This window comes from Lutjanus erythropterus, chromosome 5, assembly GCF_056507025.1.
Source record: "Lutjanus erythropterus isolate fLutEry1 chromosome 5, fLutEry1.hap2, whole genome shotgun sequence".
NCBI lineage: Eukaryota > Metazoa > Chordata > Actinopteri > Lutjaniformes > Lutjanidae > Lutjanus > Lutjanus erythropterus.
In genome coordinates this window covers 27,842,488-27,914,576 of record NC_139321.1, presented here as the reverse complement: position 1 = coordinate 27,914,576, position 72,089 = coordinate 27,842,488, and the positions used below count along the sequence as shown (strand labels likewise).

At 38.1% G+C, this 72,089-nt stretch overlaps 2 protein-coding genes across 2 annotated transcripts in view; both read right to left on the bottom strand.

The window, feature by feature from the left end:
• The window catches only part of sash3 (SAM and SH3 domain containing 3), a 14,916-nt gene extending 8,146 nt beyond the window's left edge, over positions 1–6,770 (bottom strand). Inside the window, exons 1-2 of the mRNA XM_084719511.1 lie at positions 6,519–6,770; positions 2,273–2,368 (exon numbers count right to left, since the gene is read on the bottom strand). Coding sequence (XP_084575637.1) covers positions 2,273–2,368; positions 6,519–6,575 — 153 coding nt within the window. The 5' untranslated portion in view covers positions 6,576–6,770. The remainder of the gene's footprint in view (positions 1–2,272; positions 2,369–6,518) is intronic.
• A 7,051-nt stretch (positions 6,771–13,821) lies between these two features.
• xpnpep2 (X-prolyl aminopeptidase (aminopeptidase P) 2, membrane-bound) lies at positions 13,822–34,728 on the bottom strand. Its single transcript, XM_084719510.1, has 21 exons — positions 34,499–34,728; positions 33,130–33,191; positions 32,698–32,808; positions 31,432–31,495; positions 29,895–29,999; positions 27,863–27,949; positions 27,552–27,695; positions 25,492–25,593; positions 24,296–24,377; positions 23,931–24,132; positions 21,695–21,784; positions 21,219–21,328; positions 20,455–20,532; positions 19,329–19,400; positions 19,172–19,232; positions 18,825–18,894; positions 18,515–18,619; positions 16,979–17,038; positions 16,779–16,855; positions 16,592–16,681; positions 13,822–14,316 (listed from the first exon to the last, which is right to left on the bottom strand). The coding sequence occupies exons 1-21, from the start codon at positions 34,545–34,547 to the stop codon at positions 14,116–14,118; spliced, it is 2,022 nt and encodes a 673-aa protein (XP_084575636.1). The 5' UTR covers positions 34,548–34,728; the 3' UTR covers positions 13,822–14,115.
• Positions 34,729–72,089: the final 37,361 nt, after the last annotated feature.

The following is a 72,089-nucleotide window of genomic DNA, read 5'->3' as shown; positions in this document are numbered from 1 at the left end:
TGATAGGGTTTGCATACACTCATACTGCTGATACCACAAAGTTTCTCTCTCTCACACACACACACACACAGACACACACAGACACACACGGACACCTGCACTCTATTGTGGCCAGGTGTTGAACAGTTTCTGAGCGTGTTACCAAACATAACTCGGCCTGCAGCCAAACGCCGTGGAGCTGTGGGCTCAGTGATGAAAGCTAATGATGTTTTCAGTATTTTTATGAGGCACTTCATTATTACAAATGTTCTGTGAGACACTTTGTGTTGGTTGAGGACACAGAGGTCACGTCCTCTGCAATTTAAAAAGGAAAATGAAGCAGAAATGCGGTAAAGAGCCATTGGATTTAGAGAAAATGAAGTTTTCTATGCAGATATAGATTGTGATCCCAACATCTCTCTGAAAACTTAAAGACATTCTCGATGAAGGACTGTGGTGATGAGAGATAACTGTTGGGGTGCACTGAATAGTTTTGCATGCCTATTCAGTCTGTTTAAAACCAGGAATTCTGTTCAGTTGCAAATAAAGACCAGACTCCACCAATATTATTAGTATAATACCATTTGTAGAATTGGATTCCAGTGGTGGCTGTGTTGCATTGTGTCCAACTCGAGTGATCCAAATATTTACAATAACTCCAGAGTGTTGTAAAGTCTAAAAGGCTAAATTCATTTTAAAAAGACAGATGTAATAATTTCCACATGTTCTATCTAATGAAATAATGTGTTTCAATCTGTATTTGCTGGTGTTTATCTTGTCAAAGACATTTCCACTGCAGTGAAAAAGGCAGTCGACACAATTCCAGTTTGGAGAACCAGAGTGGAATTCAAGCATGAAAACTAAACAATGAAATGCTGTGGATAGAGCCAGCAACAAAATACATTTTTAAAAAGTCATATCAATTTAAGAATTAATATATATATTAATATTTTAACAGCTGTACTTTGCTGTCAGATAGCTTTTCCGACAGAAAACTGCTTTTACACAAGCCAAATATTGCTCTCTCCAAACTAATCAAACTCAAAATCAGTAATTTTACCTCACAGAATATGGTAGTTGCTGGTCCACCACTGTCTCAATCTGTTAGTTTGCTTGTGCTATTGTGTGACTCTGTGTTTTAAAATTGTAGTTTGGATTCACCCAAGTCACACAATAACACAAACATACTAACAGACTGATGCAGCAGCTCTCAAGTTCAGCAAGTTGAAATGATTGATTTCAACTATGAAGTTTGGTTGGTTTGGAGAGAGTGATAATATTTGCCTTATATAACCACAGTTTCTCACAGCAAAGTAAAGTGTACACTTAAACTGATATTGACTTTTTTTGGTGGACTTTTTTTAAGTGACTAAAATACCTTTTGCTGCTGACACTAACCACAGCAGTTAAATGTTTAGCACCAGCTCTAGTCCTCCTCTCTGCTTCTCCAAGCTGGGGGCGTGCTGACCAGCCTCTACTGTAGGTAAACCACTGACTATGGATAAGTACCTCATACAACCACATCTCAAACAGGTGGTATAATTTACATTTAAGCTGATGAAACTGATGACTTAACTGATTTCATAAAAAAAAAGATCAGTTTAATCTGATGAATCACTTTATTCAAACTGAGAAACCTTAATAGCTTCAAATGTGGAAAAAAAAAGTAGCAGCCTGAGAAGTAACAAATGAATAAATAAATAAAAATGCATAACATTGTGTAAATAATAACAGCGTAAACTCTCTGGGGGAGGCCTGTCAGACTCCTGGTTAAATGCTTGCTGCTTCTGCAACTGTGTGTCTGACACAGAGGCTCTCTGCTTGACTGGCTCACACTGGAGGACATCCTGTCTGCACGTTGCTGTCATCTGAGCGCTGTGCAACGCTTCTCATTCTTACTTCCTCTCTTCTTCTACACTTCTATCCTCCAACTTCCACTCACAGAATGAAGACTCTTACCGGGAAGTTATGAAAGTTCTGTGAATTTTAACGGGTTCTCATCAACCCACACGTGCAGCAGTAAGCTAAATCAGGAAGCACAAACTGTACGCTTCTTCAACAGCCGTAACAATTTCTGTTCGGCCTTTTTCCTCTCTAGTCTCTTGTGGACGCAGTGTAATTGAGGGGCCTGATGAAATGTTACAGCATAATGAATGAGGAACCATGTGATAAAATAGCTGTAGGAAGGGACATTTCGGAACTTAAAACACAAAGAGTTTATAAAATATCTACTTCTACTTTTTAAAATAGTGACGTGTCATATGATGTGTTTGAGAGGAACAATCCAACTTACATTCTCGTCCAGGGTAAACTCCTTTTCTGACACCACAGGAGAGGTGGGTTTGTGCTTCATGAAGTCCTTGAAGCTGCTGGACCGCTGCAGAGTGAGCTGTAAACACACAGACAGTTCTGTTTATTTCAATTTACAATGAAGAAAAAAAGACCAGAGCAGAGAAACCAATCTGTAACAGCGAAGGTCTGGTAATCACTCCTTCATCACAAAGCAAACAGTGTAAACATGTCCGTCTGTTGTTTGTGTCTGTGCTAACACTGACAACACACAGCATGTTTTTATCTCCTCACAGACGTGAACAGAAGGAATAACCGCTCGTCTCTCCTCAGTCATCAAAGATAAGGTCATGAATCTGGGTCATCAAATGTCTGCATGTTGCAGACGGAGCTGTAGCGGCTTCGTAAACATTTTATAAATGTAGTTTAGCAGGAAACCCAGAGGAAATGATGTGTGGTGAATCGTAACCATCCCTGTAATAAATAATTTGTATTCAGAAGATTTTTAAACTTACCAAAAACGTATTGGAACAGGAAAATCAAAGAGTTATTGTGTAAAAAAAAAAAAAAAAAACAAATTCATCATTTAACGATCCCCACTAGACACCAGGCATATATAAATAGTATGCTTGGAACAAAGATGTGTTTCTAATGTTTTTTTTCCACATAAAAGTACAATATTTACATTATAATCCTTAAAATGGCATCTAGGGCTGGGAGGAAACATTTATCTCCTGGTGAAAAGTTGAATCTAACACCTGTAGATACTGTATATCAGGAGTCATATTTCTGAAAAGAATATACATCACACGCATGTCAGTCAGTCAGTCTGCAGTAGCTGCATTGCTATACTGCACATTAAAGTAGTAAATACCTTTTCAAAGTAAAGTGCTACATTTAGCTCTTTCTGCTCAGCAAGTTAGTGCCATGAGAAAATAAAAAAATATGTTATTTATGAACAAAGTCCCTGAACACTGCAGACAGCACAGACATTTTAAAGTGATATTGAACTTTGAAACGGCGACTTTTGAGTTAAAGTTTTGACCCTTTGAGGTTGCTGTACTCAGTGTTGAAGCTACAGAGTGACAGATTGCATTGGCAATGTGGCAAAGTCAGCACCTCTTAGTTTGTTTCCACAGAGCAGGGAAAACATGCCTTTAAGTATAATCATGCGTGCTTATGTCGAGCATGTTAAGTAAAAGTGGTCAGTTTGTTTCTACATCACAATTGTATAAGTTGCAAATTGGACCAAGACTTCCAACCTAAGTGTGATGTCACAAATCATCCTCTTAGGCCCACCCCTAAAAATCTGATTTTTCATGAGTACAGTGAATCTTTCCAGTTTTAGCAGATGAATGTGAAAACAGTCTCCAACTGTCAAACTCTGCACATATATCATTCTGCACAGAGAAACTCAAGTGTTCAACTGTAGGAACAATAAAGTGAACATATTTTTGAATAGAGGAGGACTTTAAGTTTAACTCAAAGCCTCAACTTTTCTTGGTCTGACTTTATAAAAAAGATAGATGAGAATGAAGTTACTCCAGGGTTTAAAAATTTAAGACTTTTTAAGACCATTAACAATGCAATACTGGACCTATTTCATGTCCATACTGGCAAAAATGTAAATGCACAGTTTGTATTAGTGGTTATTTGTTAAATGTTGGTTTTATTTTGTAGTTGTTACAGTGGGATCAATAGCCTACAATTTATTCCTTCCAATGACAGTAATATGACAGTAACATTAACACCATGAATAAATTTTTACGACTTGTAAAAATAGTATTAAAGATATTTCAAGGCCTAGTATTCTGATTATTGGACTTTTTAAGGTCCTGCACTCTGTACTGTAAAATTCTCTCTGCTGGATTCAAAACTGGTACAGTACTGCAACTTATAATTGATTAATCTACTGCTCATTTTCTTGATTAATCTAGTAAGTGTTTGATCAATAAAATGTCATAAAATAGTGTATACTGCCTGAATTGAAAAGATGATGTTTTTAAATAACTTATGTCCAAAACCTGAAGATATAAAATTTACAAAACCTCGTAAGTGAGGAGGTGGAAGTGGGGGAAAAATTACTTAAAGTGCAATAAGATTCTGAAGACAGATAGCTGACTGTTGAATCTCATCCCCAGATCATCAAATAATGATGTTACAACTATCTTACAAATATCTGATTGGTCAAAGTCTCCCGTCACAGGCTAGATTTTCTAAAGCTAAAACAGAGTCAAGTGGAGAAGCAGACGTCTTTTCTCTCAACCCACCTGAATTACATTATGCTTACCGGTTCATTATGGAACTTTTGCCCAGTGATGGCAAAGACAGACTGTCTACGGCAGCTTTAATTGACTAATTTGTCAATAAAATGTCAGAAAATAGTGAATACTGCCTGAATTTCCTGAAAATGATGAAGATGATATCTTAAAATCTCTCATTATGTCCAACCAACACTTGAAAACATGAAGACTTTTGCTTGAAACATGATTTTCACTATTAATCAATTCTGAAATGTATTTTTTTTTGTCAATCAACTTATCAATTATTGGACTAATTCTAATTCTTTCACCTGAAGTCTGGTATTTGTACATCGTTTTCATCGGTTTGCCAGTTTTCACTCTTTTGCATAATCTTTCAAGGCTTCATTTTTTTTTCTTGCTCCGGTGGAAATTATTTGTCTAATTTTCCATGTAACCACATGTCACTATGCAGAGTCTTATCGCAGCACATCCTTTGAGTCTTTTTGAAACCACAGGAAACAGGCAAAACTTGAGCAACAGCCAATCATTGCAGACATCCAGTCAGTGCTGGTGGCTGATGTCTTCTGTCTGCATCTAACCTGAAGAATTAAACCACCAGTGCAGTCAAGGGAACGAATGACCTTTATTATGGGGCTATTATGAGTTTTATGGGTAAATGTCTTGTTTTTCCTGCTGCAAAAAGCCTCTAAGCTCTCAGATAAATCAATCTTCTATTACTGCTGATAATCGCAGAGCACTGACTCGTGCCGTGGATGATGCTCTCCGGTCTCGATTATCGCGGGTGACAATTATGTGTTAGGAGAAGATGATTGCCGAGAACAGGGACAATGAGATGTGCAATGACGAGGTGTGAATTGGACCACAGATGAGGAGCTGTGGATGGAAAATAAGGGCACTGGTGTCAAGCGTAGGAGGCTCACTCTCATGGTGGCAGCTGGAGACGAAAGCACTAGAAGCCACAGAGCCTGCTGTGACTCAAAATACATCTGCAGCAATGATTCACCCCGCCAGAATAGAGGAACTTATCTCGTCTAAAAAAGTGCAAAAGAACATGTTGAGGCCAGACAGAAGTTAGAAAAGACACTTAAAAATGTTCTGTGTTACACATAAAGACCTGACTGAGCTTTAAAGGCGTACTATCAAGGTTTTCCTATAAACAGCAACATATAGACTAAAAATAACACCATCTTATCTTATCATCACTTTCAGCAATAATTTATTGATTAATCTTTTAGTTGTAAACTATTTAATCACCAACTATTATTCTGAAGGACTAATCATTTTGAATAATTTTTAAATACAAATGTCCCAATTCTTTAATTTCAGCTTCTTAAATGTGCATATTTTTGGTGGTTTCTTTGGTCCTCTACGACAGTAAACTGATATCTTTTGGTTATGGACAAAACAAGACATTTGAGGCCGTAATTACAATTTCCTAACATTTTATGCACCAAAGCATCAATCGATCTATCGAGAAAATGGTCCACAAATTAATCGACAATACAATATTTGTTAGTTGCAGCTCTACACTTCTGACCCACTAGTCTGTGGTGGTACATGTATCTACACAGAGCCTGCCCTCTGCCTGTATTGTCTTATTTTCTCATTATTTCGCTGTGTTCAGGATGATTTACCAGCCCAAAGCGTAGGTACTTGATGACCTGAGAATGAAACTCAATCTTTCTGGCGCTTTTACAAACTGGCAAATCCTGCATATTCTGCCTTTAAGTTTTGTGTGTTTGTGTATGTGGGTTTGAACAGCTTCACCACAAAAGTTTGCACTAACTTGAGCAGACATCCTGTGTTGAAAAGATGTGCACACAAAAACAGCTGTATAAAAAGTTACGACACAATTGTTCAGAGTTTCAAGCGTGAGACAAAGACCTCTTCACAATCACAGTCTATAATATTTAACATTTATAAGCACTTAAACTGAGCACATTAACTTTAAATCTTCCTCAACTTCCAAACAAAACCTCAGCTCACCTTCTTCTTCTGCACCTGCTCCTTCTCCGAGGCATTGGAAGGCCGTCGCCTCAACATCTTCCTCTTCAGTGGTCCTAATATCTCTGGACAAAGAGCCGTGTAAGCACTACACCGGTTTCTATCACTGTGCTGTCACTGCCAAAGTTGTCAGATTAAAAAAAACACATAGGGGAAGGCAGAGCTGCACTCCGCTGCAGCCGAACAGTGCAGAGGCTGAGAGGAAGTCACATGGTCACACAGAAACCGAAGAGGCAAACCCTGTTTTTGGTGCGCAGGTTTACACACAGGCTACTGAGTTTGTTGCATGTATTTCTCAACCTTGCGTGACAAAAGTCCTCTGAGGCTCGAAGCTGAACTGACACACACAAAGCAGTTCAGGAAAATGTCATCACAACTTTTGTTTTGACTCCGATGGATCTGTTAATCTTGATTAATAATTGTATTTTTTATGTTATGATCAAATAATCAACCTCTGCTTACTAATATTTAACACGTTCAGTCAGATAAAGGCTTTATAAAGGATCGTTAATGAGGAGCAGTTGTATTAAAGGAATAGTTCAGATTATTTGGTGTGGGGTTCAATGAGGTGCTTATTGAAAGTCAGTGTATTACATACAGTAGATGATGGTTGGCACGCCCCCAGTCGTGCAGGGAGTACCAGCATGCACTGCTGTGGACAGGGTCAAAAAATATTTTAACCACCTACCAAAAACAAAATCATTATCAGTTTAAAATAACTATATTTATAATATTTTTACTGCTTTCCTTTGCCACCAGACAGCCTTTTCTGATGAGAAACTGCTGTTATATAAATATAACATAGTCCAAACTAACCAGACTTTATAGGTAAAATCAGTAATTTTATACACAGACTTCTTGGCCTACTGCTGCCTGAATCTGTTAGTTAGATTATGTTATTGTATGACTTCAGTGTTTTAAAAGGTTAGTTTGAATTCACATAAGTTACACAAAAACAAATAAACTAAAAACTGAGGCAGTGGTAGACCAGCAACCTCACTGCCCTGTGAGTTAACATTACTGAGTTTGGTTTGTTGGGATAGAGCAAAATGAAACGGTAAAAATATTTACACTGATATTGATTTTTTTAGGTGGACCTTTTTTTAAATGGCCAAGACACTTCACAAACTATCCCTTTAAAAGCAGGTCATCTGTTCTTGCAGTGCCCCCGCTGAAGTGAAGAGCAAGAACACATCCTGCAGCTGCTGTATTACAACATTTCTACTCCTACAGACGTCAGTGTTTTAACCTCAGCAGAATGTTGAAATAATGATTTTGCAGCCAGGAATGATCTTTACCATGAAACACAGCAGTTCTCAACTTCAAACATCATTTTTTTGATTTTTGTCAGCTTGTTGTTTAGCTACCGTTCTCAAACAAACACAGAGTGTCATCGCACCCAAGTGTGGAAGTGAAAGAAAATCTAAAGATGACATATTTAGAAACTCAGTTATGGTTTTGCAGCTGCAGCAGAGGCTTGTTGCAGCTACAGGAGTCAATCCAGTTCATCAGGAAAGGATATTTAAACAAAAAGTGGTTTACAAGACAAATGAGTTACAGGGCCAGACACATCCTGGCAAAAACATAAAAAAACATGTAACATCTAAAACATTCAAAACAAACAATCAAGACAAAAACAACAGGGGTGAGTCACAGAAATGTGCGTGCTTTTAAATGTACACTCAGCATGCAGGACAAGGCAAACATTTGTAGTAAGGGAAGTAAAGAAGTAAAATATAAGTCAAGTTTAGCTTGTTATTTTGGTGGTGTAGAGAACCACATGATATGATGAGGATGCCCTATTTTAGTTTCCTGTCACTCGACTTAAGGTTGGCAACAAACTCATCTGTCTGCAGACCTTAAAGGGACAAAAACAATAAGCAACAGCTGAGAGAGATGACCTGAAAGCAAAGTATTCAGATCCTTTACTTGAGTAAAGGCACCAACAATACACTGTAAAATCATTCTATTACAAGTAGAAGAAATACATTAAAATTGTTATATAAGTAAATATGCGCAAGTATTATCAGATATCAAGTATCAAAGGCAAAAGTACTCATCATGCAGAATGATCCATTTCAGAATATTCAATTATTACTATAATGTTAGGTAATACATTACTATTACAGATGCTTTGTAAGCAGGATTTGTTGTAGAAGTTTATTAATGTGGACATAATTTATACTACTTTATATATGTTTTAGCAATTCAATCTGTAACAATTCATCTATGTATTGCATATTAAGGTATTTCAAAAACTTTTTTAAATTTTATCTTCAAAGTAACAAGTAATTATAGCTTCTGAGTACATGTAATCCATTCAAGAGCAAAATATTTTCTTCTAAAATGTACTGGATTAGAAGTATCCAGGACAGTGACAGTTCACAGGTTCTCTGTAGAGTTTTTGATCATTATGGACAGTGCTGAGCAAGTTACTCAGGAAGTGTCATAAGTTACTTTTTAATTAATATCCCTTTAAAATAATAATATTACTTTACTTATTACTTGGTATAAAAACTACTCAGTTACTCTACTTGTTATATTACTATGTTACTTTTGTACGTTGTTGGGAGCCGTGTTTCAGTTGAAAATTGAACTGCTGATCCAGTGAACTGTTAGCACCCAGAAGGCTTTAGTTGTTATCTGTCCAGATGTTGACTGTGGTTGAGTGTGGCTTTCAAATTAGTTTTCATCACATACACATATTCTGTCATGAGGAGCCAAACAAACTCAGAATAATGACAATACTTCCACCCGTGGAAAGTCTGCCTCTCTCCCTCTTCCTCTTCCTCATCCTCCATCCTTCGTTTAGCTTTTTGGCTAGCAGCTCATATGACCCTGACCCGCTGTATGCTCATGTTATAAGATAGCCTGCCCTGGTCACATGGTTTCTCAGTAACTTGAGCTACTATGAGTTACACTGATTATGGAGCAGTGCTTTGATGAGTGGGTTGGGATGGGAATTGACAAATGGTTCCACATTGTCCGATCTGTCAGAATCTTATGTCTCCCAAGATTATCAGTTCCTTTTATTGATGCCAGAACATTTTTCTGACAGTTGTGGATTGCAAAACAATATCATCAAACTCTTGAATCTATGCTGCTGGAAACTTGCAACAAGGCGGAGTCATGGAGAAGAGCCTTTTTTCTACTTTGTCTCTACACTGTTTTCAGACTCAGAGACAGCAACCAGTTGTATTAAAGCTTAAAACCTGTGTAGACCCACTTATTTTCCCACAGAAAAAAATGATCAGGAATTGACAAAGAATTGGACTGATAAGTTGACTTGATAATGGCACTGATATCAATAAAATTTTATCAATTTCCATCCAGTGGGCAGGCACACAGGTGGCCTAGTTCACATAATGACAACTGTTTCATTGATTAGGGAAGCTGACAAAGTGCAGCAAGGTGCCAACAGAGGCAGTGAAGAAGAAGACTGCTAGCTTAAATGTTTAATGAGGAAAGCAATGCATTCATTGTTTTTTTTAAATGCACAATGCATTTTGGAGAGTAACACTGATTGTAAACACAACTTGTTTGTTTACGAGAAAACTCCACAGAGCACCTTTAAGGAAATGTATTTAGTTACCTTCCACCAGCGCAAGGAAAACACTTAAGATAACATGTAAATATTAGGGATGTATTCATGGATATATTGATTCAATGTTCAATGATCCATTATGATCAATGCAAAGTGAAAATACTGATCTGTATTGTCATCTTTGAGTCACGCCTTTATATGGAAATTCCCAAGGCACGTCTGTGTCACAGACGTCTAGAAGAGTCCAGTCATACACCTGCTGAATCATAATTTAGTTGCTTTTTGTAAGATGACATAAATGTAACTGAATGTGTTAAACAGACATATATGATATCGATTGAGGTCCCTGAATTGAATCGAAATTGTAGCATGTTAGACATTGTGTTATCAACAGGTACAGTATTGTGGTCAAAAGAATCAATATAATAATGTATCATGATGAAACTTGTGATTTACACCCCTATTAAATATGTTATCATTTAACAGTAACTACAGAACAAAAGGCACAGCAGAAGAGACTTTTGTCCACAGAGAACAATGATCTCATCCTTGTTGTTCCTCTTTTTAAGGGCCTCTTTACCACAAGCGAAGAACAGATATGGATGAATAAGCCTTACTGAGAACTGACAACTTTCTGTCTCTCTATTTCTTTCTTCATGTGCTTTTAGTGATGCACACGTTTGACTGGAGACTGCATGCAGATGCAGGGTGCGGTGTGATGGCAGCACATTCACACTTTCAAGACGCGCTGACAAGATTGTTGCCAGGCAACCAGCTGTCTTTGAGCATGAGCACTTCACATGTGGAAGAAGTAAATTGAAAGATATGATATGATAATCTCATCTTTGTAGAAAAATATAATTTTAAGAATTTTTAAACAATGTCCTCAAATAAATTAAGCCATTACCTCTTGAGCATTAGACCAGCATTACATTAACTTAATTGATACTTGACTTAATTAATTTATTATTTCTATAATTATTTATTTACAGGCATGGTGAAAACAGAAGCCTACATGTTTTTAATATACTTTGTGTATTTTTTTTAAATCATGCAAGAGATCGCATGTATGAGGGCAGATGTCATAATTCCCATTACTAACTGAAAGCTAGCAAAGTCACATCAGCCTATGTGAATCTGAGTTGACAAAAATGGTTTGTAAACACAAACATGTATTGTACTAGGAAACTACCCATATGATTGATAAGTAATCAACACATAGACAGTAGGCTGCCTCATTTATGGTTTAATAAAAGTACTTCAACTCCAAACTGTTATTGTCTAATGGATCAAATTACATTATTTGCTCCTGTTAATTTTCTCATATGTTTATTAGACTACACTTCTGCATTATGTAGGCCTCACCAATAAGGCTTGTCCGCTGTCCACAGGACATGGCAAGCATAATACCATGTCCTGCAAGTTAATGTGGCAAGTCAGTTGCCTGACTGGGCATGTGGTTTGAAAAAAATAAAATAAAGTAATTAACTGATCATTTGTTCATTCATAAAGAAATGACAAAATGTTTGCAGCCTCTCAAATATGGAGATTTCCCAAATTTTTGTATTATTTTCATTCATGATTATCATTATTATTATTATTATTATTATTATTATTATTATTATCTTTGGATTTTAGATTTTGCGAAAACAAGACATCAGCTTGGGCTTGGGATGGACATTTTTCTGACATTTTGTAGACATTGCACATCTGGATTAACCATAACAATTAACTTTAATCTTTGTTGTTATTTGATAACTGCTAAGAAATAAAACAATTTGAACAAGAACAAGCAAAAACTGACTTGACAAAGTCGGTCAAGTGAGAAAAAAAGACTGTCATGCTTTTCAAGTAGCTTCACTGTCTCCTTGTCATTGGCAAGGTTATTTTTTTGTTATTTTTTTTCTTTCCCCACAATGAGACTCGTATTTACATTGTAGATTGACAGGTAAGATTTCACCTCTCCTGCTGTTATTTGTCTAATGTTAGTGCTGCTCTACACCAACAACTAACTACTACTAACTATATGAAGAAGACCAAAATGTTGACCAGTTATATAATCAGATGAGATCTTAGTACTCCACAGACAGACCTATCAGATAAAGTCTGTGCTATCACAGCTATCAACCCTTTCCTGTAAGGTTATGATTTTTATCTCAATTTTTCGTTTATACTTCATGGAATGTCCAGCGGTTCCCTAGCAACCAGAGCATGTCCCTGCTAACCGCTAGTGCTAGCTTTTAGCTAGCGTACTAACTACAACGTTAGCTAACTGGTCAAAGAGTATTAACGTAACTAGCCTCAACTTACCGCTCTTTGTGCAGCTCCAAGTGTTGAACTGAGTTGGAAGTAGTTGAGTCTCAGTGTGGGATCTCTGAGCCACGTGTTGCCGTCCTGAAAGTGAAGCCAAACGAGGTAAAGCGGAATACTATTTTGAGTTAGTTTGCTGGTGAGTATGACCAAACGCGACTTTCCCTCCTGCTCACATGATTGGCTGCTAATCACAGTCTGCCTTGTCAGGAAATTAAAGAGCTGATTCGCTGCACACGTTTTATTAGATCATTTTTAATCTTTGGATATTTTGGTGTTATAGTTTGTCGATGTGGAAGTTAGTAAACACTTAGACACTTAATTTACATTTATGTGAATTAAAAGTTCACCTCTTTTTCAAAAATACATATTTTATCTCTGGTCTGTTGTGCTATTTATCCAGCTATACTCCTTTGGTGTGGGTTGAAGAAAGTGAAAAAAAACAGAACCACACAAAACTAAAAACAAAAACATTAAAAAAAAACAAAAAAAAAACAAACAAACAAACAAACAAAAAAAAACAGCAATGTCTCTTTGCAGAAATCATGATTACTCCAGATAATCCACAGACCTTGTGAGCAGTTTCGTGGAGGAACTACTGTGTTTTCTTTCTGTAGTAGAATCTACCAGAATGAAAGTAGTTTCAAAATGAAAGTGCTCACAACTGCTCTGTGGATTATCTTGAGTAACCAGATCATGTTTTGGGGAAAATAGCACTACAGTACAGTACACTACACTACTTCACTTTTGGGGTAAAATGTCCCACAGTACCCATTATTTACTTTTTGGAAATATTTATGAGTTTGCTATTTTTTTTTAATGAAAGAAAACATTTCAAGTTCAGATAGTACAAATCCATAAATAAAGAAAATGCCATGAAAAGGTCTGGATTCTTGTAGTTAATTAGTGTAATATTGATACACTATATCAAAATCAACCAAACCCAATTGAACCCCTCATGTTTTGCTATCTGATTTGTATTCAAGTGGAGTACATAAAGGCACCATTTAGAGTTTTCCAGCACTAGTGATGCTGTGATGCAATGTTTTTAGGGTGGATCCCTGTTTATATCATGCATGTGAATAAGGGTGTAGTGGGGAGGAAACCCAAGTAAACCCAAGTTTACTCATACAGTACATTTTCAGATCAACTGTATTATTCAGCAAGGGAAAACAAAGTAAACTGCAGCTTACCCATCTCTGTATTTGCCACTACACTCCTGTGCACAAAAGCCAATACATAGTGGCACTAACGAGCAAAGAAGTGTAGAAGTGTGCTAACAAAAGCAGCAAAGAAGAGACAAGGATTTAAAATATTAAAGAATACAGCTTTGCAAATGTTTTGTAAGGAAATACATTCAACAAGTTTGTGAGGCCTAATGGATACACACAATGTGTTTTGGTGAGAAACACTGAAGGTGAACACCAAACCTTTGTTTTAAAGAGAGTTACTTTAATAAAATAGAAATTATATCAGCTGGTCATACAAATGTCCAGGTTATAAACCAAAAAGCTAAAACATCAAAAATCACACAAGATCATTTTCAAACATTGAACACCACAATATCAGCCATTAAATCATTAAACAAATATATCCTTCAATTAAAAATGCTAAATTGCAGTGCATCCCTCAAAGTGGTATAGCTGCTCAGTAGAGACTGCATAGGGGTAACATCAGTGTGCAAGTCTGCTGTGAATGCAGTGAGTGCGAGAGAGATCAAGGTGCTCAGATGATGTTGTGGAGGAGGGCGACGGCCAGAGTGATGAGGGTCAGCGAGGAGGAGCAGACGGACGCAGAAGATTCAGCCTTCGTGAAGGGCTCTGTGTTTTTAAGCATCCAGTCCTTCTCCTCATGTAGTCCCTGTCTGTCAAGCTCAGGACCCATCAGCCTCCGGATGGTCTCGTAGTATTTATTCAGCCACTGAAGCTGGAGAGACAAAATACCACTCTCAGTGAAGTCAAAAACAAGCCTACAGATGCATAGTACAGGCATGTAAAACAACAAGTGTATGTGTTTAATATTCTGGACAAATATGGTGTTCCACAGGGTTCAATTATTGGACCTATTGAACGCTTGGCCGCCACAAGCCAGTTATCCCTGTGGTAACTTTTCTGACACCTCCTGCTTAAAACTCAAAAAGTCAGTTTGTTCAGTGTTTACATTCTGCCACTGGTCACATCTTCAAAAAATATGAAATAAGTGATCATGCTTACAGTGGTAGAAGACGAACTCATGTTGTTTATTAAAGTACAAGTACCAGTACAAAACTTTGAAAAAATACTCAATATAAGTAAAAGTCATTAACCCAAACTCATATTCAATAATACAAAACTGCAGAAGTATTTTCAGCTAAATGTATTTAATCTATCAAAAGTACAAGTACTTGTTCTGCAAAAAAAAGGCTTCTGTGACAGAATTAAATCATTAATACTGTTGCATCAAAGTGAGATAAACACTGTTTTCTGTTGCAGCTAATTGAGATAAAGCTTATTTAACAACTTTATATAGTTAAATATGAGGGGTCATGAGGTGATTAATGGTGTAGGGAAAAAGACAAAACAAAGTCATGTATATTTTTGGACTTTTTCTCTTATCTTTACTTATTTGCAAAACCTCCTTGAGCGTCAGACAATTATTTGAATGAAACCACCATGAAGTTGAGGGGGTGTATGTCTCTTTAGTAGAACTGTTGGTGATTCAAATACATCTGAAATGTGACAACATTTGTGCTATAAATAACTAAAATTATGTTTTGTGATTGCATTCTACAGAAGGGTCACAAATGAAAGGAAAACACAACAAATTTTTATGTTTCAAAATGGGTCACCTGTTTATAAATGGACTTGGCATCCTATATAACCTGGCTGAGCCAATATAAAACAAACATTTAAACAATTATAAGACATAAATTTTAATAAAATCCTTAAAAATTTTAATTTTTTCATTTTCAAGCTAATGCTCATTGAAACAGCAGCCTCCTGTCATATTGTTCGTTATCCTTCTATTCACTGTTCCATTAAAGGCCACACATCAAAAAAGGCACGAGCAATTTGGCTCTCTGACTTATTTTATTTCTTTATCTGAAAAGCAAACTATTCAGTCAGAGAGCGATTTGTTATGAAAGTACTGCAATAACATTTTTCAAGGATTTTCCAGCACTTCATCCTCCAAAGTCGTAGCATTTTTCAAATATTCATAACACTACATTAAAATATAATTGTTTTCAAGGATTTTCAGTACCCGTTAAGAACCCTGTAATGGTTCACAGGCCAAAAAGTTTATTCTTTAACAATGCGGTGGAGTATGAAGTGCAATATTTCCCTCTAAAATGAAGTGGAGTTGGAATTGGACAAGTATTGAGCAACAGCATTACAGCTGGCAGATGTGGAATTGAGCTGCAGGTGTGCACCATCAAAGTATGTCCACTAAAGAACTTGTTTTTGCTGCTGACAGGCTCATATTGTCATTGTAAGTGTGTGAAGCATTATGGATCACTACAGAGAGAGAGAGAGAGAGAGAGAGAGAGAGAGAGAGAGAGACCTTTTTTTTGAAGACTAAGATCCTGTTTGTTCAACCAGAAACAGCTGCAACTGTATATTGCTCTTTTCAAACCGACCAGACTCCACTGACAAAGACAGTTATTTTCTTCAAGGCAGCACTAGACCAGAGAGCTGCAACACTGCATTTTCCTGTTGTGGGACTGAATCTTATGTTATGTCATGTTATGTTATGTTATTTCATTTTATCTTATCATACACATAAGGTAGATTTTGTACATTGATGGTACAATAATATCAACCCTTATGCTTTCCCTTTAAATAAAAGTAAACATAACAGAGAAGTTGATTTCACACGTGGTTTTGTTTTTCTCTCAGGGTGTGTTTTGATGTCTGAGCTGCAGAGAAGCCTCAACCTGAAATGCTGAGGGGGATTTTAAGAGGAAACCAGCACTCTTTAAGCAGGAAAACGAGCGACTCGCTTGATGTCACACTCTCTTCGCCGGAAAGGTATTTACAAATTAAAGCAGGAAACTAGTCATATCTTTGGGGAAGTGAAGTTTCTTTATAGCTTGTTACCGGGTGGGTAAGCACTTTGTAGTACCTCCCCTTCTAAAGAAAAATGATGATGAATTCCTAGTGATTCCTAAATATAAAATATTATCAACAAGAACATGATTCAGCAGTCAAACACTATTCGTTACCTGTTCTGAGCTGAGGAGAGAGGTGTCGATCAGCTTTCTGTCATATGGAACCAGCGACACAGTGTCAAAGGTCAGGTAGGTATTACCATACTGAGGGAAAGAGAAGCACATTCACATTCAGGGAATCATTGACAAGACTGTAGATGATCAATAAATCTCTGTTTTTGGTTAACCGCTCTGTGTCTACCTTGGTTTGTACGGGTACAATCACAGCTACATCTTCAATCCGGATCCCAAAGTCATTATCCTTGTAATATCCAGGTTCTTAGAGAAAATCATTATCAGTTTAGGATTTTATGTAGTCTAACATTTGAGCCATGAAATACAAAGTTCAATTTCTTTAATTTCCTTTAAATGATCATGATATTGTGTGTAAAAAAGACTTACCTATAGATGTGAACATGCCTGATCTGAAGGGAATGTTGTTGGTCTGAAAGCCAACAGGCCCTGAAAAAAATCACAAAATTATCTAATTAAAATAAAGATGACAAACATGTCATATGAGTACATAATTTTTTACACTTCCATTGTTAGTTGTTTAATTAGAATTACAAACTGAAGTACTTTGCCTTGTACCCTGATATTAATTCAAATTTTACTGCAACTTAACATAACATGAATTAATAAATTAAAACAGAGACGTAGTTATGTTTCCTTCTTCAAAGCACTGGGGTTTATTTTGTCCATACAAATTGTTGATAGTGTCTCGTTGTGTTGCACCTCTCTTCTATGTTAAAATTATGAACATAGTTTTGGGATATATTTTGTGTGATTATCATGACATGGATTGTGTTTTATCTGGATTATTTACCAAGTCGTTGACTTTGTCAGTCAAACAAAGTTTTTGGGAGCTAAAATCCAGTGTGTCATCTACTTCTTTCACGAATTAACAATTTAAAAAGTTTCGAAAAGCAGACAAAATCCAAATGTGTTAAATACTAGACGCTAGACAGAAGTATATGTCAAGAAAGCCAATTATAACATTACAAATCATATGACATGTCAGGTGACCCCTTGAATAGGTGTGCCTGTAAATTTGTTTTGTGTCTGAAGAATGGCTTGCACCAGAAATGTCACACTATAATAATAAATGTTCATGGGAGCATTATCTAGTGTTTGGCTCTATTTTTCCTTTGACAGTATGAATTGACAGTACCTCAGAGAATGTTCACACATACAGGGTGAGGTGCAACAATTACTTGATTAAATAATCAGTGGATTAATCAGAAACTGAGGTATTTTTTAAATGGAAAACTAGAAATGTGTGAGTATTTGCAGATTATTTTTGTTTTCTATCATTTAGACCAATAACCTGGACTGCTGATCAGATAAATGAAGACATTTACAGATGTCTGTCTGTTTCCTGACTTTTTTTTAGGCTAAATACTTAATTGAGAAATTCATCTGCAGATTAATCTGGACTCTAAATAATCATTAGTTGCAGCTCTACATACAGGTTTAATCGGAGTGTAACTAACTAATATTGTTTGTTGTTGTTGTTTGTAACTTCACCAATCCCAGCCATCTCAATGTGGATCGTTCTCCTAAACTGAGTTTTCAGCTCCTTTTGTTCAAGAAGTGGCCACATTGCAAAATGAAATATGTGTTCAAACATGCAAGTTGCTTTGGCAGATTATTAATTTTTTTTTCTTACTGTATTAGCATCACAGTTTAATGAAGTTCAGTTTCATGTAAAACACCCTCTCATGCATCATGATCATGATGCCATGATGATGACATCACAGATCGGTGAAATCTGCCTTTGAATTATGTTTTAGTAAATGGATTTATGCTTCAAGAGCATGAATCTATATTGTGCTTTTGGTGGCAGATGAAGATGTCACTATACTGAATACACTGATTAATTTTATACTGATGTTGTAAACTTTGAAAAAAGGTATGGAAAATTAAGAGAGAACGTACACTCATGAACTCCAAAGTAGTTTCCAACACCGTGACCGGTGCCATGGCCATAGTTCAGGCCCACCTCCCACAATGCCCGGCGACCTAGCATCTCCATGTTTGCACCTGTTGATTAAAAAAAAGCCACACAGAGAGCTTGAATCAAACATCCTTTCTGCACATTTCTGTAATTCACCCTCTCAAAATGCTCACAAATTGTTAGCATGTGGAGAAACAGGGGACTCTAGTGGTGAAACAGAGAAATGTTTCAGGGTGGAGTCGAATTAATTCTCTTTTTAAACAGGCCTGAATGTTTTTTTTTTATTCTAACCTCTTGTCCCTGAGGGAAAGATGGTTCGAGATATCTCAATGTTTCCCATGAGCACTCGAGTGAAGGCTTCCTGTGAAGTGAGACATGTGATTAGTGATTATTCCGTGTATTTTCAAGGCATATTTTAGATTATGTGGAATTAAATGTTTTGTGAAAGAACACTACTTCAAAGGCTTTTACACAAAACCATTTCTGGCTGAAATATTAATATCAATTAAAAAAACTGCAATGGAGCAAAGTTTCTAATGCAGAGGAGAGATAAAGAAAACCTAGATGATTAGCCATCTCTTGTGTTTTGACAGAAAAAATGTAAATATCCCTTCTCAGTATAATATCAGATATGTTACCCTTTGCATTGCTGTCGGGGTTCCCCAGTGAACAGTCCGAGTGATGTCAGTGGTCCCGTCTCTGAGAGTAGTGAGAGACACGATGACTCATTTCAAATGCGTGTTACGTGAGGTGAAAACAGCAGAGTCGCTCTGAGCAGAGTGCGATTTTACTCACAGATACTGGCCACCAGAGTCCACCAGGTACATCTCATCAACTGTCAACCTCCGGTTCGTTTCTTTTGTTGGGCTGAAACACACAAACACAGGACATATTACCAACACTGTAGCAGCCCTTTGATGGCAGCTGTAGTTCACTTAAAGGTCCATAACCAAATCTTTTAAAAGCTGCCTATTAGCTAAAACTAATTTCCATTATTGTTGGCCATTTTCCATTTATTCAAACAATTTTTTCCCCTGTTATCAGACAGCATTCAAAGGAGAGTTCACAAGAAAGGGGTAGTGAGAGAGAGCAGGGGATGACAAGCAACAAAGGCCCCCAGCCAGATTCAGATGAGCAACATTTATGTTATATTGTCACCAGAATGCCCCCCTCAATGTTTTTGGTTTCTCTTGTCTGTGTGACTCAGCACCTAAACTATTCATCCTTATTGAAAATGTAAATCTTGTAGAACTGCTCACAAATACTAAGTTGAATTAAAAAAGGCTCTGCAGTTTTCAAGAACAGCTCTGTACTGCAGTATTTATCAAAAATCACACCAACAGGATTAAATAGTGTATTTGTTAGGGACTATTTTCAGCAGTAGATTAGAACACATTTGGTATACTGGAGAGTATTTATACAGCAGGATGATGTACATTGGATAGACTTAAAATAAACTACATCCAAAAAACAAATTGTTTGGTGTTAGTATTTTCATAAAACAAATTTAGAAATGGATTTTATTGTCAACCTAACATGGTAACACTGGAGAAAAGCAGCGAGAGTATCCTCAACCGAAAAATCCCAATGCCTCCGTTCAGGCCTCCCTCCAAAGCCACTCCTCCGAGACACATGAAAGCCTTTTGGTCAAAGCATTTGATTTATTGATTGCAGTCAGGTTGTAAAGAAAATAACAAAAATGATTCTGGAATAAAGTATGTCAGCTTTAATTTTTTGTTTGTTTGTTTGTTTTAGTTTTTTTTTTCAATGTCCATATTTTACTTATTGTGGACTCTCAAATCTCACATGTTAAAAAACACAGCTACAGTCCTCCTGGTGGTTACATGTATAATATAAATGAAAAAGAAAAAGTTAGTAAGGGGAGAATATGGGAGAATATGGGAGAATATGTAAGTCTCACCTGTAATGGGCAAGTGCAGCATTGGGTCCACTTGCAGAGATTGTCTCAAAGCTTAGTCCTCTGCTGTCTTTCTGTTTGCTGTAATGATATTCATATTATATATAAATATCCTGGCATCTGACTTGATAAGAAATTTACATTTAAATACCACTTAGACAATCCTGTTGGCAAACTGCATCAAAAAATTACAGAAACAGATCCAGCTTCCCTATGATGAGTAGAAAGAGGATTGTGGAGGCAGTTTTCCTGTCAGTTATGGATTACGGGGATGTAATTTATAGAAACACTGCTCCTTCCACTCTTAAACCCCTAGACTATGTCTATCATTCTGCCCACTGATGTATTACTGGTGATAGCTACATTATTCATGATTGTATCCTGTATGATGAGGTGGTTCAGTCTCCTCTGGCAGAGAGGCAAAGTGAGGATTGGTATTTGTTTATCTATAAAGTCCTTGTTGCAAAGCTACCACCTTTACCTAAAGTTAATCTCTTCTTTGAGTGCCTCAAGTTTTTTGGAATGATCTTTGACATACACTAAAAATCAATACACTACTAACCTGTGGACAATTTAAAACCATGATCACAAACTTTTTAACTTCTGGTGTAATATCTGGTGTCTTTTCAAATTAAAGAACACTCCTGAGTCTGAACTTCACTGTGCTTTTTGTTACATTATGATATATTTCCTAGCCTGTTGAGCATTTATATTCTGACTTCATGTATCTCAGTTCTACATCTCGTGTATTTTTCGTGTGCACTCACCTGCGACACTTTTTGACATACTCTGCAGCCGTCAGCTCCGTCTCCTTCCCCTGTGGCACTGCCTTCTCCAGCCACATCAGCAGCTGCATGACCGCGACCGCATCCCTCACCTACACAGAGCCACCACGACACACTGAGTCTCAGCATCAATCACAACAACACAAAAAAACATACAGGCCAACAGTTTACATGACATGTTGCAGCACTGTTCAGACATCTTTGGACAGGATAATAAATGTATCAGGGTGTGTGTTTACTGAAGTGTTCAAACTCTCAATGAAGACAATTCATAAATGTCCTGCTAGTCAGTCAGTCAGACAGTGAAGAGCGATTGATTAATGAACTCATCAGGTAAATGTATTAGAATTCAGTTTCATAAATAACAACAAGTGTTTTTCTAGTTTGCGCTCATGTGTGCACGTACACACTGGTGTGCTTGAGTAAAACCTGAGAGTGTCTGTGTGCAGATGACATACGTGAGCATCTCTCAAGATCCGCTGCTCAGTATCGTCTTTCACTGCTTTAGTCGTCAACACGGGAGAGTAGGAGCTTGTCATTAGTTTTTCCTGCATGATGCAAAAAAACAACAACAATTAATACAAAAAAAATCTCCCACAATAACTGTTATTTCTTTGTGTGCATTTACTTCCAAACACAGCATGGATTGTTTCTGTAAGGGAATAATTATTTCTTTAATGTTCTGTTCTTTAATTCTGTTAACTGCAAATTTACTGTGTAGCTTGGTGAATTGCAAATAAATGGCTTTGTCCTAGTTAAATCAACTTAAACTTGCATTACTTAACTTCCTGGCCACAAAACAAGCTCTAAACACAACATTGACATATTATAATCTTAGAAAGTTGTTACAGCAAACATGATATCAAACAATTTACACATACAGTAGACAAAGAGCAACATTAGCATTCATTTGGAGTGGCACTGTGTCCAATATTCACTCCCTGAAGGAAATAACTTTGCTATGTTCACCTGCTAGTTGCTAACTTTGTCTCTGAGATGTTTATTGCTGAACAGTCATAGCTTAAAATCAAGTGTAGTTAGGATTTAGTTTGGGATATAAAGTTCAGATGAAACAGCATTTCAAGAGTATCTAGCTCCCATATTGTTCCAAGTGAAACAGGATAAGCAAGCAGGACATAATGCTGGGAAGAATTTGATTTTAACATTGAAAAGTGGGCGTGTCTGTGTCTTGAATCTCAGCTCTGTTCTGGTAAAAGTTGAATACTGATTGATGCTTGGATGTCATGATATTATTAATTAAAATTTGTTGGTTCAAGCCTACATAAGCACAAGTCATGTTTTGTTTTACAGGAGGAAAACATGAGTGGACTTTGAAATAGAAATACAAAGACGTTTTTGGCATATGTTGTTAAATATGCACACAATATGATGGGGATGTGATTAAAATGGTTGAAAAGGCATTCATTCATTTCATCTCAACTTTAAATCAAACCCTTTACACATGACTAGATTGCTAATACATGGGCATGGCTCTAGTGAAAACTGTTGTTTTTTGTTGTTTTTTCTGTTGGCCTCCACACACACACACACACACACACACACACACACAGCTCCCTTCACCTGTGTGGTCAGATGCAGAGAAAGAGGATACAGTGAAGGTTAAATGAACAAATCAGACTTCAACGACCTTCAAATGTGACTAGATAAATCCATGTGCCTGCCCCCATGTTCAAGATGACTACCGAGAAAATACAGGGATTTTGATACAAATTATTATTTTTTACACATATTTGGCATTTAGCAAGAGAAACAAATTATTAACACAGGAACACAATATTATACATAGATGCTGAAATGCTCTGTCGAGTTGAGAGGAACTGCTGATGACTCTGTGGGATCTTCACCGCAAGTGACCCTTTTCACATTACACGTGGTCATCTGATCCTTCGTTTATATAAAAATATTGATGAGTTCTTCTTTAAAAACTTCGATTTTGTCCACATCACGCATCAAACATATTCATCCCAGAAGCAGCCAACAAGTGGTGACTCACTACAGCCGCCTTCATGATGAAATACTGTACAGCAAAACTACAGCAATAAAAGCAGGTTATTATACTGTAAAAACACAACAGAGTTTTTATAGTTTAGCATTTTTCATTTGTTTTTATTTTGTTTAATTTATTTATTTTTTCATTTCAGTTTTGGTTCAGTTAAATTCCAGAGTAGGTGGACTAGTTTCACTTAGTTCTTCTTCTTCATTTTTAATTGTTTAGCTTTAGTTAAGTTTTTATTAGTTTCAATATTGGTTTTAGTTTTTTCTATTTCAATGTAGGGGCCTTTGTCAGCGGCAAGATTTAAGAAATACAGAACATGTATTACAGTACAAACACAACACTTTGTGAAGGGTACTGACTCACAGACATGTAGACCCCCCACATGCACCAGTGCCCTCTCATGCTTGTTGCGGTGATAGATTTGACCAAACTGACAAAGACTAAAAATAAAGACGTTTCCTGAATGGTTTTTTTATTTTTATCTTAGCTACTTTTATCAGTACACAAAACTTGTTTTTGTTTCAGTAGACTAAAATGTTTTCACACCCAGTTTTAGTTTTTACTTTAGTTTTAGTTCACTATTATAAACTTTCATTCAAGATAAGAAAGACTCATAACACTAACAAAGAAAATTATGCAGTTCAATGTAAATATAATGAAATAAAATATGTGTATACCTCTGGTGTAATGAGCTCATAAAGTGCGTAGTTTGTGTACTCTGTGCCGATCCACACTTTCACTCCAGGCTTGGCCACGTACATCTTCAGATGATCTCGGACGGTGTCGTAGTCTTTTAGCTGCACACAGAGCGACCCGACACAGGAGGAGTTCAGGTACAACTTCAATTCATCTGTCACTCGGTCCTTGTGGAGAAACAGCCTGGTAGATGTTGAGATGTGGTTCAAGGGAAAGTGGTTGTTCATAAAAGAAGAGATATATATGAGAATAATGCAATATGTCCTCGTGTCCTATAGTATATGTGATGGGAATTGAATAAAGAGGGACATAAGAAAAAAATGGACAATGGACCTGATGGACATACCAGATCTCGTCCATTGTGAGCAGTGTGTAGGAGTAGAAGAAGGGATTGTAAGGGATGTCGTTGCCACGCATATTGAACAGCCCTAGAAATAAAACATACAAACAAACATGCCTGACCGTCAGCAGCAGCTTGCACATTAATTTATGTCATCTGCTAGAGCCACCTGAGCCGAGACACGCTGTTTACATCGAATGTTTGTATCAGGCAAACGTGACTTCTTCTGTGTCCCTGTCATTGAAAACAGACTTGCTAATTCTCAAATCAGAAGTCAGGAAAAGGTCTGAAGCTCAGCAGTCTTATTGTGTGGATTATAGGAAAGCTTTTGAATAATTCAGTGTTCATTCGCAAAGTGCTGAACTGAACGTCCAGGGAACATACAGGTAATCAAATCAGATTACTGCCGATAATAAAGGACCACAAATGGGAAGATAATTCCTAGTAACAATCAACCCTTATTCAAAAATGTGATGTTTATATGTGTCTCTTTGGCTTTTTGAGCATCTTTTTATATCATCAAAGTTTTGCCTACATTTTTGTTATGCAAAGATCAGATCACTGTATTCTTGTCATAATCCTGTCATAATCCTTCACATCAGACTCAAACTCCTCAGGCTGCAACTTTACATCCTAAAAGCCTCGGCTTTATTTTGTGCTTTATTTATCGTTGTTATTTTGCTTTCCAGATGAGAATGCATGCAAACTAAGCCTCCTCTATTTAGGGCCCTGCAGCCACTAGGTGGCCTAAAAATGAAAATTAAAAAAAGAAAATAAACCATTTGTGATTACTTTTCATTTTGAACATTTCATGCATTGCTCTTCTTATTTTTGAAAACTACATCCTATAATACTCATCCATCTTCTTATTTTTATACAAAAGCATTATTAGTCTGGTTATTTTGGTGGCACATAGTAAAGATTCTTCTTTAAGCAGTTTATGGGTAATATTACAATTTTTGTAGTTGCACCTTCTCAAAAGGCAGTAGTGTATGTTTTGTTTAAAATCAATTGATATGTTCTTTTTGCAGAGACTTCAATGCAATAAAATGTAGTTTTGCACATTCACGTTGTGTTACAATATATTTTTTTTAACTGTCTTGAAGGGAAAACTCAAGATCTCTTTCTGTGGTGTTGAAGAGCAACATTAAACTGAAAGTTCAGCAAGATACTGAATAAATACATACTACTGAGTTACTTACAGGCTGTTTCGTCCAGCGCTGACAGCAAAACAGCTGTTGGTCCGTACGGATTCTCCCTCATCTGATTCCGTATGTCCCTCACTTTTATCTGCCAGGACCTTTCTGCAAACACAAAAAATTTTACTTTCATTTGCGTCCACATGACAATAACACTTGATGCTCATTTAAATTTTATTATGTATGTTTACCATAATTCTTATCAAACATGCATTTAATTGCTCATTAGATGGCAGCTCAACAAGCTGAAAACACAACAGAACAGAATTTATAAATGAAGTTCATGTTTGGATCAGGTTCTGTCACAACAGCTGGGATACCCTACTTAATATGGTGCTTCAAAGTTTGTTTGTTTTTTGCAAAAACATAATGTAAAAATAAATAAAACTGATGAGCCCCTCGAGCCATCCTTTTCCTCTATGACAACTCAAAATAAACAACAATGGTTGGATTATGTCAGTGATAAAAAAAAACCAATGTGTAATGTGGGTAAAAATGATCTGTCTATAAACAATGCCTTTAACCATGGCAACAACAACAACAGGGTAAAATCATGGTTGCAGGTCTTATTAACTGCCTCGTCTATTAACTGCCTTGATTTTATTTATTTATTTTTTTTGTTTTTTGTTGGTATATTATTGTCAATGGTAATCATACAAAAACACAATATTATGTTAACAGGCTGGCTAACTAATACTACTGATTTAATAAATTCCAGCTGCCTCTGTCATAGTTGGTGTCCCGTTCATGCACACAGTGCCTTGCTAAAATTAAAAACCAAAGACTGAAGGATGAAGCACTGACAATAGTCAATACCCCCATAAAGGCCTGGGCAGCCCTGAACTGCACTTTAATTATTACCTTATAAAGGTGAATGTGTTTAACATTCATTTGGAGTCGTGTTTGTGACCTGACGGATGTAAATATTTGTTCTCATTTAGCTCTGTTTTAGTCTCCACCAACATCCGAGGTAAAACATTTGGCTATTAAGCTACTAAATGTTGTACGGTGTTCACTAGCAAGTCACTAACTGTGTCTGTCTGCTGTTTGACCTTAGCTCTGCCAAGACTGGCAACTCCTGGAGAAAACACTGCCTGGCAAACACATTATTCTTCCTCCTGACACAGTCTTTTTCTTACAATGAGCTGCTCAGATTAGTGAATAGAGTCACATACAGTACTCACTGATACCCAATCCAGAATTTTAGGCAGTGTCAGAGGCATTTTCCAATACAGGTATCAGCATTGGATCAATGATCAATTCACACAGTAAAAGATGGGTGAGTGATGAAGCAGCTTGGTCATAGTAGGTTATTGTAAATTAAAAACAATGAGCAGAAAGACTAAATTACTCCTTAGAGCTGATGAAAACTGCAGAGACGGGTGATAATTCTTTGTGAGTTTGTCACTAAGAGCAACACTTTTCACACTGCATATTTGACCAATTACTCATATAAAATATTGATTAGTGCAGCTCTGGTGCCTTCTTTAAATGTGATGCTTCTCGCTGAGTGCTGAGACACATCAGTTCTTTTCCAGTAACTTGGTCCTCGTCTTTGGCACTCCTGTCGTCTCCAAACTGCTGATCACTTTATGGACTCTACCCACACTGCCAAATATAACAAAAAGCTTTCATTGCCAAACTATGAGATAGCATTTATTTAAAAAAACTTGTATGAGATGCTTTTCTCCAGATTATAGTCAACAGTACACACACAGAGAGATGAGACCATTAGGTTTATGATGCTCTCCATTTGTTCCATTTGTTTTTTCCCCCATACCATAAAGACTAATAAGGCCCATGGGCGTCGAGACAACTTCCCTTTCCAGAGGCTTTTCCATCCTCTTTCAAAGTTTGATCTGTCAGCGAGCCATAAAAACATGAACAGGCTGTTTATGGCTGTGTTTGTGAAGCTGCTTATTGCTGTCTGTTTGCAGGTATTTATCAGCACATAGATAAAGGGCACCTCACAGGCAGACGAGCCGACTGCAGGGCGTGTGTGTGAGTGTGTGTGTGCGCACGTGCGTGCATGTGTGTGTGTGTGTGTGTGTAAGGAAACCCACGTATGACTCTGTCAGGCAGGCGGGTGAGGTTGTCAGGCGGGATGGGTGGTCTGTTCTTCCACACTTGGTCAACCAGGTTATCAGGGATGGACTTCAGGCTGCGATTGCTGGAGTCCAGATTGATGTTGTAGTTCTCCTGGGTTTCTAATGGAGGAAATTGCAGATGATTACACACGCTGGAGCAAATCAATCGCAAGTAAACAGTCTGCGTGGCGTCTGGTGGCTCCATCAATACATTTTCCATCTACTTGGGCAAGCACTTTATTGATGTTAACGTAGACTGACAGGAGGGACGGAGAGTGGAGACTCACGGAGGGAGAAGAGGAAGGGATCAAAGCCGATCTCGCCGCCTGGTGGAACCTCAGCGATGAGCCACTCTGCTATGCTGCTGATGGACACTGGAGAACATCACACATGACAGACAAGTTATTATTGACTTTAGAGGACGTGACAGAGTAAATCCAGTTGGCCAGCCTGTGGGGAATTTTCTGATACATCATTACAACAGAATGTTTGGGTTTTACCAATTAGAAGTATATTAAATCAAATTAGCAATTAGCACAAATTGCTTTGTAACAAAATGTGGATTAGATTATTAAACAATATGTCAGTTTCACTAAACTATAATTAAAAATGTCATTAATTTAATTACTATATTTCAATTACTGTTTGACTAAATAAATCAAAGGTGCAATAAGGAACCTGGCAATACATCACATGCAAAGTACGAAATGATCGCATTTACAAGCAGCTAAAGGTTATTTTCTGTGACAAGATGCTATAAGTATAGGATATGTGGTGCAAAAGACTGCTTTATATCACAAATAAAAAAAAATCCATAATGTTACGTAAGAGTTACAGCAGTGACAGTTCATTATATAGTGCAGGTGTATCATATAAAGTACTATAAACACAGTGTAAGACATTGTGTAATTACAGTCAATGCAGTCAGAGTTGTGTCAGAGCTGTACACACACCCATGAGAGCTCAATACACTGCAACTTACAGAATAAATATGATTATAATTATTTGCCTCCCTTTTTTGCATGACCCTGAAGGGGTTTATTTCACAGTAATGACCCGCTCACTGTATATTACCCCTTTTATTACATTTTGACTTACTAAAAAATCAATAATTTGACACAAAAAAATTATTTAAAAATTATTTTGTTGCTTTTGTGAAGTCCTCGGGCATCGATGATCAGAAGTGCGCCCATAATAATGAACTGTTATTAATAGCAGCAGTCTGCTGTTCTGAAAAAACAGACCGTAGAAAGCAAATTAAGACACACAAACAATTTTAACACAAATAGAGTAAACACAAAGAAACATAAATGTGGTAACTTGTGAACAACAGAACAACAACAGAACTAAGTTCAGAACATGCAGAACAGATGACCATGCTTGTCATTTGTAAAAGGCTAAAGGTGTAGTTTGCATCTCCAATAATATCTAAATCATACAATCCGTCTGCTAAAGCTCTGCTCTGGTGGCCTACAGCTTAAAGTCACCAACTTTGGTCAAGTACTTAGCTGAAACAAGTATCCAGTATGGATAATGTGCTTTTTACAAGTACAAGTATCATCAAAATAAAATGTGTTAAAGTCTGATGAAGAAAAACCCTCCCTGTGAAGCGAATACTGCATATGTTGTGATGTTCTGAAGCTCAATTCTGAGTCTGTTCTGTAGTTTTCTAATAGGTTATAGAGTAAATATATCAACTTTTATTTAAAAAAAAAAAGTTCTATATCTTCTGATCAACCCATTAGACTTAGATGAACAACTTCAGTTTAGCTCAGTACACGTGTAGTTTAAACAGTGCCTATTTCCAGTACAGATTCGGACACAGATAATTTAGTTGGATGAACAGTCACAGATAATGGTGTGTCTACTCGTCCCTAGCAACACCAGTTCATGTCCAGCCAGGGAGCACTGTGTTACATGTTATTCCCCATTTATCTCTCCCCTCATTTTCTGTCCTCTCTTCACTGCAGTGGATGTGTCGTCAGATTGGTAGTGAAGCTGAAGTGGCTTGAGCTCCCTTTCTTGTTAAAAATTGTGAGTATCCCTACAGTAAAAGCTGCTATCTATTACAGAGTATTTGAGCTTTATACATATGTGAACATCAGCATCATATGTTCCGTGTTAAAAGTGGTTTTGAAGACAAAACATGTGGTGGCTTTAGTTTGTTCATGAGCTATTTTTACCATGTAAATCCTGTAATTATAGGTGCAGCATTTGTCAGGACATTTTTAGACCGGATCATCAAAACCACAAGTATCTGATCGGAATCCATGTGCCCTGCGTTGTCATGACAAATAATCACAATATGATCACCCCTACCATCTTTTTCCAGCTCCCAGTTGCAGTCCATCTGTCTCTCAGCTTGAACCCAGTAGCGGCTGTCTGTCCACAGAGTGGCCTTGGTCTGAGTAACTACAGCAGTGCCTGGGGAGAGGCAGGACAGCAGCTGTGTTATGGAGTAGGGCAGCAGTGACAGTGAATTACAAACAACTATAAATGTCAGAGTTGACTCAGAACAATGCGTGATGGGCCAGCTGATCTTGAAAAATGTACGTGTGTGTGGGGAGAAACATGGTGCAGGTAGCAACCTGGGGATGTGTGGTGGATTTATAATCAGTGCTTACATTATCAGTCCACTGTTGTACCCTCACATGAGACACTTAAGTAGCAACAGCTGAATAGATCGCCGGGTCCCACTTTTACACCACCCTGATAAGACATAACATGTACTTTGTATCAAATTAGATTGAAACTAGAAATAATATGTTCTTTACTGGATAGCATTAGAGCCTATATATTATTAGACCCTTATTAGACTTTCAAAAAGAGTAATTAGGGACACCTTACATCAGAACTGTTCTGTAACTAAAGTGTATCATTTCTCACTAGACTCTTGTCTAGACTCTTTCTTAGACGGTAAATAGGGACACATTACAAGCAAACTGTACCGTAAACTAAAGTGAAATCACATATCTGCTACTTCCCCTTTTAAACATAATATGTAAATCAGGTTCACCAGATATTGTGTAAATGGTCGACTGCACACATTTTGTGATTTCTGTCCTTTATCATCGCCTAATAAAGTATCAAAAGTGTCTAACGTGGGGAATAATAAAATTTAGTTTATAGTACAGTTCATTTGTAATATGTCCCTATTTACCCTCTAGAAAAGTCCAATTAGGGACTAATTAAAACCAGTCCAATTAAGAACATATTCTTTACTTTTTGTCTAATTTGATTCAAAGCACAGTTTATTAGTGGACTGTGGTGTCTAATTGGGCCATAGCTGTGCTTTTTACTGTCTAGTATAAGACATATTATTTCTAGTTCTGTTATTTTAATACAAAGTACAGCTTGTTACATATTATTAGAGTACTGTAAATTTGTAAAACAAAGTGCGACCGATCCCTGAACCTGAACCTGATTCTTAATGGAGACTCAGAAAATGTGACTCTCCTTTATGGAGTTTGGCACAGGTCCTGTCCTGTCCTGGTGTAAACAGCACTTCACTGAAATGTCATCTGTCTCCGTCTCCTTTCATCCGTGCAACAGCTGAGTACTAAAATACGTATGATCATCAATTCTGTTCGTCATTGTTGCGTGAAAATAGTTCTCATGATTTAATGGTCAAGTTACTCTGAGAGGGAGAATGGCGATGAATGAGAAGATGCAATGATGCAGTGAGCGAAAGCAATGAAACTAAATGAACAAGGAGCAGGATGTATTGCAGGGATGTGGGATGAAAGTAGAGGAGCTGCATGACCGCAGCACTCAGACGTGGGGAGTTGAGTCATGGGGAGGAGGAGGGGGAGGAGAAGAGGGATGAACAAGAGGAGGAGGAAGAAAGGGATTGTACCTGCAGAGCCTGTAAAGCCGGTCATGAAGGCCACCCGGGCATCACGTGGTGCGATATACTCACTCTGACAGAGACAGAGCAGGTTAGTGTTTCACACTCACACAAACACATACACCAGGGATGGGCGATATGGCTTATAAATAATATCTTGATACTTTTAGGCTATGATATGCAATATATATCTTGATTTACATATTTTCTCTGAAATAAATTACAGCAAATTCTCAAATAGTGCAAACATAGGATATAATGCCATCAGATAGCATTTTCTGATGGGGAACTGCTGTTATACAAGTCAAATACTGCGCTCTGCAAACCAATCAAACTCCACAGAGAAAATCAGACACACAGAGATGCTGGCTGCTACCTCCTTGAGCTGTTTGCTTGTTTGGGTTATTGTGTGAATCTAAACTAACCTTTTAAAACACAGAAGTCACACAACAGCACACACAAGCTAAAATATCAAGGCCACGACAGACCAGCAACTCAGTGAAATAAAATAACTCATTTTGCCTATCGAGTCTGGTTGGTTTGGAGATACTGGGATTATATGATGGTGGTTTCCTGCCAGAAAAGGCTGTCTGGTGAAAATATTCTGAATACAGAACACACTTAAACTGATATTTTTTTTAAGGTTCACTTTTTTTTAGGTGACCAAAATATGTTTTGCTGCTGACCCTGTCCACAGCATTACATTGCTTAGCCTCTGTGCTAGTGCCCCTCTCTGCTTCTCCAAACAGGGGGCATGCCTACCACAACTACTGCAGGTAATACACTGACAATGGATAAATACCTCATTCAACCCCACTTCAAATAATCTGAACTATCCCTTTAAATTACTCAGCAACAGGGCTGCATGATAAGGATTAAATCAAATATTGCAAAATGTTTGACCAAATATCTCAATATTGTGCCACTATTTTAGGGATAATGATTGCTGCTTTCACAAAATATTAACACAATAAGATTTTAGATAAATAATAATTAGCAATGTGAATATAATGCATGAGAGGGTAAAATCCAATAACAGAACAGTGGGAACAGTCTGGTACATTCAGGAAATTACATCACTTTACTGTAATGCAGCCATTAAAACCAGGAAAAGACAGAAAACAGTTATGCCATATCATGATATAACAATATCCAAAATCTAAGATGATATCTTGTCTCATATCATGATATCGATATACCATCTATATATTACCCAGCCCTAACAAAAACAAATTTTAATCCAGAATAATTAATGATGATAGACAAGAGATGTACCAGGTGAGCGTCAGTCCCAGGAATAATGTAGGCAAAGATATTCAGGGGAAGCATCTGCTTTCGTAACTCCTGCAGCTGGAGAGTGGTATTTACTGCTGTGCTGGGGAGGTACTGTTACACACACACACACACACACACACACACACACACACACATACACAGAGAGAGAGGGAGAGAGAGAGACATACAAGAGTGTGAAAAGTCGTAAGATTTAATTAAAACCTCAAGAACTGCTGATTCATCCCTTTCTGTATCTCACATTGTAATCATTAACAGTGGTGGATGTGCAGTAATCTTTAACTGTAACTGTACATGCAACATGTTCCATGACAGGAAAAGTCAAGCAACTTTGAGGTAAATTTTATGACTTAATTTTTGCAAAAAAAAAAAAAAAATGAAATAGCAGCGCATCCATTCACAAGCTGATCTCACCGGTGGGGACAAAGAACAGTTCCTCTCAGTCCCTGCAAACGCAGCGGCACCAACAGTGTTTCCTGAAATGAGAAGGTGACAGGAGACCTCAGAAAATGACATTCAGTTTCTGACCGGGCTGAGCAACGCAAGCACATTTTCAGACCAGCATGAAGTGCTTCTCTTTTTTTGGTAACTTATCGTGTTGTATTGTTATCGGACACAGTGACTGTGAGCAATCTGTGCAATCAATGCAACTCAGCGCTCAGGACAAGGACAAAAACTCAGTCAAAGTAAAGGACAAAGGACTCAATGCTGTATACTGTGCAACTATACTTACTTACTTGAATATTCTATATCATATCTGTACATATTGTTACTACTGTTCATATTTATTCTTTTTGTGTATGGATGATTTCTGTTTTCTTATTTTCTATTTATGCTTTGTTTATTCTTATGCACCAATATACCACAGCAAATTCCATTTACGTCCTATGTGAAAAAAAACTTGGCAATAAAACCAATTCTGATTTATATCATCCTTGCATATATTTATATCAGTCTTTCTACAAAGTATATCCTTTATATCTGTCCAATTGTCCTGTGCCATTATATTTATTAATGTTAAACTGTCCTGTGAATGTTGTTCTAGTATGCTGTGCAGCCCAGTCTGTGTAATTATCCATTTTACATACTCTTTCTCCCTATCATTATGCTACACACATATATTTCAATATGCATGCAATTATCCTGCGCAGTTATCCATACATATATCTGCAAAAGTTAAAGGTGTATATAATATACATAGCGTCTTTTATTTTATTTTCTATTTAATTTGTATTTTTGGGTATCACTTGCTCTTTTTCTACCTTTGCTTTTGACTCTTGAGCTGCTCTAACATGAATTTACCCAACATCGGATCAATAAAGTCTATCTTGTATTATCTTATCTGGACAAGCTCAGAGACCATGATATCAATTACATCAACCACAACTTAAATAAGACTAATGCAATCAAGATAGTGAAGTTCAATCATGTGTATGTTCTTGAGAGATGAGACAGAGCTCTTATCTCCTTCTATGACTAATTTTATGCAAAGAAATCCTGATGAGGCACAGAAAGAGCAGATGGCAATTTCTTATGCCCCCTTTAGCAAGCTTTGAGTGTTTTTACAGCGTGACACAAACTGATTGCAATTTTTTTTTAAATGTGTGATTAAAAAAAACTTATATGATCTGTTTTTACATTTTACACTGCTTCACAGCTTCTGTCATCATTGTATACAAGTAGAAAAATGGATCATCACAGTCAATCAATAAAAGTCTGCACACAGAGAGCAGAGACTTTACTCTTACAGATAGATAAGTGAGGACAAAGACAAACTTTTTACCTGTTAGTGCCGCCACAGACAAAGCCAACAGCCAGCCACAAGAAGGCATCTTGGCACTCCGAGCCCGTCACGAACAGATCCACACACAGAGTGGCTACAGAGCAGGTGCTCCACTGTGTGTGCAGCGTATGTGAGAAAGTGTGTGTGGGTCTGGTGAAAATAGTGTGTGGGTGTCTGCGAGTAAGTGCATGACTGTCCTCTCTCTCTCTTGCTCTCTCTCTCTCTCTCTCTCTCTCTGTTTCTCCTCCTCCTGCTCCTCTGCCACCACTCACTATCTCTTCTCCTCTCCCTGCGGACCTCTGATAGGAATCATGTGCAGTGACTTTGGGGGTTGGCTCTTCTCAGAAACATTTCTCTGTGTCTTGACCTAAAATATGGTGTGCCAAGCCACATTGACTGACCACTCATCTGTTTGCCCTCCCGCCCCCGTATCTCACGGAGTTGCTCAATGTTTTTCATTGTATCATGATGCATCTCTGAGGATTAGGATTTTCCAGTGGAGATGTCTGGTCATCTAGCATGTGTTTTTGATCAAATAAAAACACAATATTTATATTCTAACTATTTGCAAAAATAATAAATGCCAGCACTGAACTTGTTTTTTTTTTTTGTTTTTTTTTACCATTTTTTCTTAGACAAATATTTGTCTGTGGAGATGTAGATTTTCATATTTTACACATGAATGCATGTGTGAGTCTCTTTGTCTGCAGATCCACAGATTACAGGCAAGTTGTTGTAATTCTGCAGAGATTTCCATAGAAAACATTTGTGCTTCTGGCATTTTTAAATCCTTGTATTCAAGCCAAGTGTATAATGCCACTTAGCTAAAAGAAGGTGGATGACAAGAGGTGGGTGGAGGGTATATGAGTAGGAGATTTATTACGGCAACGATAAATTTAGTCTGTCTTGAGACATTTTTGTATATCTTTTCTTAATTTACTGGAATTTGTTTGACGTCATTTTATCCTGGCTGAGTTTAAACAGACATTTGGGAAAAATGTTGTCTTTCCCTTTTTTAGTTTGTTGAGAGTTAGATGAGAAAATTGATACAGTAGTACGACTGAATGATATGCAATAATTTTCATTTTGCAATTGCAATATGAGTCACCATTTTAGTGGGAATGGTTGTTTTTGCATTTCATTTTCACTGAAAAAAAAGTATAAAAATGACGATGATGTGATTTTTGTTGTGGTTTGTACCAAACAAGTATCTTTCCTTACGTCAGGAGAATATGACTTACAGGCCTGGACATCTCTGCTGCAGCACAATGATTCATTTATAATGGCATGTTATGACACATTTTACCTTTATCAAAAAATAGTAGCTCCTGTGATCTGGATATTGCACTTGGCCATACACAAGCATACAAGGCAATCAGTCATTTGATTTATCATTTACAACAAGGTTGTATTAGATTTCTATGTAGTTCCGTCTTTGATTGATTGATTGGTTGGTCTCGGGTTGAATGCTGAGGAGGAATTAAGCAGTCTCACAGCTCGAAGGAAGAAACCGCTCTTCAGTCTGATGGTGCAGCAGCAGAAACACTAATATTGCGCAGGAACCTCACCTCCTCAATATTAGTGATGCTCAGTTGGTGGTACCAATCATCCTCTGGGCAGTTTTAACGACCTGCTGCTCCTGTTCTTGGCTGTGCACGTCCCATGATGTTTGTTTACACTTCGACCAGTTTCCGGTCAGGATGCCTTCTATTGCTCCTCTGTAGAAGTTAACAAGAACTGTGCACAGGAATTTTGTCATCTTAAATTTCCTTAAGATTACAGCTGTTTCTAAGCCTTCTTTACCAGGGTGGAGATGTGTGATGTGACGCCCATGACAGGTTCTCTGTGATGTCGATTCCCAGGATTCTAAAACTGTTCCACCTCAGCTCCACTGATAGAGACAAGGCTGTGTGTCTTTGCCTCCTTTCTCTGAAAATCAACAATCAACTCCATGATTTTGCTGATGTTGAGCAATAGATCGTTTTCTGTGGACCACTAAGAAATACTGTTAATAGCGATTTCATATTACAATTTTGATTATATTGGGATTAATTGTTCAGCCCTTATTGACATCATTCCCATATTTAAACATAAATACAGGAAAATGGAAAACACTAGCCTGGCTCTGGCCGAAGGTAACAAAATTTGCCTACCAGCACCTTTAAATCTCAGTACTTCAATCATTATATTCTGCTTGTTTACATCATAGACAAACAAAAGTGTAAAAACAACAATTTACTGTTTCAGGGGGGTTAATGTGTGGTTCTACTTCTTGGCTGCACTGTACGCAGTGACCTCTTGATGAGGTTACAGAGACTCTAGGATGTCACTGTGCTCAGCCAAGAAATGTTGTTATTTTTGGACAGAGCCAGACAAACTGTTTCCCCATGTTTCGAGCCTTTCTGCTAAACTAAGCTAAGCTAACCAGCTGCTGCCTGTAGCTTCATAAACCATGAGATTAAAAAAAAAAACCTTGGAAATTTGTGTTTGTTCGATCATATCTCTGGTCTCACTGTATTATTTGCTGTGTATCTTATGTCATTTGTAAGGAATCTGCATTTGTGGGATGAGCAGCACAGCTGATTATGTGGGTGGGTCTAAAGTGAAATGTGCCAGATTTTCCTGCAAATATAAGAGCACTGACAAGAGAGTTGTCTGGGGGATTGGCTGATTAAACTCTATCAGTAACAAGCAACAAACAAGACATATTGGAAATTTTATGCTTTGTTCATTGAACAAAGAGTCGGGAGCCTCAGTACTGGGTGGAAGAACCACACACAGCCACAGCAGCCTGGCACCTCCTCCTCATGCTGGTCACATGTTGCTCTGGGATGGCGTTTCATCTCTCAATCAGGATGTGTCGCAGGTCAGCCAATGCGGTTGTCATTGGTTGCAGAATCTCATCCTAATATCTTACAGACTCGAGTTAGCCTTCAGTGGTGACAAGCCTTGTTTTGCTGGTGATTTAGATGCCGCCCCACACCATGATACTGCCCCCAGCAAAAGCTGTAACTTGAGTCATGCAACAATCAGCATAGCATTCTTCATGTTGCCTCCATATACAACTTGAACACTTGTGGGATCAGTTCAAGCATGCTGTACATGCTGGAGTGACCAACGCAAGTACGTTGGCTGTGATTGGCTCTTCCACCCACTACTGAGGCTCCCAGCTGTTTGTTCAATGAATAAAGTATAACATTTCTATGTCTTGTTTGTTCCTTGTTACTGATAGAGTTCCATCAGCCAATCCCCCAGACAACTCAAAAAAATAGAGTCAATACCAACAGGAGGATACTCTGTTTGATATTTGCAGGAAAATGTGGCACATTTCACTTGGGACCCACCCACATAATCAGCTGTGCTGCTCAGCCCACAAATGCAGGATCCTTACAAATGACATCATGAACAGACTCTCCAATGATATAAGGTACCCAGCTAATAATACAGTGAGAACAGAGTTATGATCAACCAAATACAAATTTCCAACCTTTTTTCTTTTTGACAAGGTAATTTACCTTACGGACTGTGATGGCCCTTGTGCTAGTTTCTGTGCTGGTCACTGCTGTTGCTGTGCTTTCTCCTCTCAGGGCTGCAGGGCTGTAGACCTAATCAGGAGCTTAATCAGTGCGTAGGACACACCTGGGTCTGGTGTGATCCATGCAGATAAAGCCAGAGCGGTAGCCATTCTTGATGGTAGATGTTCTCATCCCAATATCTTTGTTTTTCTTTCTCTTTCTTTGTTTTTGCAGCCCAACACCCATACAGCACATTTCCATTCCCCAAATCTATTGATCCTACAGATTTATCCTATCTACTTTTTGTGTTTTTCATTATTTTTGTTTAAACAATTTACTTATTGATATAGTTTACCCATGTGTCTCCCATTTCTGTTGCAGTCTAAGAGCCGTAAGGCAGTAATACAAACACAAGAGTTATTCCATAGCATTCAAAAATGTGTTGTGCAGTTGGAGGCACAGACAGTACAGACTCACAGCACAGGTTGCCCACAGGCAGTGGCTGCTTGCTTTACTGCCTGCCAGACTCCATTAACATATTGCTCAGTTTAACTGTCTTAAAAGTATAATAATATATTTATTTGCTACCTTCTATGACAGGCTTTGTGTGTAGACAGTGCTCTACAAATATAGATCATTATTATTTTTATCATCATTATATAAACAGACAGGACTCTCATATGATCACTGGGCCAATTAGTCAGTGCACAGCAACCGCAAAATCTCTACAGAGCTTCAGAGCGGTCTGTTATTGATGGTTTATTAATCTGGCGCACCAGATTTATGCATGTACAGCTTGTGATTTACAGACATTGCAACTCAATACATTTTTATAAGGTAACACCTCTGTGCTGCACTGGGATCCACTGGCTTTGATCATGGCTTCAAAACCTGGCAGACCTTCAGACTACAGTGCTGAATTAAGACATGGGCAATATACAGAGATACAGAGCTGTATCTCTCAGGGCTATGCATTAGGAGGTAGATTGAACTGTATCTTACTCAGGCATAAAGGCGTCTGTGGGCTTTAATATCTATGAATATTAAAGGAAACTGGTATCAAACTTAATTCAAACTTCATCCCCTTCATTTGAAATTGCCCCTTTTTTCACCCTGTGAGACATGCTCAGCTGACCCTTTGAATTAAGCAGCTCTTTCCCATCTATCATTATCACCACTGAGGTGCCCTTGAGCAAGGCCCTTAACTCCAACACCTCCAGTGGAGCTGCTCAGTGGTCGTCAGATCAGACTATGGTTCTACTGGAGAGCTTGTAGGAGTCAGTGTGTTACTGTGTGAATATGATCTACACTCCTGTGTGGGTAAAACCTTAATATAAATGAAATATGTTTTCCGATTGTGTGTGTGCGCCTTGGCCAAATGTGCCGTTTATTATCTTGTGCAGACGGACCTACTGCACCACAGACTTTACACTTCGACCAGGTTTTACCAGGTCTGTAGCACAAGGAGTTTCAGTTTCAATGAGCCTTGAATGTGATGCTTAGGGCCATGCCTTCATTTTTAGACCTCCCACCAGCTGCTCTAGCAGCTTTGTGAAGCTTTGTTGTGTGCTTTGAGCAAAATGCTAACATCAGCATGCTAACATGAAGGTTTTATTTTTATTAGGTTCACTAAATGCTTAGTTTCGCATTTTAGCATGTTAACATCACTATCACTAGAACAAAGCTGACATTGCCGCTGATAAAACCACATTGCCAGCATAGCTAAATACACTATAATATTCTGTAAGTATAAGATAAGAAAGCATAAGAGGTTTCTGTGTTAAAAAAGAAATAAGTATTTTAGTACCATAAAACAAAACCTTTCACTTGTACTAAAAGGTGTTTTTTAATTGATTTTATAGCCAGATAATTCTGTATCCATAGATCCATAAATTAATGTTGTGTGTGTATCACTGTCAAAGCAGAACCTGCTTCGTTCCTGCTCACAACAGTATGTTTAGATATAAAGGGACCCAGGTATTAAGTTGAACATAAAAGGCCACAGATACACTCTGCCAACCTGTTCTGATCAGTGTGAAAGTCTCATGATAATAAACCACAATTTTAAAATCAGGCTTTGGAAACCAAATTACACATAACATAGCTTGTATTTCAGAAATCCAAACAAGCCCTAACCGTAAAACTGCAAAAGAATTTACTTTTTTCATCATCATTTCATGGTAGAGGAAAAAAATGCCATAAGTGCAACATGGTCTGCTTTTTACTCCATTTTACATTTTGACACAAGCCTGACTGACTCTAACGCTGACTTGAGATACATTTGCCCAATGGGCTTGAACAACCCGTCTGATGAGGAGAAATCACAGACTGTTTCCACTAAGAGGCAGAGGAAGACAGGAGGAAAGGTGTAGAGAGCAGCACCTGTAGTCTGTTTGAAGCATAAATAATTACTACAAGCTCCTGTGCAACAACATTAGTGATTAGCAGGCTGAGCTGCTTACACGAGAAAGAGGAGCTGACAGATTTGCTCTGAGTTCTTCTTACTTCTGACATTTTGACACAAGCCTGATTGACTTGAGACAACTAGAAGAGTAATCTGCTCCTGGCCAATAGAAGAAAAATGGCCATCTTAGGTGAACATTTAAGGACACAAGTGTACCACCGTGTCATATCTCTTAAGTGCAAACCAGGTGGTCACTATTCCTAAAAGAGGAAACGTCACTAAGAGCCACAACTGGAGAGGCATAATGCTGCTGTCCAGCCCCAGCAAACTTTCCTGTAGAATCATTTTAGACAGAATACACTCAGCCCAGGATTCAGGACGGATAGATCATGTGCAGACCATACCGCCACACTCAGTGTGCTGAATGTCAAGCCACCTTCTACACTCATTTTGTTGATTTTTAAAAAGCCTTTGATAGCCTGGACAGAAAAAACACTGTGGAAGCTCCTAGGTCACTATGGTCTACCCGCTAAAGTCACAAATTTAATAAAGAAAAGTGTAACAAGATTTTGAAATTTTATCCACACATATTCCACTCAATAAGGCCGTTGATCCCACAACATTTTAAGTACATGCCTAAACATAACCCTGTGATATGAAAGTGGTTATCTGATCAGATTGTAGTACCTGCTCAGACAGGAGGTTGTAAAACAACCCCAGAGTCACCCTGGACCTACATGAACTATAGTTTAAGGCATTAGAAATGATGGGTCCTGGTAGGAGACTTGTGTAAGCTGAGTAATAATACTGGTGATTGTTAAGTTGTGTGTCTTGGTGCATAATGATTGTTTTGTGTGACTAACTTGTCTTTCTATTACCTCGTGTATGTAATTTGTTCTCAGGCCTCAATTGCAAAAGAGATTATAATCTCTGAATAAATTAATCTTAAACATATTATAGAAAGTTTTTCACTGGTTATAAAAAAGTCTAAATGTAATACTGCTGTCTCTATATGACCTACATAAGCAAATGAGACCATTAGAAGATTGGCTGTTTCTATATAGTTATTCTATATAGTTATTTTGAGCCAAGAATGGAGTCATACTCCCTTTACGTGTTTAGTAATCTGATCTTTTCTGTTTATCCAGCTGGTTGTTACAGCTAAACCGTGCACTATTTTAAGATCTCATTTAAGACAACCAAGTTTTCTTCTCAATGTTATCTCAGGAGCTGATTATTTAGGATAAAGCAGTGAGACATAAAAGAACATTTTAAGATCTTCAGTTGGGCTCAAATAATTCTCTAGCTGAGACAAGACTAAGGCTAATTCTCAGGAACTGAATTTAAGAGGTATGAGAAAATTGTCAAAGCCTCATGTCTTTAATTGAGCTAATTTATGTTTAGGAGAAAGAGTCTAGTAAAAACTAGATCTTATTTTGAACTTCTTTCCTCTGGGAATATTTCTCATATTACAGCTTAAACTGTACACTATGATGCATTTTTAAAACATTTTAGGTGAGAAATAGGCAATGTAGTAACAGAATCTTGATCCATATTTGATCACCATCATTTTTTTTTTGAGTTAATGAAGCATTAATTTGTTTTGGTCTGAGATTCTAGTGGTTTACTGCAACCTCTAGTGGCAGTGAATTCCACTTACAGCACCTTTATTCTTATACTGGCAAATGTATATACAGTACCTCACTGCTATGTAAAACAAATGCATGCATGAGTCACATCGAGATCTTTACTACGGTTAAAACATTACCACTATAGCCCACAGGGGCCTCCAAAATCAACACAAAATGAGACTTCCTTGTAGCTACTTTAATTATCAATGTAAACTTAAAGCAAACATGGAACAAAAAACCTCAGAACTTCTTTGGAGACCAGAGGAGACACACAAGAAGGCTCACTCTAGGCCCAACACAAAACTTACTACAAACATTCATAGTCCCTACAGGATGAACTGCAGCATCAACATCCAGACCTTCTAGCCTATAAAGGACACGCTCCCCCTTGAGGAGCTTACGAAGTTATGCTGAGAACCCCCTGAGCATGAATACAAAACAGCAAAATGGAAGCAACTGGAAGTAATAAATGTATGAAAATAGAGAAACTCAGAGCAGCAGAGCAGTGACTTTGAAATGACTGTTGTTGTACTGATAATATTAGTCCGGTGATAGTGTATGTTACTTAAGGTAAGAAGGTAAACATTGCTTACTTTTGAGTTTGCATCAGTAGGAGAAGAACAGAAGACAGGGATAAGATATATTTATAAAACGGTGCGTTATAGATAAAGGCTTGTCACTTATATTGATCTGTGTCAAAAAACGGCCTGGTTCTCTTTGCAATTGGTGTGATTTAAGGTGTCAGCCAGTGTTTGAGAATTTATAGTATTCATTGGCACTTTAACCTAGCTTGTTCTCCATCCTTATCACAGACTTTGAGCTGGTTTGCGCCGCTGGCACAAGGCTAAAATAACCCTCAGTGACACTGCATTGCAATACTTGTTTTGCAACCGCACTCAACTTAACAATGAGTTCAGTAAATCCTCTCTATTGCTTTGACCTTGGATCAAAACCTGCATTACAGAGGGGACAGAGCCTCAATATACAGCTGTTAATGTTTGGTCACATCTGTTATTAACTGCACATGCATCAATAAAACTCAGTATCGGTCATAAAGCTTGTTTAGTATGCAGAATTTCTTGATAACAGAGAACAAACTGAGGCAGATGGACAGGCAGTAAAAGTGATTATGCAACTTTAACTCAGGCTGTAAAACTGTTGATGGGAAATGGTTGTTGTCCCTCGAGGGAAACTCAGAAAAAAGACATCTTATTTAATGTAATGGAGTGATGTCACTGAGTGTTTTCAGGCAGGGTTTCACTGTTACATTCGCACATGACATACTCACATAATCAGTGTATTATTTGCACAAGATGTGCTCAAACAAATGCTCAATTAATGTGGACAGGTGGAAGTTGCAGCTGTAGACAGCCTGGATTCATGATCACTATGGGTTGCAAAAGTGGCTCAGTTTGACTGCAGAGAAAAAGTATTTTAACATCCTTTCAAAAGACTCAGACCATTTCTGCAGCACAATCCAACACTTGGCTGTCCATCATGTTTTGTATGTTCTGGACACTCTGATTACTGTTCCAGTGCACTGTTAAAGGCTTAGTTTGAGCTTTTGAAGTGAGCTTGTATATGGTACTTATACACAGTCAGTGTATTACCTATAGCAGATGGTGGTTAAAATGCCACCAGTCTGTAGAAACAGCAGAATTATTGACACAGACACTAACCAATGTACTGCTGTCAACAGGGTCAGCAGCAAAATGTATTTTAGCCACCTAAAAAAACACTACACCTAAAAAAATCATTATAAGTTACGGTGTATGATATATTAAGAATACTTTCAGCGCTTTAACTTTGTTGTCAGACCTTTTTCGATGGGAAACTGCTGTTATATATGTCAAATATTGCTCTTTGTAGGGCAACCAGATTAATTTGGCTTTAAAAGTTTTAATTAATTTTACCTTGCAGAATACTGGAGATGTTTGTCTACAGGTGCCAGTAAATGGCAGCCCCTTGTTCTGAGAGTTAAAATGACTTTTTTTTGCCTCAGGAGTCTTGTAGTTTTGAAGAGAGCAATGTTTGTCTTACATAATGACACTTAAACTGACACTGATTTTGTTATATGGGCCTTTTTAGCTGGCTAAAATACATTTGGCTGCTGACCCTGTCCATAGAAGTACATTGCTTCCTGCGTGGGTTCTCCTCTCTGTATCGTCAAACTGGAGGCATGTCGATAGCTGTCTATTGTAGATAATACACTGACTATAGAGAAGTAAAGTCAAAAAGTCTAAATTTGTTGAAAAAAGACTCACATGTTTTTATCTGATGAATATTCCGCTGCAGTCCATATTTAATAACAACAGCATATAACAACATTTTCACTGCATTCAAAAGCTGTTTTCTCTTCTTACTCCCTGCACAAAAAGGGACTGATGCACCTGCCTGTTGACGGCGAGCTAGCGGCGATCTTACAACACCATAAATCACATATATATAACTACAACCATAAAAAGATATTTCAGCTTTAATTAAAAAGACTTACTCATTTAATTTGATGAATCAGTTAATTCAAATGGAGGATTTTGTTCTAGCTGACACACAGGCCTGTGAGTGAGGCTTAAGTGAACTTAAGTTGCACTGCAACTCTCACACTCAACACACTCTACTTGCTGCAACTTACCAAATATCTATAGCACCCATTTAAATACAGTCAGTTTAAGCTGTCAGTTTGGCATGCTGCTGCTGTTACCATGACCACATCTGTCACTCTAAATTTAGGCACTACCGTGTAATTATGTACTAAAAGCACTGATTAGATCAGATCAGGTTCCACAAGTATTAAAGTCTTATAAACACTCTGTAGTCTACTGCATATTTAATTAGAGTCTTGATATAAAAAGTGAGATAACACTGTCAAGAACAAAGTGTTGATACAGTTCCTGCATTAGCATTTAGTGACACCAAGTGACCAGTTGGGGGTGGAAGAGCTCCACTGTTACTTCTTGCACCAACAGGGAAATTCATGTTGACAGGAAATGTGATGGTAATCTTTGTGTTTGTGTACCAGTGCACTGACCTGGACAATTCTGTAGCACTTACATTTAGCAGCATACAAATCTGAAACAAAGAATATATATCTTAATGTAAAATCAGTTAAAATTCCCAAAGATGGACATCATAGTTACAGTAGACAGTAATAAAAGTATTATCACTGTAAAACACAGATATGCTTTGGCTTCTTGGTGACTGCACTGTGTCACAAATACCAATATCATACAGTATGTACCACACAGTACTCTCTTTTCACAGTTAGCACACAAGAAAATAGTATACTTGTCCAATTTGTACTCACAGGTATGATAAATGACTTGTGGTGATAGACGCCAATCAAACTGCATCTTTGGAAAGAACATTCACTGTCAATAAAACTTCATAAAGAAAAAAAAATTGTTGTTGATTCTTAAATTTTCACATGTTGGCAGAATCAGCAGGGAAAGAAGACCCTGCTGAGCTCGACTCTAGTCTGGCACTGTGAAAAGACATGAAAGGTGTAGAATGATTTAGCTGATTAGACCTCTGCTCAGGTTGAGGGTGGGCAGAGCTACGCTGTGAATTACATGAGATCACCCGACTCATTGTGCTAATAAGAATGATAAAGTTGTAATTTGTCCAGGAGAGTGAGGGAGACGTCAGTCTGCACACAGTCTGCAGACACCCACACAGTCCTGAGAAAAGGTCTAATTAACCAAAATAAGTGAAATCACTGTGTGGGTTTTTCATGCACAGCCATTATGTTTTGTTTGTTTCTAATTTTGATGGTAAATTAAGACATATGGCTAAGAATAATAATGTATATGTGCTCTGAATATGATGATTTACCGATTTCTGACTCCTAAAGTCTCTGGTTTGCTATTATTATGAATTCCTCAGTGGCTGCAGGTTCATTTTGTAGATGTTCTACTGTGTTTTGCAGGGCAAAAAACAGGTGAGTAATGGTAAAGTAATCATAAAGTAATGACATATTAACTTACTGCACCACATTACCTGAGGAATTTAATGTTTTAGTAATTAGTAATTAATGACTATTTTTGTGTGGAAGGATTCAAAGTTGATAAAGAGTGACAGAAAATATCTCTGAACTAACTGTAAATAATATTAATGTAATATGTCAAAGTTTGTTCTCCACTAATTAATCATCGTCAGCAATATAGTTCCTGTTATTCAGAGACTACTTACTAGCACCTGTGAAAAGAGAACTGAAAATCTGTACTCGAGTAGAAGTATTTCTACATTACTGAAATATTATTCAACTACATGTAAAACTACTCATGTTGAAAAATAAAAGTACATATACACAAAGTATTCTTCCCAAAAGCTACTCAGGAATTCAGTCAGAGGTTTCTTTTTCTCCAAACCTTCGGCATAAATTTCTTCCAGCTTCTGTTTTATTTTGGTCAGAGGTCACGGTCACTTCTCAAAACCTGTGCCTGTTGCAGAGTTTTTTTTTTTTTTTTCATTAATATGTCATGGTTTTCATTGGCTTATTTAGCCTTAGCTATATATTGGCTATAAACATGAAGATGAAAGGTTGTGATATTAATTTGAGACCTGCTCAGTGAATTATTATTTTAAAAGGAACTATGTAGATTACTTTGTATAATGCATACTTAAACCTACTACAAGGAGTTTATAACTGGTTATGAAACAGGCTCAATTAAACTCTGATGCCTCTATATGACCTACATAAGCAAAACGAGACCATCAGTGAGAAGACTGGCTACTCCTTTAGTTATTCTTAAAGCTGGCTGGGTCAGATCCATTAAGAAATCAAATAAAATGAGCCTGCTTTCACATTTTTGTAGGCAAAGTTACAGTCAGTTTTAATGCCACTTAAAAGAAAGAAGGAGGATGTTTTCTGTATAGATAATTTAATTTTTTTTTACATTTTGTGGTTATAACAGTGGAAACACTACAACTTTTGTCTACAGGGGACTCCAAAACCAACAAAATATGAAAGTTAAAAGGCTTGAACTAGATTTAAGAAAGAGAGATTCGACAAAATACTAGTACAACAAAATATAACAAAGTACAAAGTACAAGAACCCCCCAAAATAACTTAACAAATATCTGTAAACCAATCATTACAAAATGAGTCATCTCATAGTCTGTTCTCCAATAATGAATCACTGACAACTATACAGGCCTATAGTCTTTGTTTCAGTTATTTGAGAAGAACTTATTAGTAATTTGTCAATTATCAGGTCATTTCTGAGCTGTTCCTTGTTAACTGCTCAAGATTTTGTGCACCTAATCGTAAAGTATTATTTCTTTACTTTTGTCACTTTTCCAGTGTGCACACTAGACTTAACGATCCATCGTCAATAACCAACTTTGACAGGAGAACCCGGAGAGAACCCACACAAACACGAGGAGAACATGCAAACTCTGCACAGGAAGGCCCTGCCCCAGTCACAAGCTGGTTGGGGGATTCTAACCACTGCATCACCGCTCTGCACACTAGACTTAACATCCAGCTGAAACAGCAGGTAGAGAATATCTGCCCTTCATGACATATTTCGAAGTGAAACAGAAAAGACAGGCAGGACATAATTTTGGGAGAAAGTTGATTTGAACATTGGTGGAAGCATGTTTGTATCTTGAATCTTAGCTCTGCGCCACTAAAAGTTGAAGACTGATTGATTGTTGAATGTCATGGATAAAGGCTGTCAAATCTTGGTTTAAAATTGATTAGAGTTGTAACCATGAGAAAAGAAAGAAAATATATTTTTTGAGCTGCGATAATTGGTTAATTAATTAATCAGTTGACCGAAAGAAAATTAGTTGCAAACTGTTTTGTTACTGTAATCGTTTCAGTCATTTTTCAAGCAAAAATGTCATTTGCTTGTTCCAGCTTCTTAAATCTAGGGATTTGTTATTTTTTTGTCATTCATGACAGTAAATAGAGTCTTTGGGTTTTGAGAAATTGTTGAGTTTTTCACAGTTCTTTGACATTTTTTAGTATTTTTCATTTAATTGCAACTTTAAAACCTCATTATAGCGAGCATGTCGAATGGATTTAGGACACAGGATATACAAAGTCCTGGACATGATAGAAGCAGGTGAATGAGAGAAAAAGCGACCACTTCACCAAAAAATGACCACAAGGGGTCGCTAGTGTTCAACGTATTCTACTTGTAATTCTCTCTTCAGTCTCAGTGAACACCCTGTTCTTCAAACACCTCTCTCCATTATAGGTGCTCTCATTCACAATATGCATCTGCTGGACACAAAGCCACGTATATGTGTGTGTTTGCATGTTTTCGGATTGTGCGTGTGCGTGTCAGGGGATTCGGTGCCTGTGTCAGCCATCGGCCACGCTGTATCCTGGTGATGAGGCTCAAAGTTGTGGACCAATATTAATAAATGGTAGCCCTGGCAACAGTGTTCAGTGTGTGAGTCAGAGGAGCTCAGGCAGAGGGGAAGGCAGGGCACTGTGGCCGAACATGGATGCTCTCTGAAAAGCACCTCGGAGGCTGGCTGTGAACCAGTGTCACATCTGTGCTGAACAAGAGTCAGAGGATGGGCCGAATTATAATTAAATCAACATGAAATAATTGCATCAGCGAGCACTTACAGTACAGGGCTCATTTTTGGGTTTTGGCACTGAGGGATTGGGAGATTTGTTTGTTTCGTGTCGTTTATGCCAACACATATCAAACACGCAGCACTGCAAACCCGAGCAATTACACTTAATGACTTGTGCGGCAGTGTTTGAATGGTTTGAACAACGTGAAGGATTACACTATAGTAAACAGTCGGGGGAGTACAGCATGGGTGTTCCCCCTGCTGCCCTGGGATTGTTGTGATGTATTGCGGTTGTGATGCACATTCTCCTGTATCTCTGAGGAGTAGATGATATTTTTAAAGTGACCATAATGGTTGTTGTGGATTTGTAGGGTTGTTAACTGGGTATAAATCAGTTAAAGTGCAGCAGACTGTGGACGCCAGCCCCCAGAGTCCGACTACTCCTTCTAATGTGGTCCACAGTGGGACAAAAAGGTTGTGTGGAGTGAAAGATAATGAGGAAACTTGAGGATGAATTGAGAAAGAGAAAGGCTGTAAATATGCAGAGGAAAACTCTGTTAATTAGTTGCAGTCCTGTCCTGTCATGCAGGAGTATCACGGGTTTTGTGACTTCAGTCACGTAGACTCAGTGCAGCCCAGTGTGCAGGCAGAGTATGCCGCCAGTCTCTGGAAAAAGTAAACAACAACTGGCCATGCTGGGGTCACTCACTTCCAATCTGCGAGCAGCCTTTGTTTGCTGTGCCACTGCAGAGGCTGAGGGAAACTGATTACAAATCTTGCCACTTCCCCAGATTACAGCTACATAACATATAAAACAAACATTTATTCACTGCTTGAGGCACATTTCCTTTCCTTCTTTAATGACAAGTAAGTATGAAGTGATACTTTTTAGAGTTTTTTATTATTCCACACTGATGCCTCTAGGAGGTGCATGAACACACGTACACATGGAAACAAAACAGGAGGAAAAAAAACCAACTAAAAAGGACAAGGATGTTTTTCCCAGGTTATAAACAAATAGAATACAATAAAGAAAATATGACTAACTAATATACAAATGAGAACACTTTAGGTGCTATTATGCTACTACTATTGTTTTTTTTAAATAAATATAGCACTAAATATGTTTTCAATGTAACAGCCCTTGGATTAATCTTAATTTTAATCTGTATCACTGATTCTTTCAGGACAGGAAAAACAGACTATATTGACATAATGTACTAAGTTGATATGGTCAGCTTCTCTTGGTTTCCATTTAGGGCTTCGTATCGTTTAAAAAATTATGATACCAGTACCTATACCAGTATTGATCAGGTGATACTGATACCAATGGATTACTTCACTTCATACCTTTTACTGAAGGTTCTTCTTTATGAAGAGTGTTTGCAGTGATTGGCTGCGGGCAAACCCAGAACAAACAGTAATTTTTTTTCTAGCTCTGGATTCAGAAAGGATTGGCTGAAGGTATCGTTTGACTGGAGAAGTTTCAATAGTACTTGGTACTGGTTTCCAAGCCAAATATTCACTCTCCATTTAACTCAGTTTTGGTCACCACCACCTCTAGAGGGAAGTATCAGCCTCTCTAGCTGCAAAACACTCCATTATGTTCATCAACCAGGCTCTAACTGTGTCTGTTTGCTGTGAGGTGCTGGGCAGGTATTCATATAACAGCAGGGTGAATAAACCAAAGCAATGCAGTTGCAAGCCACCAAAAAAAAAAAAAAAAAAAGAAATTAAATTTAAAAAGGGTTGACAGTGACTGACTGAAACCATAAAGTCAAATACCAATGTTTTGTTACCCTCCTTGGACCTCTGTGACTTCAATGTAACCTAAAGTTACAGAAATGATTAAAACAGAATAATTTAGAGTCGGCACAGTGTTCTGGCACATGTGACAGGTATGATAGAGTCATTTTAAATGTATTTTCTGCAGCTAAGATTGTCATTAAGCTGTAGGTACATATTTTACTAAAAGAAATGTGGGACAACTCCTTGCAATGTGGGACTGTCCTCAGGCTGTTGATCTAGTATAAAGAGGCAGAATGTCTGCGTCTAGAGGGAGTGGGGTGGATGGACAGACTCAAACAAAGACAGGACTTTCACCCAGGAGACCAGGGTCCATGTTCCATGTCAAATCAAAACGTTATTACAAGTTTTAAGGTACATAATGTTACGTGCGTCACATGACTTGCATCATGCGATTCTCATCTTGCAAGTTGCTTCTGTGTTATGTATGTAAGATTAGGTACAGGTATAGTAACCTGAAAACATGGTCTTATTCTAAACCTATTCAAGTAGTTTTTGTGCCTAAACCTACCTAAACTATGATTATTTCACACGTTAGAAAGGCTGTCTGGCAACGTCTCAAACAGCTGCTCAAGGGGACCTCGTGCATCAGTATGAGTATCTCATTTTAGCCTGTTTTGGTTAGTACCAACTAAATGGCAAGATCTGGCTCTGTAGCTGCTGAACACTCCACTGTGTTCACCAGTTAGTTGCTAAATACTGTATGTCTAATTGCTCTGAGCTGCTGTGCAGGTTAAGTACAATGGTCAAAGCTTGGACCACCTAATATATGCGTGCTCGTCAAATGAATCTCCTGTCAAACATACATTACATGGCCTTTGAAGTCGCCCTTAGAAATTTACAAATTATTACTACCTCAACTAAAGTCAGACAGATTAGTTCACAGGGCTAACCAAAAAATACATTTCTAAACCTCAGAACCTTATTTCTGTAAGCCATTCGTGAAGATCCGATGCTGGATTGATCATATTATTACATGTTATTGTCACTCCCAAAATTAGTCAATAATATTTTTAATCTTAGAAATGTATTTTGGTTGCTCTAAGAGATGTTTCCTTTGTCACTGTACAGTGTTTTATATCAAGTCAAACACAGTGCATGAAATCTGTTTTTGAGATAAGCAGTAATCAAAAATATATGCTACAATTGGAGAAATGTAACCTCTTTTCATCTTTTCCTTTTCCAAAGAATCCCAACATCTTGAAGAAATTAGGAGATTTCAGCACCAGCCATATAAAATAGGTCCTCTTTTCTTTACGACACAATACATAATTTGGGGTGCCTTGGCAGGGAAGAACATCTCCTCCTCTCATTGTGATGACAAAGTGCTCTTAAATAGAGCTGGGAGCCCAAGTGAAACCAGATTGTTCAGCGAGATAGAGGAAGCAGAAGATAACAGGCGGTAAATCAGACGCAGTAGGAAGACAAAGGTTTGCAGCTGAGATTCACACATAGAGCAGGACTAACACCTTTCTGCAGTAGCAACAACCAGGAGAATTATAGCTTCTGTAAAAATCTGCTCTGTATAATGTTGTGTTGACGTTTTCATTGCACTTCCAGGACAGTTTCTGAATGTAAGCTACAGTGATCATGACATTGACAGCAGATGACCAAGACTAAGAGTCTGCAGCCATTGTAGCACCTCTGTGAGGCTGCACTTTGAAACAGTGGTACTTAGAGCTAAATGCTAATGTCAGCATGCTAACAATGCAATTACAATGTTAACATTGTTAATGTTTTGCAGGTTTAAGGTTCAGTCTCGCATAACCAGACCTAACTCCAACGCACAAAGGAAAGGTCTGCTGCTGCACATTATCATTCTGCTACAGGGGAAAATAATGCTGTGGTATTTTTGTATTTATTTTAACCAATTATGTTTTGGGCAGCACACAGCCCAGGATGCAGCAACGGTGCCCCTGCAAAGTAATGTTGGTTGTTCTGGTAGAACATTTGTACCTGGAGAGGGGAGCCCAGCTGCTAGCTTGCTTATGTTCGTTTTCATTGTCTAGTTTGCTAGCTGGAGATTGTTGTTTCCAGTTGCTATGGGGATTTTAAAAACAGTTACATGCAGATAGCGGATGCTGCCTGAAAGTAGGAGGCCAATGGCAGGCTTATACTCTCAGTGTACATCCGGTGAGTCAGACTAATGGATGCCATATTCACCATCTTGGCATTTGCTAATTAGGACGAAACACAAAAATACAGCTGAGGATGATGGGAATGTTGGTAACACTATAATCACCCATACAATAACATTTAAGAAATTATTTAGGATACACTAAAAGAAACATGGCACTGGTATGTCATTGTGTTTCCAGGTGCCTGAAAACCAAAGCAATGGACAAATTTAAATTTTGTAATATGGTTGCCATGTTCACCATCTAAGTTTAGTGTGTTAGCATACCAACATTTGGTAATTAACATCAGAAAAAAGTGCAGCTGAGGCTGATGAGATGTTAAGGGATAACAAATTTATGACCAGAAATGCACAAAGACGAGGCTGAGATATCATTATTTGTATCTGGGCTTGATTTATATGGGAAGTCTTGTTAAATCGGGCACGCTTTTTTTTTAGACGTAATATTTAAGTCTAAGTCTTATGAGCTGTCTGAAGCCCACTACCACTTCCCCCTTAAGTGAAAGATGTTGAAAAATCAGAAACTGAAAAAAAAGTTTTATAAATTGAAAGATTCTGTTTTACTTTGGATATAGAATCTCCAAAGTAAAGATATTCACGTATATGAGGTAAAGGGAAAAATCTTGGTGCATTAAATCAAAGACTGATTAAGGTAGATGCAACCATTTGTAAAAATGCCAATGTAATTGTGAATGCGAATAATACTGAGCAACTTCAAAGAGAAGAAATATTTGTTTCCACTGCATTGTTTGTACTCTCTTGTATAGCGGATTCGTATTGGGTGCATCCCTAGTTCTTACAGTTCATCCTGAGGCCAACATGAACACCTGTAACAATTTCATGGCAATCCTTTAAATAATTGATGAGAAATTTCACTCAAAACCACAAATGTCAACATCATGGTGCTGCTAAAATGCTGCAAAGTTAAGTGATCCCCAAAGTAATTAGGTTATATTGTCTAGAAACCACGAACATTTGTACAAAAGTCCAAAATTTAATGGCAAAAGCTGATGAGACATTTCACTAAATAAGTGAAAATTGGGACGTGCTGGCCGCACTAGAATAAAATTCAGGGAATCACAAAAATCGTTAGCATCATGAACGTCTGTACAAAATATGATGGCAATCCTTCCGATATTTACTGAGATATTCAGTCTGGAACAAAGTGGTGGACCGGCCGACAGACAGACCAACATTTCCATCCCTAGAGCGATGCTGCTAGGATAGCTAATAAAAAGGAAAATTACTGTAGCAATTTTACCCAGCAAATGTGATTATAGTGAAGTCTCTCATTTCTCCAGCTATTGGAGATGAATGAAATTCCACACCCAATCAGACTGCAGAGATCATATAACAGGGAGTGGGAGACTCCGAACTTTAAGGCAGGAATGCAGATAGAATGACAACAGATTTTGGCCAGTAGCTGATGATGGAGTCCTGAGTGCGATTGCCTGTCGATTCAGCTGCAGATGAATGAGCTGGCTGGCTTTGATGCTGCAGCAGGTCACATGCCTGCCGTCCCTGTGTATGTGTATGTATGTGTGAGGTAATGGGGAGTGAGATAGTGAGAAATACTGGGATTACTGGAAGGTCGGGGGCTGTCAGACGAGATGGATGCAAGACCTCTCCTTCGGTGCTCAAATCACACACACATATACTCACTCCGAGGTGGAGGGGTTTGAGTCCCAAGGCGCCAATGCTTCACTTACCATGCACAGACACACACGTTTAGATGTAAATGCACATGCACACTGTCTCACAATAACAGATGTGTGTGTGCAAGCATGCACACCCACACGCACACAAACTCCAGCAATGCAGTGAGCTCTTGAACTGTATACATCCTACTGGGCTGCGCTCCAATCAGCAGGATTAATGAAGAGGTATCGCATTTTACAGTACAGCAGCGTGTGGGGCTCTGGGGAACAAATGGCTGGAGTCTGCAACTCCTCAAGTCTGTCTTCAATAATGTAATCGACTTTTAGGTTATGAGATAGCATGGTTAAGGCAATTTGCAGAACTTTGTGGCACGGTTGAGTTATGTTCTTCAACAAGACCATCACATGCAATCTGCTACGTTCCACAGACCGTAGACCCTCATAAATACCTACTGTGTAAATACGGCACTGCTGAGAAGAAGCATGGTAGTGTAATATGTCAGGAGGTATTTAGTGAAAGAATCCATGATCCTTTAAGAGGTTTTGTGAAAAGAATTAATAACTTAATAAAATTGTTTTTGGTGAAACAACCCCAAATCACTAAAGCCTGAGATAACCTTGAAAAACAAGCTTGGAATAACCCCAAAACTGCTGCCCACTAACAGCTCAGCTTCAGTGATGAAATGTCAAAGGAACTCTGACCACAGACACAATTTCAGCTCAAGGCTGGTTCTTTGGTAAATGTCATGGTTAGATGATGCTGAAAACAATATTTTAGGTTGTTTGACAGTAATCATGCCCACATTCAGTGACTTGATTTTGGGGAATGAGAGCCACTGATTGACTCAAACTGAGGTCAGTGTACAATTACCAGCGCCACTCAAGCAGCACTCCAAATTAGCTTTTTTCCTCATCGCCGCACAACTGTCACAAATTCTACTGTCAACTATTCTAGACTTCACAGCCATTGTAGCAAATGAAAATTTTGCTTTAACTGCTGATAATTAAATCTACGTAAATTTTATACAAAGCAGCCTTGAATACCATTGCATATTAATGTTCTTACAGTGTTCAATTTTTATGACCCTTTATCCAGAGATCCAAGTGCTACAGACCTCACTCCTCTCACCAAGGATGCAACATGAGGGAAAAATACTAATCTCTATAAACAGATATCTGCATATTAATGCAGCATGCGCATTCATTTTAAATCGCTGTTGATAGCCGATGGTTCAGATATTGGGAAAGTACACACTAGACTGACCAAAAAATATCGCAAAGATGCAAAGAAATGCAACATTTTGAAACAATTCAAAAGTTGTTTGTTTACTATGAATGTAAACAGTGTCATTAACAGTACATTTCCAGGGCTTCACATAAAACTTCTTCAGCCAGATATGATTCCCAGATACGTTTCAGACCTGTGGAGCTGAGGTTGTGGGGATCAGATGATCGAACACACATTACACCACTGTGTAATTAAGAGCAGCTGCTAACTAGTTAGCTTTGATGTTATTGTGACTTCATGACATTTCATAATGGTCTGAAGCAGCAGCAGCAATAAACGTATGGTTACGTACAGGAAACATTGTCCAGTCTGGAGGATCATTGTAAGCCAAAAACAGTCAAAACGGTCGCTTGATATTCTTGTGTGCAGCATGTTTGGGATCAGAGCTGCCACACATAGATTAAGACATCACATTTATTTTTCAATTGCCCGATCAGACAACTGCCTGAGGCATTCCACCTGCCCAAACACAGAGTTTACTTGACCTGGGCACAAACATGTTTTACGCATGTTTTGTGAGGCAAGTGAGAATTCACAGTTGAGTCATATACTTAGCTATACAGGTTCCCGAGTGCACAAAACAATGCACCTACATGAGTGACTGACCATGAATGATTGAACCAGCATTTACATTCTCTGTAAGACTCTTATGTCACTTTACTAAGTTTTAATATTGTTTCAAATGAGAAAATAACAATTTATTTTCCCAATATGTGGTCAGTTTATTCAGATAACAGCTTTTTGCACTAAATTTCTCTGCTGTCTCAGAATTGTCTGAGACACTGTATCTTCGCATCTCTGTGTCCCAGATGCTGTTTTTATTATCGCCGGGACAACGGGACATCCTCAATTGAGAACTGCAAAATATGTTTATGGTAACAAATCATAAAATGACAGTGATATGTCATCAGACATTAAGAAAACATGTTAAGTTGTGTCTGTACCAACACGGTGTCCTCCATGGAAATTTCTATTCTTTGTTTCCCCTTTTCACGTTCGAGTTTAAGTTAATGGTGCATGGTCACCAAATAAACACTTTGCTTCAATCACAGACTGTATATTCAACCTATTCAATATACCATCTCTGATTCCAACTTCTTGTTTGGACTGCTGTAATAATTTTTGGACCTGCCACTGTTACACATTGCTCCTTTACTTTTGAGCGCTGCACTCAAGAAGTAATGGCAAACTTTTGAGCTTGAGCTTGAGTTTCTCTCCTGAAGAAGTCATTTTTCTGTACTTGATTCCACTTTTTTTTAACAAGCTAGTGGCTCATTCAGTGTCTCTGTCAAGGACACAGGCTGCTGTCATTCTGGGAGGCTAAAAAATGCTGGCTGCTTCAAGTGCAGCTGGTGAGGTGGTGGCATGTTTGGCAGAGTGCAGGATGATAACAGTGTGTGCTTGGTGTGAGGTGACACAGTCTTGTTCCAGTACTCCAGGGCTCTGGACCCTCACCAGGGACACTTGTTACGCTACCATTTGTCTCTCAGAGTGTCAGATTCCAAACCGCTGAGGGAATAACCCAACCTGTTGCAGGCGAGGTGGAACGTATCAGTGCAGAATACAGTAGATGAGTGTTAGAGCAGTGGGTTTCAATTGATAAAGGCCTGATAATGGCTGGAGTGAGTGTGTGATATGTTAAGAGTCAGCCGAACAATTCTGAACAAGTCTGATTAATCCTTCTTTATCCGTAGTGTTTGTCTTGGGTCGTGATGAAAGCAGCAAAACTTTGAGGGATGTAAGTAAACAGCCTGAGTTATGTGTGTATTTGCATGTGACCATGTGATTTGTGCAGTCTGGGGTTTACGGTGTGTCTGATAACAAAATCAAAGGTCACACTACGAAAGCCAGATCACTGACTCAGATACGGCGTGTGAGAGAACCAAATCAGAGTGATAGCACAACCTGAGGTCAAGAAGCCATCAGGAATTACAATATCTGAAGGATTCAGTCTATTCATAAAGACTGCTGCACTGAAGACAAAGAGTGGACATATCAGGGCAAGACTAAACAGGCATTCAGTCCACAAACAGCACTGTGTTAAAACAATGCAAGGCCTTCGTCACTGGTCGGGTGTGTTGCTTCAGGTGCCAGTGAGATACGAAAAACAATCCAGGTAGTTTGTTTAACAGATGCAGGAATCTGAAGGCTTCTCAGATGCCAAATCACTGCACAATGGAATGTAAAGCCTTAAGACAGTTATGGAAAGTTTTCACAGTGGGAATAATTTTGTCTCTAGACAGAAGGATAGCTGCTTTAAATAGTAGAAATTAATGGTACACAGAGAGGTTATTATCTGTTTCTGTTCAACCAACAAAATCATCTGTCTTTTTCTATTCAGATAGAAGACTGGATGAGGGCATAGTTTACACCAGAAGTCACATTAACCTAATTAGCATTAGCATTAGCATTGCAATTGTTGTGCCTACAAAGCATCAAAATTATTTAATAGAGACATGAAATTAATTACAAAATATATTTTCACATCCTCTTACTGCACGTTTCATCTCATTTTTTAATTAAACGAACATTTATGAACTGAACTCACCACAACCACCCCTTCAACTGAGAGACACTGAACAATCAGAAACTCAAAAAATGTTTTATGAATTCAAAAATTCTGTTTTCCATTGAAAATAGGAACTCTTTACAGTAAAGATATAAAAATCTTAAATTGCAATGTTTCTGTATTTATGTTTCTTGATGTGTTACTACAGTTGACGGTACTAGAATATTAAAGCCATTTATTGTTTTATAATTTATTATTCTAATATTATGCTAATATATTTTAAAAATATTATAATACTGAAATTACGTGCTTATGTAAAAATGTACTCATAACATCACTGCTAAGACAGATGTCAGTACTTTATTGTTGTACAGTAGTTTATTTATTTATGATGTCCTTAGATCAACAGTGAAGAGATCATCAAAGTTATTACAATTCATCCTGTGGGTGACATAAATGTCTGTACCAAATTTCATGGCAATGCATCTGATAGTTGAGGCATTTCACTAAAAAACAAAACTGTCAACCTCATGGTGGTGCAAGAGGGATAGGCATAGGGAGATATTAAATTAGTCTTTCCTTTTAACTTAAAGTGCAGCTGCTTTCTTTCTTTAAGAAAATAAAATAACAGCCAGCCATGATCTAAGTATGCATTAAAAATTGGCATGAACTGTCTTTGGTAATGAATTCTTCAATTATGTTTGTACAATTGCAAAACAATGCAGCAATCAGTAACAGTCCATATAAAATAAATTAATTAACCATGTAATATCACGACAGATACAGTCACAGTCTGGATCAATAACTTATCGTGATATTCGATATGTTGTTACATCTCTAATCATGGGAGTACTAAGTCATTATGGGTTGTACAAAATTTTATGGCAATCCATCTGATAATTCGTAAGATATTTAGTTAACTTTATGCACTGATAGAATTTTGAAACGTATCAATAATTCTGATAGCCAACAAATCAAAACTGAGTCTGACCATTTCATGCAGCAGATTGAAAAACATTCCAGTGTTTGAGTCTCTGATAAAGTTGTCACTCCGGAGAGAGGAAATAAATGTATACTTGAAGGAAGTCCTTGGAAATGGCATTGTTTTATTTGGCGACGAAGGTGTAGGTGGAAAATAACTACTTGTTACAGTTGAATACAGTCGATGTGCAGGACGCAGCTCTAGGGCTCCAGAAATAGCTGAAGCTCAAACCAGCAAGGTTTCAAAACAATGCAGCGCACACTGGACTCCATCAGACTTCCCCTGGCTGATATTCTGAGCCCCTTTAATGACGTCCGGTGGCCAGAAAAGAGCAGTGAAGTCAGGCAGGAGCTACACAGTCCACAGGAAGGTGTTGACTTAAGGGACCAAAAGAAAACACCCAAACAAGCAGGCAGGCGACTCAGTAAACAGGAAAATACACAAAGGAAGGCACCTGGTTCAAGTGCACAGTGCCTTCAGGGACATGGGACACACTCCGGCTCACGCTGTGTTGTTTCCTATTGACACACACTGTTTCCTTACTTTCGGATATCCTGTGTGTGTGTGTGTGTGTATGTGTATGTGTGTGTGTGAGTCAGTCTATCTGTCATCAAGTCAGGTTGTTTGTTTAACAATATCTATAACTGGTATCATTAATTGCACTTTGGAATTTGCTCCATTTCAATTATGTAGGATGTTACTGTATGTGGAGGAATGCTATTGTGTTCACTAATCTCAGAGGATGACCAAGTGATCAAACAAAACACATGTGCTACTGGAGCCCACTCAGACATTATGTGGCTCAATTCCTGCAGCTTGATTAGAAGTGGATATTCTGCTTTTCCACTAATCTCTAATCATGGATCAGTTTTAAGTAAATTAGGGACAGCAGGCTGGAGCCAAATGAGGAAAAATCTAATGAGAAATCATTGGAAGCATCTGCCGACTGCCAGGTTAATGAGCTGCAATTCTGCTTAATTTGGCTATATATATATATATATATATATATATATATATATATATATATATATATATATATATATATATATATATATATATATATATATATTCTAATAACAAAGGATCAAATGACTGTTTATAATGTTCAAGGGGTTGCTCATTATGATGAACCCACAGAGTTATCACAAATTATAGCTTTGGTTTTGCACCCTAGAGCTACTGTGCACTACCTGTCCAGCACCAAACAGCGGACAAGTGACTGCTGTACCTGCTGAACATAGTGGAGGGTTTAACAGCTAAAAAGACAGATATTTCCCCCTAAAAGATAAAACTGACACATTGTTCCATTTTAGTTCTGGTTCAGATTGTGGTCACAGTGATTTTCACAAACCACAAACCAAAAGGAGTAAACATGAGGTTTTACAGTCTGACAGGTAACTCGCTCACTGGACAGTTTTGATGCTTGTCATCCTGCATCATCAGGAAAAAATGTAGGGAAATCAAATTCTGGTCAAATCAGTATTTTTTTTCCTGCATGTTGTGAATAACGGGTAGAGACGGAAAAGGAAGCATCTACAAGAAGCATCTTACAGACCACAATAATGATTCAGGGTGTATTACTATGTGACAGTCACACTTTTTAATAGACTTTATGAATAAACAAAGCACAGAGTAGAACACATGCACAGCAGTTTTAATACCTTATAATATAAGATTATTTCCTGAACAGATTTCACGATCAGCTTTTAAAATCATGTCTCCTATCATAAAATCTTGAGGTTTGTTGGCTTTACACCACAAACAAACCACACCAGAGTCTGTCTTGTTGTTTGGTCTCCACCAGAGGGGTGAACTACGAAGCGAGATTAATGGGTTAGCCAGCTATGTTGAGTCTAAAGTCAGGATTTTCAGTGTCACAAAGGTGGCTCTCTTTTTACCTGGCTAGATCACCATGGTAACTTATACTAAACTCATAATCTGGTTGGGAGCAGGTTATGTTCAGAGTTTATGATTAAATCGTCTGTAAAATGTGCTGTTCTTTAACTAATTATTGTCCTAACAAGGTTGTTTATGAGCGATATAGCTTTTAAACTGAGGAAAGACATTAAAAATGAAAAGTTGCTGAGCTGTATGTCCGTTATATCACCGAACGAACCCATATAATGTAAAAATGTAACAGCGGCACAAACTGTATGCATCGCGCTGTCATGGTAACCTCCGTTTGGTGATGCAGAGTCATTTTTCCCGTTTGCTTCAGATCATATTAACACTTTAAATTGACATTGTATATAATCCACACACTAAAATAATGATGAAGCAACTACAGACACTTCGAATACTTTTCACTGTTATCCGTTTTGTCTTGGTGATTTTGCAGCTCAGATCACTGATTAGAAAATTCATCATCATTTATCACGGACAATCTTAAATCATTTACACTCAGTTTACGTTGGTTTGGTCAAAAACTTCAGTGATGTCCACGTCTCTGTCATCATAGGACAGTGTCAGACAGACTTCCTCATGTTTAAATCTGCTGTATGGAGTTTTATTGTTTAATGTGCAGTTTTCATGTTAGAATAAACGGCAGCATTAAGACCGCATTTAGTCGATCAGTAATTTTCTAACAGCATTCTTCTTCTCCTGCTTTATTTGCAGCAACAATGTTGTTTTTTGCTGTAATGTATTTAGTATACTTTCCACAGCTCATAATTATACCAACTTGATCATTTTGACTTAAGTAAGTGGCTCGTGATCGCTTCATTTCATGCGGAAGAAGAGTGAAATGACGCAACAAACACCCCTTTTATGTGAGCGTGCAAGTCTGAAGACGAAAGCCTGGATTAACAAAGTGAGTTGATAACCACCATCGTGATACCCCTTATCTCTGATTGCGGTTTTAGGCTTTGTCGATCCAGATCATGCAGAGAAAGCCTGGCTATGTTGAGCTTCCTTTGTAGTACACACCCCAGGGTTAAACTGACAGCCGTCACACCAGTCCGTTATAAGCGGGCAAACGGACCAGAATAAGTTATTGCAGATTTATATATATATATATATACTGTATAGGTTAATGTAGAACATTTTCCACAAAGAACTTGGCTTAACTAAACGGAAAACAAGTGATCTTCTCAGTTCACATATGGCTGCTAAAACAAGGAGAGTACATCAACAGCTTTGGTTCAACTTACGACTTAAAGTATTGCACTTCTCGTGTCCGCACATTCAAGAGCTCATAATAAGCTTGTGAAGGGATTAGCGCTGTGCCTAAGTTGACCTCCTGACCTTTCGGAATAAGGCTTCCGCACTACTGTGCACAGAGAGCAGCTGAGGAAAAAGGCAGCCACCTCTGAGTTGCAGAAGCTTTTGTCTTGTCCTCTCAAATTCCTCTTTCCCTTTTCCCCCTTGTAAACTGCTCTGCCATACCCAGCTCTGACCCCCATTACAAAGAGAGGACTGCATGTCAAACTTGGGCAGTCAAGTTGGCCCATTATTTGCACTGGTTGGAGGTTAAGCTGTGGCTCTGGCTGACACTGAAACAGAGCTGAGGCTGCTGTCACAGGCAGCTTTAAGCCCATGAGCCGTCTTTTTGATGCAGAAATGGTATATTTGGAAAGCAGGGGAAGACTCGAGGAGGAAAAACACTGTAAATCCTTATTTTGTTGCTTGTTAGACTGTAAAATCTCATCATTATCCTTGTGCTATATAACAAGAAAAATATAATGAGGAAACTTGGAGGCAAACTTAGTGAGGAAGCCACAACGCCTCAGAGTATGAGGATGAAATCTTAATAAAAGTGATGAGTCACTGTTTTGTGGGGAAAGAAAGCACCTCTCTCATTTATTTATGAGTAAAATGTAGACAGAAAAGAACAAAATATTCATGTTGCATGTCTAATATGAATGTAAAAGCTATAAATCATTCCACCATCCAAGAATCTGATCGTGAATGTCATATACTGAACACTATTAAAACTACAAACAAAAAGAACACTTTTGGATGACTAAACTCATCACTTCAGTCTGACAGAACAATACGATTTATGTGAAATTTCAGCGCAAGGCACTGACTTTAAAGTCTCTCTTGGAGGGAGAATAAAAACAAACCACTGGGCGATGAGACCCTGCTGCTGCAGCCCTGTCATGTGCAGGACTTTTATGGGTGTCAGCAGTGACCAATGGAAAAATGGAGCCGCTGCAGTCGGCACGCACACGCTGACCTCAGTCGACATATCATCCAGTCAGCCTGTTCGCTCAAACACCTTCTCACAGCTCTGATGACAAATGCTATTTATAGCGCATTTTAGCTGTGATATTACTGAGCTATACCTTTCACTGTACCCTTATCTCCAGTCTGAAGTGATTAAACCTGCCCCCATTTCCAGCCTCTATCACTGTGAACAAATGTTATTCTAGCCTTCAAAAACTGCCAACCCCTGACAGGCTGACAGACCAAGCATATCATTGAATATATCGTTGACAAAGAAAGAACAGGGAGAGCATTGTGGTCGTGATACATTTCATTGATGCTGCAGTGACAGGATTTCAGAGTCTGTGGTGAAAAAGGCAGATGCAGTACTGCATTGAGAAACTGTTATACAGGCTGTAATCGTGCTGTATTTTTAAATGTGTTTTTGATTTAACATAACTTTGCATGGTGGACACAAACTATTCAATTGCACAAATCCCCCACAGTATATAAAGTATGCATGTGTATTAACACTTGGTTTGGCAATATGTAATTTTGTGTACACAAAGGACTGTGTTATATTTAATAAGTGATACGGTACGGTTCCGTTAACTGAATCAGGCCATTATGCTGCGGTAAGTTTCAGGCTCCAGTCAAGTTCAAATTCAAGAAAACTGTCTCTGTCTCATCTGTAACTAAGCCAAATGTCAGTGTTCATACATATTATGTGTTGTAAGTAGATATGCAATGCCCAGTGAGAAGAGCAAAATGTAATGCAAAAATGAATCTTCATGTTTTATTTTCATGTCAAGTCAAGGACATGTCTAGTCAAACCATGCAGCATTGATGCATTTCCATTACCAATTATAACGCAATAAAATAAGCCAAGTCGCACCTGAACTGGACCATCTCCGATTCTGGTTAAAGCGGGTTATGATGACATCTCACCATCAAGCCCTTTCTCCCTCTCAAACAAGTGTGTGTTGCAAGACTCAACTCATGTCTGTGCAGGAGAGCACAGTTAAAGTATTTTTAAAAGTGTCTGTGTGTTCAGCTCTCAGTACTTTAGTAGCTTCTAACAGAATCTATGTGGTGTGAAGTTTAGTTTCTCTCCTGTGTCACTGTTTGTGCTTTCAGGCATCTGCTTTGTTTTACTGGTTTATGTTCACTTTCAGCTGGATAGGAATCATGAAAAGTTACTGCTGGTGAAAACCCAACATTTCCCAATTATAAAAACTATTAAATCACAAAACAACAACAAAATGCATTTAACCATTGTTTTAGAGCTGCTCAACTCAAGACAAGCATGTCATCAGTTACAAGACACACATTCAAGTAGGTAGCTCTGTTGTAAAAGAGATGCAAATCCCAGTACAAGTATGGAAAAGGGGCTCAAGAGTCTATAGCAAGGCTGGTAACTGTGAGGCTGAGGGCTATGCTAAATGTTAACATCAGCATGAAAAGACAGAAAATTATCAAAGACACTGGGATTCATCCTCTCGGAAGCATAAATATCTGTACAAATGCAGTAGTTATTGAGATATTTCACTCTAGACTTAACAGGTGGACTGACCGACAGACAAGACTGACACTGTCATTTCCTAGAGGCATGAAGGTAGCATTGTTCAAAACAGAGAAAACCTTAATAGGTGTGACAAACAATTTTCAGAGGTCAAACAAAAAATGAAACTGGCTCCATTTAGTCTGCACTGGTTACTGGAAGTAATCATGTCCAAAGTGAGTGTATGACCATGAATAAATCTAGAGGTGCTGTTGGATCCAAACAATTACTCTCCATTTTCCATGATATTACTAAAGTACAAAATCATATAATTTGTTTATGGTTACAGTCTCAATCTATCAATCAATTATATTTGAGTATTTGATCTACACCAGTGTTTCACAAATAGTAGTAGTACCCCTAGAGGTACTTTGGAGTACTGCAGGGGCAATGTGAAATTTTGATTCTTTTTGAATGTTGATTTATTCATACATAATTTGAAAAACAATTCTACTATAATAAGTTTAATAAATAAAAATGTAAATGTAAGTTGGATTAAACCATATTCTTTATTCAATATTAAGGATTTTTTGCATGAAGCAAGTTTCTGTAATGAATGGATTCTGGTTAAAATGCAGCAGTAATACAGCTGAAAAACAGAAAGATGGCACAGCGCTGTATTGTATCTCTTTATATAAACAGTTTTCCTACAAAAAAATGCTTTGTGGTGGTCAGGGGGTACTTGGCTGAAATAATCTTTAAAAGGGTGTACATTAAACTGGAACTAAATGACAACGGCGACTGTAAGTGAGCAAAATGGTCAAAGCAGGTGACCAGCGTGGAGCAGCTCTCTGTGGATCCATAACCTTGTCTGTTGATTCATTATCTCAACCTGTAGTCTCTAACAGTGAAGCAAAAACAAGCAGGACGTCTTGGCTAAACAAAAGCATGGTGCTCATAAATCTCCCAGAGGCCCCTCTGAGATGCTCCAGGCCATCACTGCAGCGCAGCAGTGTGGCACCTACTGGGTTTGGGGGTCATGGAGGAAAGGGAAAGGCATGACACACTGTAACAGCAGGGAATCTGAACTCCTGCCGAGATGCTGCAACCCATCATAGAGAATTTCCTGATTGTATGTCTAACCTTTCAGCAATTTTGGCGACAGCCTGCAGTGCGGGACATGCTTTTTGCCTGGGGAGTGCATGTTTGCCATGTTACAGACAGTGCACTTTAAAGTGAAGGAAAGATGAGTTCTCATAGAAAGTGATACCATTTTATTTTGAATAACCCATGACCTCCACAAATCAACTACGTCTGTCTCATGTATGTGGTAAAAAGACATATTTCTGTCTGTCTATCCTGTTTTCAGGAGATTGCCTGGTCCTGAGATTTGCAGAGCTGTCAAAGAGAGGCTTATGTGTCTATTAGGACTCGTAACATAAACTACTTCCAGATACACAGAACACAAAGGTATCTGTGGGGCTGTTACAGCCATTTAAACCTTACTGCCATTTTTTATACATTTGTATGGGGAGTAGCAGCTAAACAGGTGGTGAGTCCTGAACATCTGTCACATCAAATAATTCTTTTGACAGATTTAAGTGCTGATAGCTCCATATTTGATTATTCACATTACTTCAATGGAGTTTCTTTAAAGTCTGACTTTTTTTCTAAGATAGCTCCACAGGGACAGAGATGATCTGTAACAGTGATGATCAGATGTACAGTGGGAGCTTTTATGGCTGGGAAAAATACTAGCTGTGAAGTGGGGATCAAGAAAGGTGCCATCACAAAGATCAAAGTCAAATACAGTTTGGTATTATCTGGCTTTCATTGTCTCAGATGGTCAAATGCATATTGACAGGGCTAAAGCAGAGAGCTGTACAGCTCTATTTGAGGCACAGGTGAGCCCTGCAAGACACAAAGTTTTGTTTTGACAATTCCTCAATTAAAGTTAACTTCTTAACATCAATCAGCTATAAAAATCAGTTCATATCTAGTTCATATCAGGTCTGTGTGTCCTAGCTGGGTTCAGCTCCATCATATCTGGTTCTGCATGGGTCCTGGTCCCAGCTTTCAAATAATAAACAGGTCTCAAGGATTATGAAATCAAGTTACAAAAAAGAAGTAACTGTAATCATTCCAGGTTACATCTGAAAATTTAATTAGATTATAGTTACCCTGTCAAAGATTACTTGACTACAATTTTATTATGTCTTTATAATATGCAAATTGCACAGTTATAAAACTTTTGCTCTACTAAGTCATGAAATGGTGTTTGACATACAGGGTTTCTCACACAACTGCTTCACTTCGCGGTGGACCTGGACTGAACTGTTCGCAAAAATGTATTTTATTTGCACTGAAAGTGTTTTGAGATGGTTAACGTGAAAAAAACAAATATTTGTGGAGTTAATCTACAAGCATCCAAATTAAGTACTTGTTTTTTAAATCCAATAGATTAGATTACTACAAAAAATGCCTTGTAATTTATATTGAGTAACTGATTTATGAGTCATTTTGATTTATGATATGAACCAAATATTGTAATATAAACCTGTCAACATGAATATTAGCATCTTTCTGCTATCAGCTGCTCTGGTTTGTTACAGCTGAACACTACTCTGCTCCGTGAACGTTTTAATATCTCTGGGTGATGGGAAAAAATATTCACTTTCTGTCTCACAAATTCAGTTCTTTAAACACTAAATCAAAACATGATTGCAACCACTGCTGTTTATGAAGTACATCTCCCTGTTAACTGCTGGTAACTAACATGCGCGCTGTAGACAGGCTGAGTGCTGCACTGCCTTCATAGCTGAGTTCTGCCCTTTTTGCATCATCAACTTCATGGTAAGTGTTATTTAGAAAACCAAATTTTTACACTTTTAATCCATTCACAGTCTTCCATGTCCGCATCGCAATGCATCTAAGAATCGAGTATTCCACCCACCCCTAGTACAAATGTCAACAAACTTACGTCCTTCACATTTTTTTTCCAAGAACATGCCTTACCGAACGTCATGCTCTCCCCCATTCTCCTTAGTAGTGTGGGTTTTTTTTTAACGCTCTAATTATTTAAAAGCTAAAGCTAGGAGACTGTCCTCAGTCTCTATTTAGTGGAGCGTTTAGAGTCTATGAGTTACCTGACTTTATGAACATGCCAAACTAAATTTCTGGAGTACCCCTTTAAGCACTTAAGACAACTTCAGTTTGAATGTTGACTTATATGTTGAATAATACACTGTATTGTGAAGGGAATATAAACTTGTTACGTAAGCTTTGAATCTCCTCTCACAGTCTTCATTCCAGCTTAGAGAGATGTGACTGTGAGCTCTGAATTATTAGTAAGTGGATGTTTGAGATAATTTCGTTATGATTGGCTGGGCAGCCTTGAGTTTGGATTCCATTTAGGGAATACAAAAGGTTTGTTAAGGTTAAGGTTTGGATAATGGCTTCATCATGGTTAAAAAGAAAAGAAAAGAAAAAAAATCACAGTTCAGTTTGTGACTTGCACCCTGAGCTGAAAATGTGCATGTTCATCCATCACTTTGACGTCCATCTCCTCATGTTCCACTACATTATCTCGGTTCCTTTACAGCAACTGTCTGTGTCACTTACTGTGTGTTGTTTTTGTGTGTGTATTTTCTATTAAAGACTCATTTGCCATTTAGGGAAATGCATTTTCTCGGTAAGATCTCTTATCTTTGTACTGTAAATATGAAGCTACTGCCAGCAGCGGGTTGGCTTAGTACAAAAAACAGAAACAGGGAGAAACAACAGTAAGAAAATCCTTCTACCAGCAAAATTAACACATTGTAGGTCTGCACAATTATGGCTGAAATGATACTCACATTATTTTGATGAATACTGAGATCATGATTATTTCATTATTCATCATGATTTGTTATTGATTTTAGGGACTTTTTTTTCACAATGCTTTCACTTCCAAGTTGTGCTGCTGCTAATGTACAAATCTGTGCATCAAAAAAGACTGGTCCTTACTCACAAACTCACACTCACCTGGAAGAAACGTGTGAATAAAACTGTCCCACAACTTTTCATTAAACCATCAGAGCACCCTTTTATCTCTCCCACAGTGCTGCATTCCTTAACACATTATACAGCATTTGCAGTTATTGATTTGAGACTGAACTGATGCTGGACAAGAACGAGGATTCAGTCAGGTAATGTTAGCAGCATTATTCTTCTTGGCCTTCATGCATTCATCATACGAAAGTTTTTTGGGTTTTTTTCAGATGGTTGAACAAGTTGGTTGTGTTGTTTTGCAGTACACACACAAGTCTCATGCACTCTTTGCATATGATTTGTTCATGCTTCACATTAGTTGCCATAATACAAAATATAAACAGTGGATGATCACCGGTTTTGAGGGACTTCATTTTCTGTTCCAGACATTTGATTTTCCAATGCGCAGGGCATGAATTTTAAATGTCAACATCTCAGGCAAACATGTTAAATTAATAGTGGGAAGCCAAAAGTGTGACCGAGAATAACATTCAATTAACTGTGCAGCCCTAATTCTATCTTGTTTGTTTAATCCATATTGTTCGTGTTGGTTGTTGTAGAGCATGTATTTTGTTGTGGTTATATTTGTCTGTAAACTAACGAACTATGTCCATTGTGTTTTTGTTTTTTTTATCCATTGTGCTTATCTTAAACTCTCGTCTTCTTGTCACAGTTGCAGAGTGAATGTTTGTGTTGGCAAACTTTACCAACACATAATGTTTCATTGTGTTAATAAACAACTGCAATCAATCACACCTCTCTCATCTCACAACAACCTCTTCACCTTTGCCTCCACCGTCCAGCCAAAACAAGGACGACGACAACACAATGGAGCCTCAGAGTATATTAAGTCTACAGGTGCTCAATATCAGTGATGAAGAGCCTGTTTTGGTTTTTTTTTTTATTAAAACAATGGCTGCATTCTTGGCTGTCCTGGTGGACGTAGAGGCGATGTCCAGGTTGACATTCTTCATCGTTTCCTCGACGCATGCTGCGCTACCTTGAGGGCCTTGAGCGGCCCGCATATTTTCCAAGCAGCACATCCTCAACAGTGATGGAGGAGATTCCAGCGGCTTATAGGCAGCAGGTGTGAGGCCAAGGCGGACTTTCCAAGGATGTAAAGTCAATGGAAGACTCATTAATGTCCTTCCCCTACCTCTGCAAACAAAAGGACTGGAATGCAGGAGGATGCCTGTCGACATGCCACAGATGGAGGAGATACGGTCCTCTGAATAGGATACTGATCACTGGTCAAAGATAGTTTACACACTGGGGGCTCACTGGGACTTTTTCAGCTGGGCCTTAATACAAATAAAAACCGAAAACTGCAGGAATAACACCCCTTCACAGGGCTTTAGGGATTCAATGTTTGTCCCAAGTAGACAATACAATAATTTAAAGCCATCCGGTCGTAACTGTTTCTCAATTTATCCATGTGGTGAAAAATTCATTTAAATCAGTGGAGAGGATTTGAGGGAGGATGTATTTGTTTATAAACTGGTTAAACTTCAAGAGAACAAAGAGCAGTCAGCAGAAAAGGGAACATATTACCACTTTCTGTGTCTGCCGTCTGACTCTAACCACATTTTAAATATCTCCATGGTGATTGCTGGAGATGGGCTTAAGAGCTGAAATTGCACATAATTGCTCTATCTCAGCTTGAGTGAATTTTCAGAGGACTTAAATTGCAGGGAACAAACAACGAAGCTCTTAAACAGCAAAACAAGGACAGGGGAAAAAAAACAATTTTGTCAACAACACATGTGAGTCCCTAAAATATCATCATTTGGTTTATGATTTTATTTTTCCTCATAAGCCAAAGGATTGTTCACCTTCTGGACTGTAACTAACAACTAAACAAATATCTCTGTTTTTATCAGATACAAGGTCCAACAGTATGGATGATTCTTTAACAAAAGAAATTTGTCTGAACTGACAAACATACAGTTATAGATATATAGAAGTATTTATTTTAGGTAGACTCCACTGTTTAATGCTGTACACGAAAACCCTAACAATGTTAGTTCATGTAAAACCATGGACAGCTGCACCTAACACACAAGTTAATACAATCTGATCATTGTACCTGTACACCACCCGCCCAGTGCAAACTGGAGACGAGACAAAGGAAACAACAACCAATGTGCCTGAACACACCTCAATTTATGACCAACCCATCCATGAGTACACACACAGTCACAAGTGCATGTGCTACTTACACACTGTAGGTGCTGGGCATGAAATGCACCTAGCAATGTTGCACTGCACTGTCCATCAGGTGTAAGACAGGGCCCTTAAGGACTAGTACCAAAGGTAGAAGCAGTATGATGTTATAATGCATCTGCATCTCGTCTTTTAGCAACAGTCAGCATTGGTCTCTTCTAACCATTATGCTAAACCATGATATTTCCCAAACTAATATGAACTAGTTTTGGTTGCCAAAACTTAACCAGACCTTCATCAAATGAGATGGAAGATCAGGAAACTGTCATATGCATAATGCTTTGACCAATCTAGAGAAACATGGCAACACCTCTATGTCAATTCATTCTACCACAACATTTATCCAACCATCCCATTAATTGTCCTTATTTCTGTCTGCTAAATATTATTGTACACAGGAATTACAGCATAAGAAAAGCCAACTACATTGCTTTTGACAACAAACATGGTTCTGCAAACTTAAAGTTTGTGATGCACACATGGAGTAAATTTTTATGACAGTCAGACTGAGGAGCTGACCTGTTGTCCAGCTCTTTCAGTGAAAGTCAATTATTAGCTTAAATCTTGGTAAAGTCATTTCTGTGTATGTAAACACACAAAATGAAATCATCTGCACATACATGATAATTTACTTCACACTTGTTTTTTGAATTCACTTGTTTATACTGTAGCTACATGAGCAGAAAGAGACCAAATTCAAACATAAACACACTTACAAATACTGCAAAAAAAAATTAACAGCTCTGTGTCTGTGGTGTTGTCTTTACACTGAGTATTTCTGCAGCCTGTTTGAGAACAAACATCTACCTTTAGACTGGTCACCATGGCCACTGGAGTGGCCTCAGCTGGCTTGTCAAGGTGTTTTAATGGGGCCTGTTGATGGATGAGTCCATTACTGTACCACAGCATGCTGCTGTGTCACCTCCAGCTGCACGCAGCACTGGCACGTTCCCCTCCCCATCAGGGGATGTTGTTGTATTGTTTGCACCGAAGGAAATGAATATGTTTAAAAACAACAAACAAACAAAAAATATCTCCTGCAGAAATACTTCCTCATGATAAGAGAAGCGTGTGATTACAGTGAGCGTCCGTGGGATGAGGCAAGCCTTGTTGACCACAGCGACGATGAGGCCTACATCCTGTTAGAGATGGCCTCGACATGAGGCTGTGTCCTGAGGATCCAGACCACAGCATCCAGGCTGAAAAGAGGTCAGGCAGCTGCTCT

What these genes read in the sequence shown, in the direction of transcription:
- xpnpep2 (XM_084719510.1), bottom strand. Translation starts at nt 34,547, where the DNA reads ATGCCTTCTTGTGGCTGGCTGTTGGCTTTGTCTGTGGCGGCACTAACA. An exon ending in ACTGTTCTTTGTCCCCACCG is followed by an intron (nt 32,809 to 33,129) that starts GTGAGATCAGCT and finishes TGTGTGTAACAG; the next exon opens with TACCTCCCCAGCACAGCAGT. An exon ending in TTGTACCCGTACAAACCAAG is followed by an intron (nt 16,682 to 16,778) that starts GTAGACACAGAG and finishes TCTTTCCCTCAG; the next exon opens with TATGGTAATACCTACCTGAC.